The sequence below is a fragment of the Chiloscyllium plagiosum genome, unplaced genomic scaffold, assembly GCF_037043375.1.
Source record: "Chiloscyllium plagiosum isolate Xiang-an unplaced genomic scaffold, Cpla_swu_hap1 HiC_scaffold_27, whole genome shotgun sequence".
Classification (NCBI taxonomy): domain Eukaryota; kingdom Metazoa; phylum Chordata; class Chondrichthyes; order Orectolobiformes; family Hemiscylliidae; genus Chiloscyllium; species Chiloscyllium plagiosum.
The window spans coordinates 5,463,537-5,526,876 of record NW_028270165.1 but is presented as its reverse complement, the minus strand read 5'-3'; the positions used below and the strand labels follow the sequence as shown (position 1 = coordinate 5,526,876).

General features: G+C 47.1%; 1 long non-coding RNA gene across 1 annotated transcript; it reads left to right on the top strand.

The window, feature by feature from the left end:
• Window positions 1–26,791: 26,791 nt before the first annotated feature.
• LOC148142935 (uncharacterized) lies at window positions 26,792–56,716 on the top strand. Its single transcript, XR_015751063.1, has 2 exons — window positions 26,792–26,959; window positions 55,686–56,716. It is a non-coding gene; the product is annotated as an uncharacterized LOC148142935 (long non-coding RNA).
• Window positions 56,717–63,340: the final 6,624 nt, after the last annotated feature.

Sequence of the window (63,340 nt, the reverse complement as noted above, 5' to 3'; positions counted from 1 at the left end):
TATTCACCCAATCCATGCCCCTTATGAACATCCATCAGAAAATAGACAATAGGTACAGGAGTAGGCCATTCTGCCCTTCGAGCCAGCACCATCATGGCTGATCATCCGCAATCAGTATCCTGTTCCTGCCTTATCCCCATAACCTTGGATTCCACTATCCTTAAGAGCTCTATCCAACTCTTTCTTGAAAGTATCCAGAGACTTGGCCTCCACAGCCTTCTGGGGCAGAGCATTCCATACACCCACCACTCTCTGGGTGAAGAAGTTTCTCTTCAACTCCGTTCTAAGTGGCCTACCCCTTGTTTTTAAACTGTGTCCTCTGGTTCAGGACTCACCCATCAGTGGAAACATGCTTCCTGCCTTCAGAGTGTCCAATCCTTTAATAATCTTGTACATCTCAATCAGATCCCCTCTCAGCCTTCCAAACTCAAGCGTACACAAGCCCAGTCACTACAATCTTTCAGCGTAAGATAGTCCCGCCATTCTGGGAATTGACCTCGTGAACCTATGCTGCATTCCCTCAATAGCCAGAATGTCTTTCCTCAAATTTGGAGACCAAAACTGCGCACAATATTCCAGGTGCAGTCTCACCAGGGCCCTGTACAGCTGCAGAAGGACCTCTTTGTTTCTATACTCAATTCCTCTTGTTATGAAGGCCAGCATGCTATTAGCTTACTTCACTGCCTGCTGTACCTGCATGCTTACTTTCATTGACTGATGTACAAGTACACCTAGATCTCCTTTACCTAACTTGACTCCATTTAGGTAGTAATCTGCCTTCCTGTACTTGCCACCACAGTGGATAACTACACATTTATCCACATTAAACACCATCTGCCATACATCCGTCCACCCACCTAGCCTATCCAGGTCACCCTGTATTCTCCTAACATCCTCCTCATATTTCACCCTGCCACCCAGCTTTGTGTCATCAGCAAATTTGCTAATATTACTTTTAATACCTTCATCTATATCATTAATGTACATTGTAAAAAGCTGCAGTCCCAGCACTGATCCCTGCGGCATACCACTGGTCACTGCCTGCCATTATTCTTACTTTCATTATCACTATTCTTTGTTTCCTGTCAGCCAACCAATTTTCAATCCATGTCAGTATTTTGCCCTTAAAACCATGTGCCCTAATTTTGCTCACTAACCTCCTATGTGGGACTTTGTCAAAGACTTTCTGAAAGTCCAGGTATACTACATCCACTGGATCTCCCTTGTCCGTCTTCAGAGTTACATCCTCAAAAAATTCCAGAAGATTAGTCAAGCATGATTTCTCCTTCATAAATCCACACCAACCCTGACCTATCCTGTTACTGCTATCCAGATGTGTTGTAATTTCATCCTTTATAATTGACTTCAGCATTTTTCCCACCACTGAGGTCAGACTAACTGGTCTATAATTCTGTTTTCTCTCTCCCTCCCTTCTTAAAAAGTGGGACAACAGTAGCCACCCTGCAATCTGCAGGAACTGATCCTGAATTTATAGAACATTGGAAAATGATCACTAATGCATCCACGATTTCTCCCAGTCTACCTGCATGTTGAAATCCCCCATAACAACTGTACTAATATCTTTGCGACAGGCCAATTTCAGCTTCTTAGTCAACTTACACACGACATCCAGGCTACTGTTTGGGGGCCTGTAGATAACTCCCATTAGAGTCTTTCTACCCTTAGAATTTCTCAGTTCTCGCCATACTGACTCTACATCCCCTGATTCTAGGTCCCCCCATGCAAGGGACTGAATATCATTCCTTACCAACAGGGCTACCCCACCCCCTCTGCCAGTTAGTCTGTCCTTATGATAGCACGTATACTCTTGAATATTCATTTCCCAGGCTCTGTCCACTTGAAGCCACATCTCAGTTATCCCCACATCATCGTAACTGCCAATTTCCAAATGAGCCTCAAGCTCATCCACTTTATTTCTAATGCTTCGTGCATTCATATTTAATATTTTTAATTTGTTACTCCCCTCACCCTTCCTATCAATCCCTATTTCACTTGACCTTACGGCATGATCCTTTTCATTTGAGTTTTCTGCTCCATTGATTCCATTGTCTTTCTTGACTTCTCTTGTTCTAACTTTCTTCTTAAACTTCCCAAACGCTTTCTTCACTATGTTCCTGAGACTCTGCTCTCAAGGAAGTATGAATCTACACTCCAAGATCTCTTCGTTCTACAACTTAACATTTGTATAAGTACGTGAATAGGAAAGGTTCGGAGGGATATGGCCCAATCTAGGTGGGACTAGCTTAGTTTCTGAATATAGTCAGCATGGACTAGTTGGACTGAAGGGTCTGTTTCTGTGCTGTCTGACTAACTATTCTGGACTGGTCTTGAAATCATTTTCTTGCCTTCCCCCACAAACATCCACTTCTTCGTTGTTCCAAAATCAGATGAGTTCAGCCTTGAATATATTCAATGACCCTCTGTTTTAAAAAATTCTCAAGGTCAGGTTCGTAGGAGAGTAGTCTGACACAGAACAAACGACCAAGAGGCGAGTCTGCTAGAATATGGGCATTTTATTCCCCGCAGCGTCGCCAGAACGGGTCTGGCTTATACTCACTCTACATGTTACCAAAACTGGGAGCCGTCAGTTCTCGTAGAGCGGTTGCCAACAACCCACGCTTGGCGGTTAAACGTAACCCCGGAGCAGACTCACCGAACTGGAGACTTTTCCGGCTGATATACTCTTTTCCAGATATAAACATTCATGTGAACAGCAGAAAAACACATTCCATTCTGGTTACATACAGATAATAACAGCAGAGCAAGGCTAAAAAACACATTCCATTCTGGTTACATACAGATAAGAAGATCCACACGGGACTAAGCAACACCTCCATTCCGGTTAGATTCACACATGTATTGGGACATAATTTTTAACCGTTTCACCACATTCCACTGCTTGGAATTTTACACCACACCCTCTAACTGCAGGGAGACATTCCTACTTCTGAACTCAATTCCTCTTGCTGATATACCACTTGCCTTGCTGATTGCTTGCTGCAACTGTCTGACAACTGGCAGTGACTGGTGTAGGAGGACGCTGAGGCCCCTTTGCACATCCACACATCATTCCTGATGAAGGGCTGGTACCTGAAACATCAACTCTCCTGCTCCTCGGATGCTGTCTGACCTGCGGTGCTTTTCCAGCACCACACTTTTCGACTCTGATCTCCAGCATTGGAAATTCACCTCCTTTCTGCTTTTTTTTCCATAGCAAAGGCTGTAACTTTACATTGTGGCACTCCATTTGCCATGTGTTTGCCAACTGTGATCTTCTCTACATCGTGGAGACTGAGCATAAACTTGGGGAATGGTTCGCCGAGCATCACAGCTGGGTCCGCAGAAGCCGACTGAACCTCCCAGTCACCATCCATTTTAATTCCCCTTCCCAATATGACCATCTTTGGCCTCTTCCATTGCCACAACAAAGCAAACTGCAAATTGGAGGAACAACACCTCATCTTGTGCCTGGGCAGCCTGCAGCCCTGAGGATCAACATTGAGTTCTCCAATTTCAAATCACCTCCCTTCACCACTCTGGAAAAAGGGGGTGAGAAAAGAGAGTAGCGTGCTCAGAGATGTTGGACAGGGGAAGGGCATTGCAGTGTGGGGTGAAGCTCAATCTTCATTCAGAGAGAGAGAGGGGAGCAATAGCAGCTTCAGAAGCTCATGGTCCAACTTCTGCATTTAGACAATGGGGGGGGGGGTGGGGGGGTCTGACAGGCAGGAGGACAATTCCAACTCTGGACTCCTCCCGTGGGTTAAACTTGTATGTCTGATGATCTTGCTCTATGGGTTATTGACTGTGTACATTATACAACTCACGGTGGTGCTTGTTCAGTCGCCGACTTTCTCCTGATGGCTTGGTGGCATCCCCGCCTACAACAACGAGGTCAAAGGGTTAGCAGCCGGTGTCTTATTTGTCAGGAATAAAACCCTGGAAAAGGCTTGCCTTGCACTCCGGGTAGAACTCCCTTGGCGGAGGGTCCCTTTGAGACACTTCAACTGGACTTCATTGAGTTGCAGAAATGTCAGTGCTATAAATATGTTTAGCTTATTGTTGATGTTTTTTCTAAGTGGATTGAAGCCTACCCTTCCCCTAACACTGCTGCTGAGACTATGGTGAAGATTTTGCTGAAGGAAATTATTCCCTGCTTTGGTATACCTGCGTGCATTAGCTTGGACAATGGATCGCACTAGTTGGTAATAGTAATGAAGAACTCTTGATGAAGTACAGATTTGAGACGGCCCAAGGAATTCCTTATGAACTCAACTTGTAAGCCTCTCTTAGTTCATCCCGGAGATCGTACCTTTTAGTTTAATTTTAATCATCCCCTTCATGTAACAGTGATGCTATTAGTACAACTTAACACTGATACCTATAAGCCAGGCTCACTGGATTCTAATAACCCAGGAGAGTAGGACATTGTTCTCCCTTCAAGAGCCCTGGCAGGCTACTCTGTTGTACTGTCACAAACAGACTACCTTTATAGCTGAAAAAGTGTTGCTGGAAAAGCGCAGCAGGTTAGGCAGCATCCAAGGAGCAGGAGAATCGATGTTTCGGGCATGAGCTCCTGCTCCTTGGATGCAGCCTGACATCCTGCGCTTTTCCAGCAACACATTTTCAGCTCTGATCTCCAGTCCTCACTTTCTCCTCGAAGACTACCTTTATACACAAGTTTACAAAGGCTATACTGTCACAAACAGAAAAAGTTAACAAAAGCACTGCATGTTCTGAACTAGACAGATAATAGTGAAGGACAATAATTCAAGGGAGAAGTCAATTTGTAGCGAGTTTCATTTTGAGGTCAGAATCAAATTGTTATTAATTTCACAAAGGAACAGCCATGAATGTTATCACTTGGTGTCCTGTTTATACAGATTCACTGATGTTCAGGCAAACGTTCTTAATTGTCTTACTCTCCCTGTCTATTTTCTATTGTGCAGCAAATGTGTTATATAATTCAAAATTAAACATTTTAGTCAAAATGTTTAAGGATAGGTTTTCCTCCTGCCACCTGTTTGCTGAAGTCCTGAACTGCAGGGTCGTATGAGAATTGCTTTAATGGAACCAGCTATGGGTGTGCATGTTCCACATAACATCTCCTGCCTATTTGAGACTTGTCTCACCCACTCCTGTAAGACAAAGGGGCCATATACCTCCTGCAGGTTCGGTGGGTTAGCCATGGGAAATGCAGGGTTATAGTTTCATAGTAATAGAAGCAGGAATAGGCCATTTGGCCCTTCCAGCCTGCTCCGCCATTCATTAAGATCAGGACTGATCTATCCATTAGATGAGCTCCTCCTCCCTGCATTGTCCCAGCTACCCTTAATTCCCAGACTCAACAGAGACACTCGGCCTTGCAGCTGTACTGCTACCTGATAAACAAATTCTTTCCTTGCATGGGAATATCCTTCTCTTTGCAAGGACCTATTGTACACATCAGCTACTAACCAACACTGTCCAGACACTACGTCGCTGGGCAAAGTGACTTCGTTGCTCAATATCCTGCAATTACCAGTTTGCTAAGTGTTAAATGACTGTACCCTATATAATCACATAACTCTCTGTTTCTCATCGGAGTGACTTGTGAGTATTAGGTCGACTTGGCTCTCCCCGTGAGCTCCCGAACAAACAGTCAATAACTCAAGGTTTGTGTGTCATGATTACTTATCCAATACTTATTGGACTACTACGAGCAACTCACCCACAGCATAATCCACTTCCATCCCCAACATGGATCAAGACACCATCCTTTTTTGCCAGACAAGTAAATGTGTCAAGCTCAGGAAACAAAGCCTGTCAAACATTAATAGACACAGATCTAAACCAACCTTTTCCAGAGTTTGTCCCTTCACCTCGATTGACTTTCTTTTTCCCTCAGCTCCTACAAACCAACAGCTGAACCCAAGGATGAGAAAAGAAATGGGAAAGGGGACGAGAAAAGAGAGTGCGGTACTCCCAGATGTTAAACAGAGGAAAGAAGTTGCAGTCTGGACTGAAGCTCAATCTTCATTCAGAGAGAGAGGAGCAACAACAACTTCAGAAGCTCATGGTCGAACTTCCACATTCAGCCAATGGCGGGGGTTTTAATTGGCAGGAGGACCAGACTCCTTCCGGTCCTCCTGGGATTCCCAAAGGTTAGTCGCACCGTCCATCAGAACGACGAGGAGCGGGGCCCCATTCCGATCTCACACATGCGCACCATGAACATTGCACACAGCCGATAGAGCAGTATCTGGGTCGCATGGGATTTTGGGTAGTACATCAGCCATGAAAGACATGAAATCAAGAGTCCCATATGCCTTCTTAACGGCCCTTTTTCATGTGTTCCTGACGTACACGCCAGGAGCCAATCTTTAATCGATTTTCAATTGATCCACTGAGTGAAACACGACAGGTGTTTAACTCGAAACTCTATTTCCAATTCAGTGTCAGTATATCGCTCTTTATCCGTCCTCAAATAATGACCAAATCAAAGCCCGACGTCTGTTCCACCTGAACGTCGATTTTTTTTTAGTTTGCAGATTCCAACCATTTATTAAAAGTTATTCATAGTACATGAGCATTGCTGGCTGGCCAGCATTTAATTCCGCTTGAAAAGGTAATGCTGACCTGCCTTCTTCAACTGCTGTGGTCCACACGCTGTACGGTGACACATAATGTCCTTACGGAGCGTATTCCAGGATTTAGACCCAGAAACACTGATGGAACAGCAATATATTTACAAGTCAAGATGATGAGTGGCTTGGAGGGGTACTTGCAAGAAGTTGTGTTCCCAAGTATCTGTTGCCTGATCCTTCTAGATGGAAGTGGTTGTTGGTTTGGAAGGTATTTTTTAAGGATCTTTGGTGAATTTCAGTGTTGTGTCTTGTAGATCATACACACTACTGCTTCTGAACAGTGGGGCAGAGGGAGTGGATGTATGTGGAGATGGTGCCAATCAAGCAGGCGACTTTGTCCTGGATGGTATCAAGCTTTTTGAATGTTGTTGAAGCTGCCCCCATCCAAACTGGTGGGAGAGTATTCCATTACACTGCTGACTTGTGCCTTGTAGAAGATGGGCAGGGTTTGGGGAGTTTCTCGCCTCAATATTCCTGACCTGTTGCCTGCTCTTTGTTGCCATTGTGTCTGTTGTTAGTCAAGTTGAGTTTCTGGTCAATGGTAAACCCCAAAAATGTTGATAGTGGGGTGTTTAGTGACAGTAACACTGTTGAATATCACGGGCCATGGTCAGGTTATCTCTTTTGGGGATGAGTCATTGTTTGGCATTGGCATGGCATACATGTTATTTGCCACTCATCAGCCCATTGGATATTGTTAAGATCTTGTTGCATTTCAAACTGAACTGCTTCAGTTTGTGAGGAGTTGTGAATCGTGCTGAACATTGTGCAATTATTGGCGAATATTTCCACCTCTGACCTTATGATGGAGGAAGGTCATTGATGAAGATGGTTGAGCCTTAGACACTACCCTATGAATTCCTGCAGAGACGTCCTGGAACTGAGATGACTGACCTCCAACAACCACAGCCATCTCTCTATGTGCCAGGTATACCTTAACAATTAAGATACACAACAATTATTTTAAAACAAATTGAAGGAATACATACGAGACACCCCTCTTCCGGGAGACTCCAGTGAAAGTTTTTCTGTTCCAGAAATAACCTAAGTGTTGACTGTCATCAACCTTTTTGATGTTGGCCAGCCACAGCTCCCCCTGTCTATTCCCCCCCATCACCCACAGCTCCCACTGTCTGTTCTCCCCCGCCATCCACAGCGCCCCTTGTCCATTCTCTTTCCATCTGCAGCTTCTTGTCCATTCTCCCTCTATACTCCAAACACCCTGTCCATTCTCTCTCACGTAACTCTCTGCAACCCTGTCATTTCATTCCTCACCCTCTGCCTTCTGACCAGTCTTTCTACACACCCTCTGCCCCCATCTATTCTCTCTCACCACACCCTCTGTCCCATTTCTATTCTTCCAGGCCTCCACCATCTCCTCTCTATCCATTCTCTCTCTCTCCCTCCCCCCACCATCTGCCACCCCCGCCCCTTCTCTCTCCCCTGTTGTGGGGAAAAACACCAGGCTCGGATTCAGAATTGAGGTTCAATGACAGAGTTTATTGCACGAGAAAATACCGGGGCTCCGGGGAGAGAAAGACACCCAACAGCACAGTGTCAGCTGCAAGACTTCTCTCGACCCGGAGCACAGGTCAAGAAACTTTTATACATCTTGTGATACAATCGGTCAGGGATGAGATTATTGTCTTTGCAACATGATTTGTTTATGGTAATCATTGTAGAATCGTTGATAGTTTCGGTACAGTCTTTGTCAGTTCAGGCACAGCCTTTGTTAATTTCCGCACAGTCGTTGTCAGTTTCAGTGCAGACATTGTCCATTTCAATGTCTGCATGGAAATCCATTGTTGTAGTAATGGGCGCTAATTGCACTTCCTGAGAAGGAGGATTCCTGCAGCCCTGGCTATTAGCATTTGGTATTGAGTCTGTATCAAGCTGTTAGCACTTCTATAATGGGTGTTGGCCGGACCCACACACTTCGGCGGGCAGTGTTCATTACTCATGAGTATTCTCTCCCCCACCCGCCTTAAACTAATCACCTGGGTTGTGAGTCCATTGTGCTGGCATTCTGGTGGCCCCAGGCAGTGTCTGTATCAGCTCTGCTGTTTCTCTCCGTATTGTGATCCGGTGGCCATCTTGTGTGTCAAGTTGACCAACTGATGGCTCAGTGGTCATCTTGTGTATCCGTGTGCCTAGTATCACCCTGCCCTGTGCCATCTCCCACTTCTCCGCCACGCCCAAACTCTCTCCCCCGCCCAATCTCTCTATCAACCCCACTTATTCTCTCTCTCTCTGTTCCCCTCCCCACAGTTTCTCTCTATCCCCTCCATTTTCTCCCTCTCTGTCCTCCATCCATTCTGTCTCTTTTCTCCACAGCCCCCACCACACCCGTCCTTTCTCATGCCTCGAACCAGCTTTGACTGCTGTATTAAGCCCTTCAAAAGGACACACACACACACACAGAAAATGGATGGTGATGACTCTGCCTGGGAGTTGGGAGTGGTGAGAAATGGCTGATCTTCAAAATTGAGAATACCTAAAATGATATCTTCAGAAACATCTTTAAAGTCCGAAAGCACGTTTAAGTTTTTCAAAGTTTAGAAATCTTTCTAAAACTTTCACTGAAATAAGCACAGTCAGGCCACAGCTCAGGAGAGGCTGGGAGGTGTGAATGGGCGAAAGTGAGGACTGCAGGTGCTGGAAATTAGAGTGGTGCTGGAAAAGCACAGCAGGTCAGGCAGCATTCAAGGCTTTTGTCTGAAACGTCGATTTTCCTGCTCCCTTGGATGCTGCCTGACCTGCTGTGCATTTCCAGCACCACTCTGATCTTGACTGTAAAGGGTGAATGTTTAAGTTGTTCCAACTATCTAGAAATAGCGTCACAGAGCACAGAAACATACCCTTCGGTCTATGCCGACCAGATATCCTGAATTAATCTCGTGACCCATTTGCCAGTATTTGCCCCTTATCCCTCTGAATCTGTCCGATTCATATCCCCATCCAGATGCATTTTAAATACTATCATTGTACTAGCCTCCACCACTTCCTGTGGCTGATACGCACCACCGTCTGTTCAAAAAGGTTACCCCTCAGAAACCTTTCCCCTCTCACCCTAAATCCATGCCCTCCAGTTCTGGACTCGCCCCCAACGTGGTGAAAAGACATACAAAAGTTGAGCAGCCAGACAGAATGCAAAAGCAATGAAGTGTCGAACCACAGCGAAAAAACAAATTGTAGCTCGACCCCTTTTTTGTCCTATTGGCATTTGGACTCTTAAAATCTGACAGGAACAGCAGCATCCCCAATGATCATACTGTGCATGTTTTCCAGTGTCAGTAACGCAGTGCACATGCCCACCGGTGTCAGCCAAATTCACGGCATGCTCATCGCTTTCCGCAAAAAAAGGCCCGCGACCTTCCTTTGATGGCCCAATAGGAAACCCTGGAGGACCGGGAGGATACTGGTCCTCCTGCCAGTCAGAGTCACTGCATTGTCTGAATGCGAAAGTTGGACCATGAGTTTTTGAAGCTGCTACTCCTGCTACGCTCTTTCTGAATCAACATTGAGCTTCACCCAGACTGCAAATTCCTTCCTCTGTCTAAGATCTGTGAGTACGGCACTCTCTTTTCTCGCCCCCTTTTCCATTTCTATTTCTTTCCGGAATTCAATTGTTGGCTTGCAGCAACTGAAAGGAAAGGGGGTGAACCCAGGAAGGGAACAGGCTCTGGAAACGTGGTTCAGGTCTGTGTCTCAATTGGCAAAATAGACAGGCAGGAAGATGGAAGGACACAGCAAACAAGGCAGCATCAGGAAGTGGAGAAGTCGATGTTTCGGGTGTAACCCTTCCTCAGGACTGGGGATGGGTGCTGGGGCGCTGGCCGGGGGCTAAAGTGGGGATAAGTGAAGACAGGGAGAGGGTACGGCCTGATGAGTCAATGGGTGGAAGAAATCGGGTTAGTGAAAGGGAGAAGTGGAAATGAGGGGCACGGGGCTGAGAAGGGAGTCGGGGGATGGAAAGGGAGGTTATTTGAAATTGGAGAACTTGATGTTGAGTCCTACAGGCTGTAGGCTGCCCGGGCGGAAGATGGGGTGTTGTTCCCCCAATTTGCAGGTTGGTTCGTTGTGGCAATAGAGGAAGGCTAAGATGTTCTTGTCAGAAAGGGAGTGGCAAGGGGAATTAAAATGAGTGGTGACTGGGAGGTCTGGTCAGCCTCTGCAGACCCAGCTGTGATGCTCGCCAATCTGTTCCCCAAGTTTACGCTCGGTCTTCCCAATGTAGAGAAGACCACAATTTACAAACACGTGGCAAATGCAGTATCTCAATGTGATGTTGTAGCCATTGCTGTGAAAAAAAAGCAGAAAGGAGATGTATTGTTTAAATGGTGATATATTGGGATGTGGAGCAAGTGAGAACTGCAGATGCTGGAGATTAGAGTCAAAGTGTGGGGCTGGAAAAAGGCAGTAGGTCAGGCAGCATCCGAGGACCAGGAGAGTCGACATTTCGATCCCGAGTCCTTCACCAGGAATGATGTGTGGATGTATAAAGGGGCCTCTGCATCCTTCTACACCAGTCACTGCCAGTTGTCAGACAGGTGCAGGTGAAGAGCTTTTGCCTGAAATGTCGATTTTTCCTGTTCCTCAGATGCTGCCTGATCGGCTGTGCTTTTTCAGCATCACTCTAATCTCGACTCTGATTTCCAGCATCTACAGTCCTCACTTTTGCCTGGACAGGTGCAGCAAGCAATCAGCAAGGCAAGGGGTATATTAACAAGAGGAATTGAGTTCAGAAGTGGGGATGTCTTCCTGCGTTAGGGGGTCATTGAACATTATTCAAGGCTGAGTTCATCTGATTTTTGAACATCAAAGAAGGGGATGTTTCTGGGGGAAGGCAAGTAAATGATTTAACACCAGTATAGAACAGTTACAGAGTCAGACACCAACAGAACCAGACCCTTTAGTCAAACTAGTCTAAGGCCGACTATATTCACAAACTAAACTAATTCCACCTACCTGTGATTGGCACATATTCCTCCGAACCTTTCCTATTCATATACTTATCCAAATGTCTTTTCAATGTTGTTACTCAACCTGCATCCACATTCATTCCACGTACAAACCACTCTGTGTAAAAAGAAAAGTGCCCCCCACTGCCTTTTCAAAATCTTTTCTCCACTCACCTTCAAATTTGCTGCCTAATCTTGAAACCCCCACCCCCACCTTAGGGAAAGGATACCCAGCGGTCACCTCATCTCTGCCCCACTTGATTTTATAAACCTCTGTCAGGTCACCTCAAGAACGTCTCCATCTCAATCTTAAATATCCTCGGTGACCTGGCCTCCACAGCCTTCTGTGGCAGTGAATTCCATAGATTCACCACTCTCTGGCTGAAGAGGTTTCTCCTTACCTCCATTCTGAAAGGTCTTCCCTTTACTCTAAGGCTGTGCCCACTGGTTCTAATCCCTCCAACCAATGGAAACACCTTTTCCAAATTCCACTCTGTCCAGGCTGTTCAGTATTCCTTGTTTCAATTAGGTTCCTCCCCCCCACACACACACCAAAGGGCCTGTTTCCGTGCTGTATGACTCTAATCTTCTTCGATGAAAGCAGAAGTGTGATTGTGAAGGCTGGAGTTTCAGAGCAGCTTTCAAAGATGTTTTGCCCTTAATGGGAGCAGAAGTTACAATGAAATCTTGCATTTGTGAGACAGCAACTGAGTGAGTGAGTACATCTGAGGTTTTGGTAGAAAATGGGAATTCATTGCACTGTGGGGATGAAACTTTACCCTATCCAGTCATTTCTGCTGGTGAATGAAACCAGGCTCAAGATTAGGAGGAGTAAATTTAGGACAGAGATGAGGAGGAACTGCTTTTCCTGGAATGTTGTGAATCTATGGAATTCTCTGTCCAAGGAAGCAGCAGAGGCAGCTTCATTAAGTATATTCAAGACACAGTTGGATGGGTTTTTGCATGATAGGGGAATGAAGGGTAGTTGGGACAATGCAGGGAGGAGGAGCTGAGACAATGGATAGATCAGCCATAATCTTAATGCATGGTGGAGCAGGCTGGATGGGCCAAATAGCCTACTCCTGCTTCTATTACTCCGAAACTTTAACCCTGCATTTCCCATGGCTAACCCACCTAACCTGCACATCCCTTAACATTCTGGGCAATTTAGCATGGCCAATCCAAATCAAGGCCAGTGAGTAATGTAGTGATGTGGAAAATGAACATAAGAGAATGATAGAGAGGGACAAGGAGAGTAAATGTACTAGCGATCAAAACTGGATACCAAACGTCACAAAAATTGAAACTAAAAATGGTGTGTCTGTATGTGTGCTGCGTTGTGACAAAAGTGAATGAATTGACTACACACATTGAAGTGAATAATTGCGATCTGACACTCCCTACAGAGACATGGCTTCAGGGTGACAAGGATTGGATCCTGAATATTGAAGGTGTCCTCAAATGGGAAACTAGGTAAAGGTGGAGGGTTGGCACTGCTAATCAAAGCACTGATCACAGGGTAGTCTGGTGTCAGCTCAGATTTCAGGTCCTGATTTCTCTGTCCTCTGTTGATCTCCCTGTTCCCTTCTGCACCTTCTGGAACAATAAAACATTCAGTCAATCAAGTCCCAGCTCACAATCTCCCAGCCTGTCAACCATCCAGGCACAGTGTAGTCACAGCAGGGAATCACACAAGAAAAATGATACCAAATTTGAAATAATAGGTGCTTGTGTTTAATGTTTGTTCATTAGGAAGTAAACCAGAAATAGGGCTCTCCCAGGATTCTTATACTGCCCTATTTGAGGAATTCTCTTCCCCCTTATATCTAACTATTAGTACCCAGCTATGATTTACAACAATACTTACCCCAACAGAAGTAAGGCATCTGTTCTCAAATAGACAGAGACATACAGGATGGATATAGACTTTTTCTCTCTCTCATGCGCGCACACACCACACACACACATTCATTCCCGTGGACTTGTTTGTGTATGTTTGCAGAATTATATTTTCAGAGCTGGGCTGAAATGTCACTTTTTGTTATAAAACTTTAAGTTCTCTTGAGAAGGTGCCTTACAGGTAGTTCTGGAATTTGCATGTTAATGACCCAATCGAAAAGATGAAAGACTGAACAATCCAGGTTTGTTCAACATGTCATTTCAATGACATGGACACTGTCATTTCAGTGGCAGATCACTGTCATGTTTTTCCATAAATTCTATGTCTTATGACCTTATTCTCCACAACCACCTAATGAAGGAGCAGTACTCCAAATGCTAGTGTTTAAAAGAAACCTATTGGTCTCCAACCTGGTGTTGTATGATTTGTAACTTTATCCATTTTAGGGGGGATTTGCTATGCTAAATTATCCATAGTGTATAGGGATGTGCAGGTTAGGGTGGATTGGCGGTTCTAAATTACCCATTGTGCCCGGGGAGGGGGGTGGGTGTGGGGGAGATGTAAAAGAGATCTCAGGGGCAACGTTTTTGATGGAGAGGGTGGTGCAGTTATGGAATGAGCTGCCAGACGAGGTGGTGGGGTCTGGTACAATTCCAACAGTTAAAAGGCATGTGGATAGGTGTATGAATACGAAGGGTTCAGTGGATCGGGACCAAGTGATGGCAAATGCGACTGGAGTCACAGAGATGTACAGCACGGAAACAGACCCTTTTGTCCAACTCATTCTTGCCGAACAGATAGCCAACCCAATGTAGTCCCAGCTGCCAGCACCCGGCCCATATAGGGGCCAAGTGATGGCAAATGTGACTAGATTAATTTACGATACCTGGTCAGCTCGGACAAGTTGGGCCTAAGGGTCTGTTTCCGTGCTGTATGACTCTAATTATCTTTGGTGAAAGCAGAAGTGTGGTTGTGAAGGCTGGACTTTCAGAGCAGCTTTCAAAGATGTTTTGCCCTGACTGGGAGCAGAAGAGTTTCACTGACGTATGTCGGTGTTAATGCCTTGATGTCTCAATTTGCTCCCACCTTCCTGGGGACGTTAACCATTTTGTTCCACAAATAGCTGCATTGCAGGTTACCCCATGAATTGACACACTTATGTTTGCTTCCCAGAATCAGACCTGCTCACTGCCAACTGTATCCCAGTGTTGTGGAGTTATCCAAAATGCAGAGAGATGTCAGTCTTTAGGTTTTTGCTTTTCTGCCCCTTTAAGATCCTGAATCAGCACCTTCAGGGAATTAGTTAGAGCAGAGTGAGAACAGAGGGGAAGGGAGAGTGGGATGGTGCTTTCAATTTTGTGGAATAACAAAAGAAAAGAATATTCCACAGAAAGTAGAATTCCTTGTTCAGAATTTCTACCCTGCACTGACAGTGATGGCTTTTGTAATCTCTCTTTACAGAGTATTTGAAGATCTGAAGACGGAAGTTTCAAAACCAACAGATGAAGGCTTTATGCCCAAACTGTTGACTCTCCTGCTCCTCAGATGCTGCCTGACCTGCTGTGCTTTTCCAGCACTGCACGTTTCAAATCTGACTCTCCAGTGTCTGCAGTCCTCACTTTGACAGTCACTCAATCCATCGGGATTGCAACAGTTTTCAACTATGATTCTGTGAGAAGGAGCAAAGCGTTTTGGTTCCTGTTTGGGGACGTTTTCAGCATCAGTGGGACTGGATGAGAGACCCTACCGTTGCAGTGCACTGAGTGTGGAGCCTGAAGCAGTTATATGGCCTGGAAAGAGGAATTCACAGTGGGGATAGGCTCTGCACACGTTTGTGTGTGGCTGACGCTCCGGCCATGGAGAAACCAGAGGAATCCCACCCTGTGGTGAAACTGTGGAAGTGTGGCAACTGCAAAAAAGGCTTCCATTTCCCATCTGCCCTGGAGACTCATCGGCACAGCCACACTTTGGAGAGGCGATTCCCCTGCCCTGTCTGTGGGAAGGGCTTCAGTGATTCCACCAACCTCCACACCCACCAGCGGGTCCACATGGGGGAGAGGCCCTTCAGCTGCCACTAGTGTGGAAAGGCCTTTTCCCAGGCCTCCAACCTCCAGACCCACCAGCGGGTCCACACAGGGGAGAGGCCCTTCAGCTGCCTCGAGTGCGGGAAGGCCTTCACCCGCTCCTCCTACCTGGTGAGCCACCAGCGAGTTCGTGTGCCATCGCAGGGGGATTGAAGGAATGATGGCCGAGTGCCATTATCGACTGGACTATCAACTCGGTTCCGGGGACTCCCGGGTTCGATTCCCATCGCGGTAGATGGTGGAATTGGAATTTAGTCAGAAATCTGGAGTTCAGAATCTAACGGTGAAACCATTGTCGGTGAGGTCGGGGTGGAAGAAAACCCCCACCTGATTCACTCAGTTCTTTTTTAGGGAAATAAACTGTCGTTGTGGGAGAGGATTCACTCAGTCGTCCCAGCTGCATCCTTTACCCGGTCTGGCCTACACGTGACTCCAGACCCACAGCAGTATGGTTGACTCTGAACTGCCCATCCAACTTACTTGGATACAGGATAAGGGTTGAAAAAGCTGAGTGAGGCAATACTTTCTCCGGGTTAAGGATGTACCAAGGATCCAATTACAAAGGGCAACTTGGTGGTGACCAATAATGAAGAAAGTGAGGGGTTGGAGGGAGTGTGTGCACTTTGACTGTGGGCTGTTTTTAAAACATTGCTACTTTTTCTATGCCTTTCTGCTGGGAGATTCTGAAGCTGTAACAAAGTTGGGTCGCAATAAAGATTACCTGAACTTCACGCCGAGCTCAGACTCTCATTGAGAGCTTTGAATTGCAACAGATTTTTGTTTTAAAACTGCACGTTTCGTACAGGTGAAAGTGAGAACTGCTAATGCTGGAGATCAGAGTCAAGATGAGTGGTGCTGGCAAAGCACAGCAGGTCAGGCAGCATCTGAGGAGCAGGAAAATTGACATTTCGGGCAATATTGATTTTCCTGCTCCTCAGATGCTGCCTGACCTGCTGTGCTCATTTCTGACAGCTTCCAGGACGATGTTTCCAATGTTGTGTATCAGTTGCAGCAGTGAATGAGTAGCCAGTATTGTTAGAAATTGTGAATTTTTCAGGAGTGCAGGTACTAAATCATCCCATTGTCATTGTACAGTTTCCTGGCAGCACTGGGAGGTGTGGTTGTGTCCACTGGAAACGATGTGGAGGTGCCGGTGTTGGACTGGGGTGGATAAAGTTAAAAATCACACAACACCAGGTTATCTTCCAAATGGTTTATTTGGAAGCACTGGCTTTTTTAGATTTTTTAGATTAGATTACTTACAGTGTGGAAACAGGCCCTTCGGCCCAACAAGTCCACACCGCCCCGCCGAAGCGCAACCCACCCATACCCCTACATTTACCCCTTACCTAACACTATGGGCAATTTAGCATGGTCAATTCACCTGACCTGCACATCTTTGGACTGTGGGAGGAAACCAGAGCACCCGGAGGAAACCCACGCAGACACGGGGAGAACGTGCAAACTCCACACAGTCAGTCGCCTGAGGCGGGTATTGAACCCGGGTCTCTGGCGCTGTGAGGCAGCAGTGCTAACCACTGTGCCACCGTGCCGCCCCAGGCTTTTGGAGCGCTGCTCCTTCATCAGGTAGCTGTGGAGCAGAATCATAAGACACAGAATTTATAGCAAAAGCTGACGATGTCATGCAACTGATAAGATATTGAATAAATCTAGATTGCGGATTAGTCTTTCATCTTTTACCATTGGTTGCAGGTTTTAGTTCATTAATATGTAAACCCCAGAATTACTTTTAATTCACCTTGTCGAGATGGTTTAAGGTTTTATAAAAATAGGTGACATCTCAGCTCAGATACTGCATAAAAGGTGTGATGTTCGAGTCTGTATCCCAATCTTGAATCCGATTTGTTCTATTAACCAAAGTGGGAATTTATAAAATATTACATGGATTATAAAATATTACATGCAGTGTGTGTGGCTTTTGAGCAAAATTGAATATATCTGCAAATATAATTCTGCAAATGCAAATTCACCCCATAGACTTATGTGAGACTGTGTGCGCACGAGAGTGTGCGTGCATGCGAGTTTGTGTATGCATGCTAATGAAGTGTGTGTTTGATGGAGTATAAGCTTGTGAGACGGTGTGAGTGTTAGGGTGTGTGTGAGAGTGTCCGAGAGAGCGTGACAGATGAAGGGAAGACGTTGCATTTTGCTAAAACAAGGGCAGAACTTGTCCAGTTAATGGTAGGGCCTTGTTTTATGTTGGAGAACAGAGAGACATGGTGGGGGAGGGGTTCAGGTACATAAAGTTAAACATTTCTCAACACCAGGTTATCGTCCAACTGGTTTATTTGGAAGCACAAGCAGCTCCTTCATGGGGTGTTTGTGGAGCAGGAACATAAGACACAATCACCTGATGAAGGAGCAACGCTCCAAAAGCTGTGCTTACAAATGAGCCTGTTGGAGTATCACCTGGTGTGGTGTGAATTTTAACTTCGTACACCCCAGTCCAACATTGGCATCTCCAAATCGGGGACATAGTTCTTTGGAAGTTGCATCATTGGTAGACAGGGTTGTGAAAGAGGCGTTTAGCACACTTTCCTTCATTGTTCACACCGTTCAGTGCAGGAGTTGGGACATCACGTTGAGGTTGTACAGGATATTGGTGAGACCACGTGGAGAGGACTGAGTACACTTCTGTTCGCCCTATCGACGACCACAAGTTGTCGGGTGACCTTATTTCGATTTATAAAGTCATGGAGCGTGTAGGAAAGGTAGGAATCACAGGGGGAAGAAAGGGTGGATCTCCCTTTTTTAACTTCTCTTGGCATTCAGACACTTCAATTCTGTCAGGAACAACAGCATCGCCAGAGAGCAGACTGCGCATGCTCGCCAGCGTCTGGATGAAACTGCGCATGCTCCTCACTGCACGCAAAGCCCGCCTCGCGACTTTCTTTTGGTGGGCCAATCGGAAGTCTTGGAGGACCGGAAGGTGACTGGCCCTCCTGCCAATCAGTGCCTTCCTATTGTCTGACTGCAGAAGTTGGAACACGAGCTTCGGAAGCTGCTGCTGCTCTGTCTCTGAATGGAGAGTGAGTTTGTTCCAGACTGCAACCTCCTTACTCTGTCAACCATCTGTGAGTACGGCACTCTCTTCTCAACTCCTTTTCCTTTTTTTTCATTCTTGGATTCAATCTTTTTTCTTCCCTTTCCTTTCGGTTGCTGCAAATGAATGCACGGCGTGGACCGATTCGGGAAAAGGTTTTCATAAACAGAGAGTGGTTCATATATGGAATGAATGTCCAGTGGTAGTGGTGGATGCACTACTCCAACAAGACCTCACCAACCCTCAGAAGAGCAACCCACCCAGATCCACTCCCCTACACCTGACACTACAGGCAATTTAGCATGGCCAATTCACCTAACCCGCACATCTTTGGACTGTGGGAAGAAACCAGAGCACCCGGAGGAAACCCACACAGACAGTTGCCCGAGGCAGGAATTGAACCCGGGTCTCTGGCGCTGTGAGGCAGCATTGCTACACACTGTGCCACCGTGCCATTTAGGACAGATGAGGAGGAACTGCTTTTCCTTGAGAGTAGTCAATCTATGGAGTTCTCTGCCAAAGGAATCAGTAGAGGCATCTTCATTAAGTATATTCAAGACACAATTGGATGGGTTTTCATGGTCAGGGAATTAAGGGTAGTTGGGATAATGCAGGGAGGAAGAGCTGAGCCAATGGATATATCAGCCACGATCAGCTCGGATTTCAGTTTCCCACAGAGTAAGATATTGGTCTGTTCTCTGCTCTGCTGGATTTCTGCTGAAGCCTTGATCCCCACCCCCACACCTTCTGGAACAATAAAACATTCAGTTATTCAAGACTCAAGCCACAATCTCTCAGCCTGTCAACCATCCAGACACAGAGTGTAGTCCTAGCTGGGAATCAAACAAGAGAAACAGAACAAAATTAGAAATAAATAAATGCTCATGCTTAATGTTTGTTCATGAGGAAGTAAACCAGAAATAGGGCTCTCCCAGGATTCTTATAGTGTCCCTCTTGAGGCATTCTCTCACCCTAACATCTAACTATTCATACCCCGCTATGATTTACAACAATATTTACACCAACAGAAATAAAGCATCTGTTATCAAGTAGACATAGGGATATACAGCACAAAATAGACTTTTCTCTGTCTCATTCACACACATACATCCATGGGGGTGAATTTGTATTTGCAGAATTATATTTGCAGAGACATTCTATTTTTCTCAAAAATGCACAATCTGCAGGCTGTTCAATCCATGTAATATTTTGTAAGTTCCACTTTGGAAATAGAACCAGTCTGACTCAAGATTGGGATACAGACAGACTCTGAATTCACACCTTTAATGCATTGTCAGATCTGAGATGTCACGTTTTGTTATAAAACTTTGAGTTATCTCAAGAAGATGTCTTTCAGGAAATTCTGGGATTTACAAATGAATGATATGAGCAGCCCATACTAAAAGATGAAAGACTTAACAATCCAGTGTTTTTCTACCTATCATTTCAGTGCACTGTAATGTTTTTCCATCCATTCTGTGCCTTATGATTTTATTCTCCACAATTACCTGATGAAGGAGCCATGCTCTTGAGTGCTAGTCATAGAGTCATAAAGCTGTACAGCACGGAAACAGACCCTTCGGCCCAACTCATCCATGCTGACCAGATATTCCAACCCAATCTAATCCCCCCTGGCTGCACCTGGCCCATATCCCTCCAAACCCTTCCTATTCATATACCCAACCAAATGCCTCGAAAACATTTCAATTGTACCCACCTCCACCACTTCCTCTGGCAGTTCATTCCATACATGCACAACCCTCTGCATGAAAAGTTGTCCCTTAGGCTCCTTTTAAATCTTTCCCTTCTCACCTTAAACCTATGCCTTCTGGTTTTTGACTCCCCCACACTGGCGGGTAAAGACCTAGGCTATTTGCCCTATCTATGCCCCTCACGATTTTATAAACCTCTCTAAGGTCACCCCACAGGCTCTGATGCTCCAGGGTAAAATAAATGCCCCAGCCCCCCTCTCAGTCTGTGTAACCGGTTAAAGCTCTTTTCCAAAGTCAGTTCACTGGGACACATACACTCATTCTGTGTAACCAGTTAAAGCTCAGTTCACTGGTGTGTTCCTCTCTGAATGCTCTGCTCACACTGATGTCCAGTACCTTTTGAAGCAGGTCGAACGGATTTCTCTTTCCAGATTCAACCCTCCCCCAATGATATTGAGTGACCCTGTCAGATCTTGTTATGGAATTTCTTCCAAGATTTCTGTCTGCAGATCCTCCCCTTCTGATACCCTGTTAGCAAAGTTGAAACAAGTCATCCCTGTCTGTACCGAATAGAAATTCTGATTATATTGTATGTGTCTGTGTTTAAAGTACTAACCCAGTAACATACAAATGGTACTATTGATTTAAAATACACCGGAGACGTGAGGAAGGAGATGTCAGGACCTGGCACTCTCTGAACCCTAACAGGGTGTTCCAAGTGGTAGTGCAAAAATTTCAAAATGAAGTAGATGGCCATAGAGCTGTACAGTACAGAAACAGTCCATCTCGTCCATGCTGACTAGATATCTGAAATTAATCTATCCTATTTACCAGCACTTGGCCCATATCCCTCTAAACCCTACCCATTCATGTACCCATCCAGCTGCCTTTTGAATGTTGTATTTGGACCAGCCTCCACCACTTCCTCCTGCAGCTCATTCTATACATTTACTACCCTCTGTGTGAAAAGGTTGCCCCTCAGATCTCTTTTGGGTTTTTTTCCGCCCTCACCGGAAACCTGTGCTCTCTTGTTCTGGACCTCCCCCTCCCCCCACCGCAGGGAAAAGATTTTGCCTATTTATCCTATCCATGCGCTTCATGATTTTATAAACCTCTATAAGGTCACCCCTTAGCCTCCAACGCTCCAGGGAAAACAGCCCTAGCCTCCCTTTAGCTCAAATCCTCCAACCCTGGCAATATCCTTGTAAATGTTTCTGAGCCCTTTCAAGTTTCACAACATCTTACTGATAGGAAGGAAACCAGAATTGTGTGCAATGTTCCAAATGTGGCCTAACCAATGTCCTGTACTGCGACAACACAACTTCCCAAATCCTATACTCAGAGGATTGGGAAAGTTTTCAAAACTTACAAAAGACAACCGGGAAAGAATGGAGGGAAAAACCAAACCTTTGAAGGTCAGCTTGGAGGCATCAAGGTCTCAGGACAGGGGGGTGGGGATGACCCCAGCTATGGGCCACGTGTGAGCAAACGGTTCCAGATTGATTTACGATATCTGGTCGGTACAGACGAGTTGGATCGAAGGGTCTGTTTCTGTACTGTATACCTCTATGACTCTGGCTTTCCACTAATGTTTGCCCTATCAGTATATTCAATTTCTCTCTGGTGTCATTTTGCTTCCCCTTCCCGGGGATGTTAACCATTTTGTGTCTGGTTGTTCCTCAAGAAGCTGCGTGGCAGGTTCACCCTGAATTGACACACATTGTGTTTGCTTCCCAAAATCAGACCTGCTCACTCTCAGCAGGATCCCAGTGTTGTGAAAGATATTAACTTTCAGGTGGTGGTATCCAAAATTCAGAGAGATGTCAGTCTTGATGTTTTTGCTTTTCTGCCCCTGTAAGATCCTGAATCAGCACCTTCAGGGGAATTGGTTAGAGGGGAGTGAGAACAGAGGGGGAGAGAGAGTGGGATGGTGCTTTCAATTTTGTGGAATAATAAAAGAAAAGAATATTCGGCAGAAAGTAGAATTGCTTGTTCAGAATTTCCACCCTGCACTGGCAGTGATGACTTTTGTAATCTCTTTTTACAGCGTATTTGAAGATCTGATGGCAGAAGTTTCTCAATCAACAGATGAAGGGCTTATGCCCAAAGCATTGACCCTCCTGCTCCTCGGATGCTGTCTGACATCCCTGTGCTTTTCCAGTGCCACATTTTTCGACTGACTCTCCAGCATTTGCGATCCTCACTTCGCCGTGAATGTCTGACAGTCTTTCAGTCCACCAGGACCGCAACGATTTTCGACTGATTTCTGTGAGAGGGATCAAAGCTTTTTGGTTCCTGACTGAGTGAGTATGTTTTCAGCATCACTGGGACTGGACGAGAGACCCCACTGTTGCAGCGCACTGTGCGTGGAGCGTGTAGCAGCTATACGACCTGGAAAGAGGAATTCACGACAGGAAGGGGCTGGAAATTCGATTGTGTGCGGCTGAAGCATCATCCATGGAGAAACCTGAGGAATCCCGCCCCGTGGAGAAACTGTGGAAGTGTGGCGACTGTGGGCCCTGGAGACTCATCGGCGCAGTCACACCGGGGAGAGGCCATTCCCCTGCCCTGTCTGCGGGAAGGCCTTCAGACATTCCTCCCACCTGCTGGCCCACCAGCAGGACCACACAGGGGAAAGGCCCTTCAGCTGTCCCGATTGTGGGAAGGCCTTCATGTTTTTCTCTGCCCTGTTGGCCCACCAGCGGGTCCACACGGGGGAGAGGCCCTTCAGCTGCTCTGAGTGCTGGAAGGCCTTCAGCAATTACTCCAGCCTCCAGACCCACCAGTGGATCCACACGGGGGAGAGTCTCTTCAACTGCCCTGAGTGCGGGAAGGCCTTTACTCGGGTCTCCCCCCTGCTGACCCACCAGCGGGTCCACACGGGGGAGAGGCCCTTCAGCTGCCCCGAGTGCGGGAAGGCCTTTACTCAGGTCTCCACCCTGCTGACCCACCAGTGGGTCCACACGGGGGAAAGGCCCTTCAGCTGCCCCGAGTGTGGGAAGGCCTTCAGCACATCTTCCACCCTGCTGAGGCACCAGCAGGTCCACACCGGGGAGAGGCCGTTCACCTGCTCTCAGTGCGGGAAGGGCTTCACCCGCTCCTCCCACCTGCGGAAGCACCAGTGAGTTCACGTGCCATCGCAGGGGGATTGAAGGAGTAACGGTCAAGTGCCATTATCGATTGGACTATCAATCCGGTTCCGGCGACTCCCGGGTTTGAATCCCACCACGACAGATGGCAGGGGGAGTGGGTGGTGTGGGGGAGAAAGCCCCCATCTGATTCACTCTCTCCCTTGTTAGGAAAGGGAACCGCCATTGTGGGAGAGTATTCATTCAGTCGTTCCATCAGCATCCTTCACTCGGTCTGGCCTACACATGACTCCAGACCCACAGCAGTCTGGTTGACTCTACACTGCCCTCTCCCCACTGGCAAATGAGCAGGGAGAAACTTACCAGGATACAGGGTATGGGTTGAAATTGCTGAGTGAGGCAATACTTCCTCCGGATTACGGCTGTGACAAGGATCCAATTACAACCTGGTGCTGCCCAATAGTAAAGACAGTGAGGTGTGTGTGGGCTTTGATCTTGAGCTGTTTAAAAAGCAGTTACTTTGTCTATGCCTTTTTGCAGGGGGGAATCTGAAGATGTAACTAAGTTGAGTCACAATAAAGGTTACCTGAACTTACCGCCGGGCTCAGACTCTCATTGAAAGCTTTGAGCTGGAAGACGTTTTTAGTTTAAAGCTGCTCCTTCGTTTCAGCCTCCTGCACTGAGTTTCCAATGTCATGTATCAGATGGAGCAGTGAATGAGAAGCTAGTATCGTGAGAAATTGTAAATCTTTCAGGTACTGCGTTGTTTCATCAGCATTGTAAAGTTTACTGACAGCACCAGGAGGTGTGGGCTGTGTTCACTAGAAATGATGTGGAGGTGTCGGTATTAGTCTGGGTTGATAAAGTTAAAAAGAAATCACCCAATACCAGGTTGTTGTCCAACAGGTTTATTTGGAAGCACTAGCTTTCTGAGTGCTGCTCCTTCATCGGGTAGCTGTGGAGCCGCATTGTAAGACACAGAATGTATATCAAAAGATCAGTATCATGCAACTGATGGAATATATTGAACAAGCCTAGATTGCTGTCAAGTCTTTCATCTCTTAGAATGGGTGTAGGTTTTGGTTCATTAATGTGTAACTGCCAGAACATCTCTTAAGTCACATTCTTGAGATGACTTAAGGTTTTATAAAAAAGATGACATCTCCGCTCAGACAATGCATTTAAAGGTGTGAGAATTGAGTCTGAAAATGTGTTGCTGGAAAAGCACAGCAGGTCAGGCAGCATCCAAGGAGCAGGAGAATCGACGTTTCGGGCATGAGCCCTTCTTCAGGAAAGGTCTGAAGAAGGGCTCATGCCCGAAACGTCGATTCTACTGCTACTTGGATGCTGCCTGACCTGCTGCGCTTTTACAGCAACACCTTTTCAGCTCTGATCTCCAGCATCTGCAGTCCTCACTTTCTTCCTGAGAATTGAGTCTGACAGTATTCTAATCTTGAGTCAGACTGGTTCTATTTCCAAATTCATAAAATATTACATGGATTGACTGTCTGGAAATTGTGTGCTTTTTCAGCAAAATTGAATACATCTGCAAATATAATTCTGCCAATACAAATTCACCCCATAGAATTGTGTGTGGGTGCATGTGAATTTGTGCGTGAGAGTGTGTACATGCTTGGTAAAGTGTGAGTGTGATGGAGTATAAGCCTGAGAGAGTATTGGGGTGTGTGTGTGTGTGTGTGTGTGTGTGTGTGTGTGTGTGTGTGTGTGTGTGTGTGTGGGGGAGCATGTGTGAGAGAGGTATTAATACAAGCAAGGGGTTGCATTTTGCTAAAACAAGAAAGGGCAGGACTTGTACAGATAATGGTAGGGCCCTGGGTCATGTTATAGAACAGACAGACATGGGGGAGTGGTGTTCAGGTACATAGTTCGTTAGAAGTTGCATCACTGATAGACAGGGTAGTTAAGAAGGTATTTAGCAGCAGAGCATTCATTGTTCACACCATTGAGTACAGGGGTTGGGACATCATGTTGAGGTTGTATGGGATGTTGGTGAGGCCACTTTCAGAGTACTGAGTACAGTTCTGATGGCCCTGTAATCTGAAGTATTCTTATCACAGAGGGTTCGGTAAAGATTTACCAGGAAGTTCCAGGACAGGAGGGTTTGAGTTATAGGGAGAGGCTGGGACTTTATTCACTGGAGGAGAGGAGATGAGGGGGTGACATCATTAAGATTGATAAAATAAGGTGTGGAGGTAAGCTGAATAGCAAAGGGTTCTTGCTTAGCATCGGGGAGCTCAAAACTTGGGGGCATATTACTTAAGGTGGGGAGAGAGATTTGAAAGGAACCGGAGGGGCATCATTTTGAAAGAGGGTGGCTTTGTATGTGGAATGAACTTAGTGACGATGTGGTAGTTGCCGGCACATTTACAACGTTTAAACAGCATTTGGATAGGTACATGAATAGAAAGGTTTAGAGGGATATGAGCCAAATGCAGGCAAGTGGGACTGGTTTCGTTTGGAATCCTGGTCGGCATGGACGAATTGGACCGAAGGGTCTGTTTCTGTGCTGTATACCTTTATTGAAACCAGTAGAATTCTGAAAGGGGCTTGACAGGATAGATGTAGATAAAATGGATACTATATGAGGAGGGTCATACAATCCCAACAATGTGAATGCAGGCCATTCAGCCCATCTATTCCTCTCTGGCCCTCTGAACAGTATCCCAGCCATATCCAACCCCTTACTCCATATTTCCATGGCCAAGCCACCCTAACCTGTACATCCCTGGTCACTATGGGTAACTTAGCACGGCTAATCCTCCCTAACCTACACCCGAATCTATAAATTACCTTCTCAAGAATGTAATTTAAATGAAGAGCTTTTCTAAGAAAAATGTCAGTCTGACTCAACGTTGCGACACAGACAGAATTCACACCTATTGTCTCTACTTATAAACAGGGCAACGAGTCTTCGAAATGGAGATTCATTTAGATATAACTGCGTGACTTTACATATAAAGATATCCCTTTGAATGTGCCACATCCCTTTGAAATGTAATCTCGTCCATTTACATCTCTTCATTTTAACGGGGTATTTCCGCAAATATTCATGTCCCTTTAAAATGCAGATTGCCCCCTTTGGATATGACGCCGTTCCGTTAGATGTGGGAATATCTGTTTAAATTGAGCCGTGAACTTTCCCAATGTAGACAGGGCTCCTGGAAACGTGGCAGTGTCCCCCCTGCAGCTGCAGAGCGAGACAGGAGAGTTTGTTTTTGTGAATGAGCAGTTGTAGCGCGAGGTGGCTGTTGCTTGGTGACGGTGAGGCTCCCCCGGCCCCGCCCATCCCCCGTGCAGACGTCACGCGGGGGCGAAGGCGGTTGGGAGGAGAAGTCGCTCGAGCGGGGAAGCGGCGGGAGGGCGGCCGTTAGGAAAATGGCGCCGCGCGGCCCGGGGCAGACACCCGTCACTGGGCACCGCCGCCTTCCTGGCGCAGCTGCTGTGTCACGGCCACACCGGCCGGCTGTACAGCAGGCAGGAGCCGGTGAGCATTCTGGAGGCGGATGGGGTTAAGGGCCTGCTTGGGAACTCGTCGGCCGCCTGGGTGGTGGAGTTCTACTGGTCGTGGGGCGGCCCCTGTGTCAACTATGGGGCCACCTGGAAGGTACTGGGCCCGGGAGGTGAAAGGTGAGGCAGGTTGTGGGGGGACGGAGGGGAAGGAATGTGGGGCCTGTCCTGTCATAGTGACATTTTACACTCACTTTCCATCCGCTTTTACAGGCGCTTGTGCTGTTTGCCCCCTCACTGTGTGTTTAATCCTTGTGCTGTTTACCCCCTCACTGTTTGTTTAATCCTTGTGCTGTTTACCCCCTCACTGTTTGTTTAATCCTTGTGCTGTTTACCCTTTGCTGTTACTTGTGCAATTGCTGAGGGTAGTGTGTAAATACTAGTGAAGGAGATTATGCACCAGCATGTATATGTTCCTCAGTCATTGAAGGGGCAGGACCTGTTGAGAATGGTTAGTAAAGCATGTGGTGCACTAAGCCTTGTTAACATGGCTTGTTATTTGGAGAAGTAGACTTTATTATTTAGAGTCACAGAGATGTACAGCACGGAAACAGACCCATTCGGTCCAACCTGTCCATGCCAACCAGATATATCCTAAATTAATCTAGTCCCATTTGCCAGCACTTTGCTCATATCCCTCTAATCCCTTCCTATTCATATACCCATCTAGATGTGTTTTAAATGCTGTAATTATACCGGCCTCCACTACTTCCTCCAGCAGTTCATTCCATACATGCACCACCCTCTGCATGGAAAAGTTGCCCCTCAGGTACCTTTAATATCTTTCTGCTCTCGCCCTAAACCTATGCCCTCTAGTTGTGAACCTCACCCCTACACTGACGAAAAGACATTTAAAAAAAAGTTGAGCAGCCAGAGAAAATGCAATAGCTATAAGAGCCACATGGGGAAAAAGAACTGTGGCTCTACCCTTTAGTTCTCCTCTTGGCATTTGAACACTTAAAATCTGTCAATAACACCAGCATCGCCACAGCGTATTGTGTCTGTTCCGCGCACCTGCTCGCTGGTGTCACCCAACACATTGTCCATGCTCCTCGTTGTCGGCAGAAAAGGTGACATCGCTTGTCTCTGTTCCTAAAGGTCTTCCTTTTATTTTTAAAGCTGTGTCCTCTGGTCCTAGTCTCTCCTACCAATGGAAACATCTTCCAATTTCATTGCATTGTGGGGATGAAGCCCTACCCTGTCCGGTAATTTCTGCTGGTGTGAGAGACTAGGCCTCAAGTTTAGAGGGAGGAGCTTTCAGACAGATGAGGAAGTGCTTTTCCCACAGGGTTGTGAATCTATGGAATAGTCTAGATTAGAGTGGTGCTGGAAAAGCACAGCAAGTCAGGCAGCATCCGAGGAGCAGGAAAATCGATGTTTTGGGCAAAATGCCTTTGTATGTGAGTTTGTGTATAAGACTGTGCATCAGTGAGTGTGTATTTGCATGTGTGCATGCTTGATAAAGTGTGATTGTGATGGAGAATGAGCCTGCAAGAGGGTGTGTGTGTGTGTTGAGAGGGTGCTGTATGTGTATGTCTGAGAGAGAGCGTGTGAATGAGAGAGGTATGGATATAAGTGAGGGGTTGCATTTTACTAAAATAAAGGAGGGCAGGACTTGTACAGGTAATGTTAGGGCCTGGGTTGTGTTGTAGAACAGAGACCCGGGGGTGTTCGTGTTCATTGATCTTGAAAGTTCCATCATTGGTAGACGGGGGTGAAGAAGGTGTTCCGCACACTTAGACCATAAGACATAGGAGTGGAAGTAAGGCCATTCGGCCCATCGAGTCCACTCCGCCATTCAATCATGGCTGATGCGCATTTCAGCTCCACTTACCAGCGTTCTCCCCGTAGCCCTTAATTCCTCTAGACAACAAGAATCTATCAATCTCGGCCTTGAAGACATTTAGCGTCCCGGCTTCCACTGCACTCCGTGGCAATGAATTCCACAGGCCCACCACTCTCTGGCTGAAGAAATGTCTCCGCATTTCTGTTCTGAAATGACCCCCTCTAATTCTAAGGCTGTGTCCACGGGTCCTTGTCTCCTCGTCTAACTGAAACAATTTCCTAGCATCCACCTTTTCCAAGCCATGTATTATTTTGTACGTCTCTATTAAGTCTCCCCTCAATCTTCTAAACTCCAATGAATACAATCCCAGTATCCTCAGCCGTTCCTCATATGTTAGACCTGTCATTCCAGGGATCATCCGTGTGAATCTCCACTGGACACGTTCCAGTGCCAGTATGTCCTTCCTGAGGTGTGGGGACCAAAACTGGACACAGTACTCCAAATGGGGCCTAACCAGAGCTTTATAAAGTCTTAGTAGTACATCTCTGCTTTTGTATTCCAACCCTCTTGAGATAAGAGACAACATTGCATTCGCTTTCTTAATCACGGACTCAACCTGCATGTTTACCTTTAGAGAATCCTCGACTAGCACTCCCAGATCCCTTTGTGCTTTGGCTTGATTAATTTTCTCACCATTTAGAAAGTAGTCTATGCTTTTATTCTTTTTGCCAAAGTGCAAGACCTCGCACTTGCTCACGTTAAATTCCATCAGCCATTTCCTGGACCACTCTCCCAACCTGTCTAGATCCTTCTGTAGCCTCCCCACTTCCTCAGTACTACCTGCCTGTTCACCTAACTTCGTATCATCGGCAAACTTCGCTAGAATGCCCCCGGTTCCCTCATCCAAATCATTAATATATAATGCGAACAGCTGTGGCCCCAGCACCGAACCCTGCGGGACACCGCTCGTCACCGGTTGCCATTCTGAAAAAGAACCTTTTATCCCAACTCTCTGCCTTCTGTTAGACAGCCAATCCTCAATCCATCCCAGCAGCTCACCTCGAACACCATGGGCCCTCACCTTGCTCAGCAGCCTCCCGTGTGGCACCTTATCAAAGGCCTTTTGAAAGTCTAGATAGACCACATCCACTGGGTTTCCCTGGTCTAACCTACTTGTTACCTCTTCAAAAAATTCCAACAGGTTTGTCAGGCATGACCTCCCTTTACTAAATCCATGTTGACTTGTTCTAATCAGACTCTGCTCTTCCAAAAATTTAGAAACCCCATCCTTAATGATGGATTCTAGAATTTTACCAACAACCAAGGTTAAGCTGATTGGCCTATAATTTTCCATCTTTTGCCTTGATCCTTTCTTGAACAAGGGGATTACAACAGCCATCTTCCAATCATCCAGGACCTTTCCTGACTCCAGTGACTCTTGAAAGATCTCAACCAATGCCTCTGCTATTTCCTCAGCCACCACTCAGAACTCTAGGGGTATCCCATCGGGGCCAGGAGATTTATCAATTTTAAGACTTTTTAACTTTTCTAGCACTATCTCTTTCGTAATGGCAACCATACTCAACTCAGCCCCGTGACACCCTTTAATTTTTGGGATATTACTCATGTCTTCCACTGTGAATACTGACGCAAAGTACTTGTTAAGTTCTCCTGCTATTTCCTTATCTCCCATCACTAGGCTTCCTGCATCAGTTTGAAGTGGCCCAATGTCTACTTTTGCCTGTCGTTTGTTTCTTATGTACGGAAAGAAACTTTTACTATTATTTCTAATATTACTGGCTAGCCTACCTTCATATTTGATCCTCTCATTTCTTATTACACTCTTTGTTATCCTCTGTTTGCTTTTGTATCCTTCCCAATCTTCTGATTTCCCACTGTTCTTAGCCACTTTATAGGATCTCTCTTTTTCTTTAATACATTTCCTGACTTCCTTTGTCAGCCAAGGTTGTCTAATCCCTCCCCGGTTAATCTTTCTTTTCTTGGGAATGAACCTCTGTACAGTGTCCTCAATTATACCTACAAACTCCTGCCATTTTTGCTCTACTGAGTCTTCATTGTTCACATAGGTAAAACCTACCTCTTGCAAAAATGCCATCCCTTATTCCCAATTCCTCCGCCTCCGCCGTATCTGCTCCCAGGAGGACCAGTTCCACCACAGAACACACCAGACGGCCTCCTTCTTTAGAAACCGCAATTTCCCTTCCCACGTGGTTAAAGATGCCCTCCAACGCATCTCGTCCACATCCCGCACCTCCGCCCCCACCCCTCCAACCGTAACAAGGACAGAACGCCCCTGGTGCTCACCTTCCACCCTACCAACCTTTGCATAAACCAAATCATCCGCCGACATTTCCGCCACCTCCAAAAAGACCCCACCACCAGGGATATATTTCCCTCCCCACCCCTTTCGGCCTTCCGCAAAGTTCGTTCCCTCTGTGACTACCTGGTCAGGCCCACGTGCCCCCTACAACCCACCCCCCCATCCTGGCACCTTCTTCTGCCACCGCAGGAACTGCAAAACCTGTGCCCACACCACCTCCCTCACCTCCATTCAAGGCCCTAAAGGAGCCTTCCACATTCATCAAAGTTTTACCTGCACATCCCCTAATATCATTTATTGTATCCGTTGCTCCCGATGCAGTCTCCTCTACATTAGGGAGACTGGACGCCTCCTAGCAGAGTGCTTTAGGGAACATCTCCGGGACACCCGTACCAATTAACCTCACCGCCCCGTGGCCCAACATTTCAACTCCCCCTCCCACTCTGCCGAGGACATGGAGGTCCTGGGCGTCTTTCACCGCCGCTCCCTCACCACCAGACGCCTGGAGGAAGAACGCCTCATCTTCTGCCTTGGAACACTTCTACCCCAGGGCATCAATGTGGACTTCAACAGTTTCCTCACTTCCCCTTCCCCCACCTCACCCGAGTTCCAAACTTCCAGCTCAGCACTGTCTCCATGACTTGTCCTACCTGCCTATCTTCTTTTCCACCTATCCACTCCACCCTCTCCCCCCGCCGCCCCCGACCTATCGGCTTCATCCCCTCCCCCACTCACCTATTGTACTCTATGCTACTTTCTCTCCACCCCCACCCTCCTCTAGCTTATCTCTCCATGCTTCAGGCTCTCTGCCTTTATTCCTGATGAAGAGCTTTTGCCCGAAACGTCGATTTTACTGCTCCTCGGATGCTGGCTGAACTGCTGTGCTCTTCCAGCACCACTAATCCAGAATTCATTGTTCACATGCTGAGTACAGGAGTTGGGACATTATGTTGGAGATGCACACAGAAAGTACTTTACTCAGAGGGTGATAGATGTCTGGAATGCATTGCCAACAGAAGTAGAGGCAGGGACGGTAGATTCATTTAAGGTGCATCTGGGCAGGGGAGATCCAAGATGGTGGCGACCCAGCAAGTCTGAGTCTGTCGTGCTCTGCCCAAGACTCAGGCAAAGTGGGCTGCCTGCCTCCACCACACCTGCCAAATCATTTAAATAGCTTTTATTTGAATACAGCTAGTTATTTTGCACCAAACCTGAGCAATTTAGTGCCTCATTAAAATGACTAAAGGAAAGAATGCTCGCAGCACATAGGAACCCCACCCCAGCTGCAGCAGAGGCGTCCGCAGCTGCCCCCGGGGACGTAACTATGGTGGTGAGCCTTGTTGCAGTGATTTCTAAGCTTGAAGAGGAGATCGCCATCTTCATAGAGCAGGTGGGAGTCGCTCTCGGTCACGCTGCAGAAGCACAAGCGAGATATTGAAAGAATCGAACATCGAGTCGGGGGGTCGGAGCTAAAGGTTGCGACCTCCGAGGCTGCTGCAGAATCAGCCGTGGGTCGGGTCTGGACTCTCGAACAGCGAATCCGGGCCTTAGAAGATCACATCAACAACCTCAAAAATCGAGGTCGTCGAGAAAATATTTGTTTGCTGGGCCTTCCCGAACGGGAAGAGGAAGGCCAGTTTACGACGTTTCTGGAGCAGTGGCTTCCACAGTTATTGAATCTGGAGGCTGGATCAGGCCAGGTCAGGGTAGAATGGGCCCACCAGGTTGCAATACACAGGCCAGGCTTGGACCAGCGCCCCCACCCGGTCCTGTTCTGGCTGCAGTGCTTTTTGGAGAAGCTGATGCTCCTGGAAGCTTCCAGAAATCTTGGGAAAGATCCCCAAGCCATGATTTACAAAGGATCCAAGATTATGCTATTTCAGGACTTTCCCCCAGCTCTGGTCCAAAAGAGGAGGGCGTTTAAGGGATTTAAACATTCAGTGCTACCCAGCAGCGCTATGTTTTAGCCACGAAGGGTCCGTGTATAACTTTGGATCGCCGGAGAAGGCCAAGGAATGTTTGGACTCTCTTAGATAAATTGTAAGAGTTCACTCGTGTGGTGAATGATGTTGTTCTGCCCTCCCCTTTCTCTGGTTCACCTTTTTTTTTTCTCTTTTATTACTTAATATTATCTCCAGGGAGTAGGGAGGGGCGGGCTTATCTGTTCTCCACTCTGCGATTTTCTCCTCTCTTTTTTTGTAAATATATATAGACTGGGTGGTCTAGTAGATTTAGGTGAGGAGGGGTCTCTGCTTTGTCTTATTTTTTTTCTTTCTTTTAAAGCTGGGTTGTTTTCCCCCTGTTATTTTGTATTACCCTAATTAATTATTATCTGCTGAGACTGTAATTTTATAGTTTTATGTTTATACGTGGTATTAACATCACCAAATATATGTGGGTGTGTGGGGAGGGGCAGGAGGGTAGGGTACTCATTGTTAACTTTAGCTTGGTCATACACTTGAATTTTCTTCACTTTATTATGGAGTACCTGGGTCGAGGGTGGGGCACTGGTCGGGAGAGGATCTGATGGGTTTTCGGAAAGGAAGTGATTCCCCCGGAAACGTGGGGAAAAATCTCTGTTTAAACATGTTATTTTTTTAATTTAGAAATCGTTTTTTATTATATTAGTGTGAGTGTTATAAAGAATCTCTCTTTTTGTGAATTTTCTATGGTCCAAGCTCAGGGTGTTTTGGATGGGGTTTCTCCTCCCGGGGGTCTCGGACTTGCCTGGACGATTATGGTGTGTCATTCGCTTAAATGGTGCACCTGGAATGTCAAGGGGAGTAATTCTCCAATCAAAAGGAAGAAAATATTACCAAACCTCAAAAAAAGAAAGGGTTGATATAGCTCTTCTACAGGAGACCCATTTATTGGATAAAGAACACTTGAAATTACAACAGGGTGGATTTGATCAGGCCTTCTTTTCTTCCTTCAGCTCAAAATGTAGGGGAGTAGTCATTCTTATTTGGAAGAATCTCCCTTTCGAAATCCTAAGTCAGATAAAAGATGAATCTGGACGATAAATACTAATTAAAGCCCTTATAAGTGGAGAGGAATATGGGATTTTAAACCAGTTTTGTCCCCCGGCACATCCTTTCAAATTTATAACGGAAGCCTTCTCCAAACTGATGGTTCTTGGTGCTCGTCATACAATTATAGGGGGAGACTTGAATTGCATTATGGAGCCGGAAATAGACAGGATACCCAAGAGTACTGCGGGTGTATCCCCCAGATCTAGACAATTGGCGGATTTGAATCAAGAATTAGGATTAATAGATGTGTGGAGGTGCCTCCACCCGCACGGCAGAGATTTCTCTTTTAACTCTAATCGACATAAATGTCACACTAGAATTGACATGTTTTTTGCCCCCTCGACTTTTTTAAATTCCATATCATCCTGTAAAATAGGTGATATGATAATTTCTGATCACGCTGCTGTGTACATGGAAATCAGGGCTAGGAACAATGAGGCATCCCCCTGACATTGGCGTATGGATTATAGTAAATTTGCAAAATATTTTTCTCAAGAATTTAAAGCTTTCTTGGAAATTAATTCAGGTACGGCTAGTAACCCGTCAATGATGTGGGAGACTATTGAAGCTTATGCGCGAGGTCTGATCATTTCATACTCGGTGACCCAGAAAAAATTAAAGGGAGAACAACAGCATCTACTTGCTGCTTGCTTAAAAGCAGCTGAAACAGCATACGCTGACAGACCTTCCATTGCCAAATTACAAAGGGTTATGACCCTTAGGACAGCTCTGAATACCGACTTCACCCAAATGGCAAAGAGGGAAATATTATTTGCAAAACAAAGATTATATGAATTTAGCGATAAACCTGGTAGATACTTCGCATTTCTTGCAAGGAAAAAAAAGGGTCCCTCAAGCTATCACAGCTATCAGGGAAGTGCTGGTACTCTGACTCACATCATAAAGGGATCAACACAATCTTCAGAAAGTTTTATTCTGATCGCAGGATTGTGAAGATAGAGCCAGGAGGAAGCAGTCCTTTTTTAAAAGCCTGGCCTTTCCGGACTTAATCCCGGAACAGGTATCGGTCCTGAATGCTCCCCCAACAACCCAGGAAATACTTGACGCGATCAGGCAACTTCAGAGCAGTAAGGCACCTGGCCCAGAGGGCATTCAGGTTGAATTTTACAAAGAGTTCACAGGAGTATTAGCTGGCCCACTTATGGACATGTATAACTACTCATATAAGTCAGGGCTGCCTCCTGCCTTTACTAAAAAAGATGAATATCTCCCTTATTCTCAAAAAAGGAAAGGATCCAGAAGATTGTGCATGATACAGACCAATATCCTTGCTAACTGTAGATTTTAAAATTCTCTCTAAAACATTAGCATTGAGGCTAGAGAGGGCTAGAAAAGAGGAGCAGACTGGATTTATTAAGGGCCGTAGATCATCTAATAATATTAGAAGGGTCTTGAATGTGAATCAAGTCTGTTATCAGGAAAAAATACCAGGAATAGTAGTCTCTTTGGACGCGGAGAAGGCATTTGACAGGGTTGAATGGTCATACCTGTTCTATACATTGGAAAGGTTTGGCATTGGAAATGTATTTGCCAAATGGGTCTCAACACTGTATAATGATCCCAAAGCAGTTGTGATCACCAATGGATTAGGCTCAGGTAGCTTCAGTGTGGGTAGGGGCTGCTGTCCGGGATGTCCTCTCTCTCCGTTGCTATTCGAGCTAATAATTGAACCACTGGCGGAAGCTATACGGGCTGACTCTAATATAACGGCCCCGAGGGTTGGTACAGGTAAACATAAAATTACCCTATATGTAAATGATCTCCTTTTTCTTAGTAATCCTCTGATGTCCGAGCCCCTCTCCATCCAAGTTATTAATGCATTTTCAGGCTACAAAATTAATTTTTCAAAATCAGAGGCATGCCTCACTAGTATGTCCCACTTATTGGACCGATCCCACTTCCCCTTTCGTTGGTTTCTAGAGGGTTTCTTATACTTGGGCATTTTTATTACCCCAGTATTTGGCCAGCTATCCAAGGCCAATTTTGTGCATCTATTGGAAAGGGTAAGACAGGACCTTTAACGTTGGGGAGACCTTCCAATTTCCTGGCTAGGTAGAATAGCCCTAATTAAAAAAGAATGTCTTGCCCCGTCTCTTATACCCTATGAGAATGCTTCCGGTGATGCTGCCGAGGACGGCACTCCGCAAATTGTATGGTTGGCTGGGTTCTTTCATCTGGAATCCTAGACGGCCCCTCATTAAGTTAAGGAAGCTACAACTTCCACAGGCAAGGGGGGAGGGCTGTATTTTTCAGACTTTAGGAAGTCTCAGTTAAGCTACATAGCTGATTGATTGCGGGTCAGACATGACCCAATCTGGGTGGACATCGAGGCTTCTCAAGTACAGTGCCCTCTTATTAACAGATCAGATGAAAATCATTACCAGCCACTGTAGAAACCCTACAATACCTTGGAATATAATGCAGCAAAACGAGGGTAATTCACAAAAAACATCCCCCTATACTCCTATAGTGGGGGCATGGGGTTTTCAATCGGGGCTTATAGATGCCACATTCAAATCCTGGAGATCCAGCAGTATCTCCTGTTTAGGGGATCTGTTTGAGAAGGGGGTCCTGATGTCTTTTGAACAGCTGCATCAGAAATTTGGATTACCTAACGGAGACCTCTTTCGATACTTCTACATTCGAGACTACATACAGAAGATGACTGCGTTATTAGATGTTCTTTATAAATCAGATAGAGAACGTAGATTGTTGTGGCCAATGGGTGTACCCTCGGTCAGCACTCTTTATCATTTATTACGTGATGATGTGTCGGAAGACATGGACCGTCTGCTTAGAACATGGGATCAGGATTTGGGACTGGAAATTTCTACAGAAATGTGGAATGACATCTGGGAAAATGCCAAAACAAAATCTCCGTTTGTAACAGAACCCAGGCCATTCAGTTAATGATACTTCATAGGGCCCATATGGCCCCGGAACGATTGGCAAAATTTAGGAGCATCTGCAATGCGTCCCAAATGTAAAATAGAGGTGGGCATTCTTACACACCGCTTATGGACATGCCATAAGATCCTCAAATACTGGACCGAAGTAGTAAACGCCCTGACAGAAATCTTGGGAATGGAAATTACAGTAGATCCAGTATCTCCTCTTCTGGGCTTCTCAAGCTTACCTTCTGTGGATGTGCACGGGAGGAAATTATTTTCCATTCTCTCCTTCTATGAAAGGAAAAATATCTTGGTAAACTGGGTGGCTGAGGGCCCTCTAGGACTTCCAAATTGGCACAGATTAATCATGGAATGTATTCCTCTTGACTTCCTTACAAATATGGTGCACCAAAAAACTGAATTATTGTATAAAATGTGGCAGCCCTTTTTGAATTACATAGATACAGATATTTCGGCCATTCTTTCAAGGGCTTTCATTTAGTTGAGGTAACAGTTCTGGCTGGTCCCTTGGGAGAGGAATCCCGCATGAATACGGGTTTTATTACAACTTATGTTAACTCATTACGAGCATGTATTTCACTACTTCATTACCATGTTATCCTTTTTTCTTTTGACTAATGTAAGATATTTGATCATACACTCTGGTTAGTTATAGGTTAGATTCGTAGTTAGTTGAGTTTTGTCTTTTTCTTTTTTATATCTCTTTTTGTTTCACAAGTTTTGGCTATTTATTTAAGATTTAATTGTATATTAGTGTTCGTACTTGTGCTTTTTTTACTTGTAAACTGGTAAAAACATGTTAAATTTTCAATAAAAATATCTTTTTTTTTAAAAACGTGCATCTGTACAGATGCATGAGTAGGGGGAGAGCAGACGGATACAGATTCAGGAATTGTGCAATAGGTTTAGACAGGGGATTTGGATCGGCTTAGGCTTGAAGGGCTGAAGGGCCTGTTCCTGGGTTGTAAATTTTCTTTGTTCTATGTTGAGGTTGTACAGGATGTTGGTGAGGCCATTTTGTTTAGAGTACTGAGTACAGTTCTGGTCACCCTGTAATAGGAAGAATATTATTAGAGACGGTTCGGTAAAGATTTACTTTGATTTACGTTGCCAGGAATGGAGGGTTTGAGTTATAGGGAGAGGCTGGGATTTTTTCACTGGAATGGAGGAGGTTGAGGGATGACCTTACTGAGATTTAAAAAATCATGAGGGGTGAGGGTAAGGAGAATAGCGAGGAACATGCGCGGTTATGTAGAGTCAGGGCTGGGGAAGTGAAACAAAATTGTGGCTCTCCCCTTTTTTCCTCCTTTTGGCTTTGGCCAGTTGAATCTGTCCGGAAGGGGCCTGGTCCTCCTGCCAATCAGAACCCCAGCCATTGTCTGAATGCGGAAGTTCGACCATGAGCTTCTGAAGTTGCTGTTGCTCCTCTCTCTCTGAATGAAGATTGAGCTTCAGTCCAGACTGCAACTTCCTTTCTCTGTTTAACATCTGGGAGTACCGCACTCTCTTTTCTCGCCCTCTTTCCCATTTCTTTTCTCATCCTTGGGTTCAGCTGTTGGTTTGTAGGAGCTGAGGGAAAAAGAAAGTCAATTGAGGTGAAGGGACAGACTCTGGAAAAGGTTGGTCTAGATCTGTGCCTGTTAATGTTTGACAGGCTTTGTTTCCTGAGCATGACACATTTACTTGTCTGGCAAAAAAGGATGGCCTCTTAATCCATGTTGGGGATGGAAGTGGATTATGCTGTGGGTGACTTGCTGGTAGTAGTCCAATAAGTATTGGATAAGTAATCATGACACACAAACCGTAAGTTATTGACTGTTTATTTGGAACTCCCGGGGAGAGCCAAGTCGACCTAATAGTCTCAAGTCACTCCGACGAGAAACAGAGTTGTGTGATTCTGTAGGTTACAATCATTTAACAATTAGCAAACTGTTAATTGCAGGAAATTGAGCAAACTGAGACACTTTACCCAGTCACGTAGTGTCTGGACAGTGTTGGTTAGTAGCTGATGTGTACAATAGGTCCTTGCAAAGAGAAAGATATTCCCATGCAAGGAAAGAATTTGTTTATCAGGTAGCAGTACAGCTGCAAGGCAGACTGTCTCTGTTGAGTCTGGGAATTAAGGGTAGCTGGGACAATGGATAGATCAGCCCTGATCTTAATGAATGGCAGAGCAGGCTGGATTGGTCAAATGGCCTACTCCTGCTTCTATTACTATGAAACTGTAACCCTGCATTTCCCATGGCTAACCCACCAAACCTGCACATCCCTGGACACTGTGGCCAATTTAGTATGGCCAATCCAAATCGAGGCCAGTGAGCAATGTAGTGATGTGGAAAATGAACATCAGAGAACAATAGAAAGGGACAAGGAGAGTAAATGTATCAGCAATCGAACCTGGATACTAATGTCACAAAAACTGAAACGATACATGGTGAGTCTGAATGTGTGCTGCATTGTAACAAAAGTGAATGAATTAACTGCACACATTGAAGTGAATAATTATGGTCTGAGACTCCTCACAGAGACATGGCTTCAGGATGGCAAGGATTGGATCCTGAATATTGAGGTGTAGTCAGATAGGAAGCGAGGTAAAGGCAGAGGGTTGGCACTGCTCATCAAAGCACTGATCACACGGTAGTCTGGTGTCAGCTTGGGTTTCAGGGCCTGATTTCTCTGTCCTCTGATCTCCCTGTTCCCACAGAGTAAGATGTCGGTCTGTTCTCAGCTTTGCTGGACTTCTGTAGAAGCTTTCACGCCTCTTTTACAGCTTCCAGAACAAGAAAACATTCAGTCAATCGAAAGCCACACCACAATCTACCAGAAATAGGGCTCACCCAGGATTCTGATAGGGTCCTACTTGAGGAATTCTCTCTCCCTTCAATGTAACTATTAGTATTGGGGCAAAGTAACTCGTGTGTCAAATCGTTTAAAGCAAAGTAGTCAGGAGAGGAGACCTTGAGCAATTAACTAGCTTTATTCATTGCCATTGGGGAATACCTCTTAGTTTAAAACAAAGTCTGACATATTCTAATAAAATACAGAATGTTACAAGTTTTATGGTAAAACACAAGCCCCACTCTCCATTAATTATGCAACTGAGGGGCAGTCGTAAGGTTCACATACATTGTCGAGACCTAAATTTCTTAATGTCTACAAAACTGAATGTTATCTTATGCTGCAGGTTCAGCTAGGCTCGAATTACCGATAAGGGACAGAGAGAACCAATCCATCATTCTATGAAGCAGCACAGTCTAATGGCCTGAAGAGCAGAGACAGCCTGCAGCTGCAAGGTCAGGCTATCAAACCAGAATTCCTTAGCCAGGGCTCAGATAGCATTATGTTAACAGGCTACATTTTACTGCAAACATTGCTTTGCGACAAAATGGCTTCCATGCAGTTTTGTCAATTTTGATCAAATTCTCCCACAATCCCTCCTTTTTATTAAAAAGAAGAGATTGTGGGTGTCAGCAAAAAGGGGGATTATACCCAGAGCCAGGGGGATTGTCAGGGGTTGGTGCTTGGAGATCGGACTGATAGTCCTCGGGTTCAGTAAGGACAGGGGCAGAAGGCTCCAGGGATTGGGAATCATCATCAGGGGTTTCATCAGGAATGAGAAATCTCAGCAATTGGGAGATCGCTGGAGAGGAGGGCCACATCAGAGAACTGAGCCGAGCACAGGATTGTCTGCGGGGTGACTTTGATTTCCAGTCGAGGAGTTCCAAAGGCAGGGGAAAAGAAAGCTGCAAGTTGCTCAAACTCCATTAGGGCTCGCTTGGTACGAGTTCAGGATGGATAGGGATATGGGCACATACCTAGCAGCTAGAGTGGTTGACCTAAAAAAAAGCATTAAAAAAAAGTATTAAACTGTAATTCCTGTTTACTAGAGGTTATCAGGCCCAATCAAACATAGTTAGTGAAAGAAAGATAAGGAATAGTGCAGTGAAAGGCAGAATGATCAGGCTGAGCCATTAACGGATGAAGGCTGAAGATGTGTCTCTGACGGGGTCTTCTGGTGTTCCTCCAGGAGGTGGCGCTCGTTTGCATTGTGTTGTGTGTGTCCATGCGGCCTCCCCTTGACCTTGACTGCTGACCGGGTAACCCAGCAGGACTAGGAACGGGCCTTTCCATCTCAGCTCCAATATGCCCCAGTCCTAATGCTGAGGCTTGGCGTACCCATGAATGTAAACTCTGAAGAGTTTTGGTTAACTGATGCAAATATTTACCACTTGTCCAATATTAGAGTGTCAGCTGTTTCAGTCATTGGGATGGTTTGATTCATCTACTAAATACATCTACTCTTATTAGACAATATTCAGAACAATGTACGTGAGGTGATTCTATGAAAGCAAGTTGTAGACAGGGAAAAAGGCTGACCAGGCAAGGAGGTGGTTAACAAACACACTCTCTCTGCCTGCATGCGGCTCTCTGTCTCTTTTTTTTCTGTGTCTATTTCCATGCCTGCGCCTCTCTCTGCCTGCCTGGCCTCTCTCTCTCTCTGCCTGCCTGCGCCTCTTCTCTCTGCCTGCCGGCGCCTCTTCTCTCTGCCTGCCTGCGCCTCTTCTCTCTGCCTGCCTGCGCCTCTTCTCTCTGCCTGCCTGCGCCTCTCTCTCTGCCTGCCTGCGCCTCTCTCTCCCTCTCTGCCTGCCTGCGCCTCTCTCTCTCTCTCTGCCTGCCTGCGCCTCTCTCTCTCTCTCTGCCTGCCTGCGCCTCTCTCTCTCTCTCTGCCTGCCTGCGCCTCTCTCTCTCTCTCTGCCTGCCTGCGCCTCTCTCTCTCTCTCTGCCTGCCTGCGCCTCTCTCTCTCTCTCTCTGCCTGCCTGCGCCTCTCTCTCTCTCTCTGCCTGCCTGCGCCTCTCTCTCTCTCTGCCTGCCTGCGCCTCTCTCTCTCTCTGCTTGCCTGCGCCTCTCTCTCTCTCTGCCTGCCTGCGCCTCTCTCTCTCTGCCTGCCTGCGCCTCTCTCTCTCTCTGCCTGCCTGCGCCTCTCTCTCTCTCTGCCTGCCTGCGCCTCTCTCACTCTCTGCCTGCCTGCGCCTCTCTCACTCTCTGCCTGCCTGCGCCTCTCTCTCTCTCTCTCTCTCTGCCTGCCTGCGCCTCTCTCTCTCTCTCTCTCTGCCTGCCTGCCTGCGCCTCTCTCTCTCTCTCTCTCTCTCTGCCTGCCTGCCTGCGCCTCTCTCTCTCTCTCTCTGCCTGCCTGCGCCTCTCTCTCTCTCTCTCTCTCTGCCTGCCTGCCTGCGCCTCTCTCTCTCTCTCTCTGCCTGCCTGCCTGCGCCTCTCTCTCTCTCTCTCTCTGCCTGCCTGCCTGCGCCTCTCTCTCTCTCTCTCTCTGCCTGCCTGCCTGCGCCTCTCTCTCTCTCTCTCTGCCTGCCTGCCTGCGCCTCTCTCTCTCTCTCTCTGCCTGCCTGCGCCTCTCTGTCTCTCTCTCTCTCTGCCTGCCTGCGCCTCTCTCTCTCTCTCTCTCTGCCTGCCTGCGCCTCTCTCTCTCTCTCTGCCTGCCTGCGCCTCTCTCTCTCTCTCTGCCTGCCTGCACCTCTCTCTCTCTCTGCCTGCCTGCACCTCTCTCTCTCTCTGCCTGCCTGCACCTCTCTCTCTCTCTCTCTGCCTGCCTGCGCCTCTCTCTCTCTCTGCCTGCCTGCGCCTCTCTCTCTCTCTGCCTGCCTGCGCCTCTCTCTCTCTCTGCCTGCCTGCACCTCTCTCTCTCTCTCTGCCTGCCTGCGCCTCTCTCTCTCTCTGCCTGCCTGCGCCTCTCTCTCTCTCTGCCTGCCTGCGCCTCTCTCTCTCTCTGCCTGCCTGCGCCTCTCTCTCTCTCTGCCTGCCTGCGCCTCTCTCTCTCTCTGCCTGCCTGCGCCTCTCTCTCTCTCTGCCTGCCTGCGCCTCTCTCTCTCTCTGCCTGCCTGCGCCTCTCTCTCTCTCTGCCTGCCTGCGCCTCTCTCTCTCTCTGCCTGCCTGCGCCTCTCTCTCTCTCTGCCTGCCTGCGCCTCTCTCTCTCTCTGCCTGCCTGCGCCTCTCTCTCTCTCTGCCTGCCTGCGCCTCTCTCTCTCTCTGCCTGCCTGCGCCTCTCTCTCTCTCTGCCTGCCTGCGCCTCTCTCTCTCTCTGCCTGCCTGCGCCTCTCTCTCTCTCTGCCTGCCTGCGCCTCTCTCTCTCTCTGCCTGCCTGCGCCTCTCTCTCTCTCTGCCTGCCTGCGCCTCTCTCTCTCTCTGCCTGCCTGCGCCTCTCTCTCTCTCTGCCTGCCTGCGCCTCTCTCTCTCTCTGCCTGCCTGCGCCTCTCTCTCTCTCTGCCTGCCTGCGCCTCTCTCTCTCTCTGCCTGCCTGCGCCTCTCTCTCTCTCTGCCTGCCTGCGCCTCTCTCTCTCTCTGCCTGCCTGCGCCTCTCTCTCTCTCTGCCTGCCTGCGCCTCTCTCTCTCTCTGCCTGCCTGCGCCTCTCTCTCTCTCTGCCTGCCTGCGCCTCTCTCTCTCTCTGCCTGCCTGCGCCTCTCTCTCTCTCTGCCTGCCTGCGCCTCTCTCTCTCTCTGCCTGCCTGCGCCTCTCTCTCTCTCTGCCTGCCTGCGCCTCTCTCTCTCTCTGCCTGCCTGCGCCTCTCTCTCTCTCTGCCTGCCTGCGCCTCTCTCTCTCTCTGCCTGCCTGCGCCTCTCTCTCTCTCTGCCTGCCTGCGCCTCTCTCTCTCTCTGCCTGCCTGCGCCTCTCTCTCTCTCTGCCTGCCTGCGCCTCTCTCTCTCTCTGCCTGCCTGCGCCTCTCTCTCTCTCTGCCTGCCTGCGCCTCTCTCTCTCTCTGCCTGCCTGCGCCTCTCTCTCTCTCTGCCTGCCTGCGCCTCTCTCTCTCTCTGCCTGCCTGCGCCTCTCTCTCTCTCTGCCTGCCTGCGCCTCTCTCTCTCTCTGCCTGCCTGCGCCTCTCTCTCTCTCTGCCTGCCTGCGCCTCTCTCTCTCTCTGCCTGCCTGCGCCTCTCTCTCTCTCTGCCTGCCTGCGCCTCTCTCTCTCTCTGCCTGCCTGCGCCTCTCTCTCTCTCTGCCTGCCTGCGCCTCTCTCTCTCTCTGCCTGCCTGCGCCTCTCTCTCTCTCTGCCTGCCTGCGCCTCTCTCTCTCTCTGCCTGCCTGCGCCTCTCTCTCTCTCTGCCTGCCTGCGCCTCTCTCTCTCTCTGCCTGCCTGCGCCTCTCTCTCTCTCTGCCTGCCTGCGCCTCTCTCTCTCTCTGCCTGCCTGCGCCTCTCTCTCTCTCTGCCTGCCTGCGCCTCTCTCTCTCTCTGCCTGCCTGCGCCTCTCTCTCTCTCTGCCTGCCTGCGCCTCTCTCTCTCTCTGCCTGCCTGCGCCTCTCTCTCTCTCTGCCTGCCTGCGCCTCTCTCTCTCTCTGCCTGCCTGCGCCTCTCTCTCTCTCTGCCTGCCTGCGCCTCTCTCTCTCTCTGCCTGCCTGCGCCTCTCTCTCTCTCTGCCTGCCTGCGCCTCTCTCTCTCTCTGCCTGCCTGCGCCTCTCTCTCTCTCTGCCTGCCTGCGCCTCTCTCTCTCTCTGCCTGCCTGCGCCTCTCTCTCTCTCTGCCTGCCTGCGCCTCTCTCTCTCTCTGCCTGCCTGCGCCTCTCTCTCTCTCTGCCTGCCTGCGCCTCTCTCTCTCTCTGCCTGCCTGCGCCTCTCTCTCTCTCTGCCTGCCTGCGCCTCTCTCTCTCTCTGCCTGCCTGCGCCTCTCTCTCTCTCTGCCTGCCTGCGCCTCTCTCTCTCTCTGCCTGCCTGCGCCTCTCTCTCTCTCTGCCTGCCTGCGCCTCTCTCTCTCTCTGCCTGCCTGCGCCTCTCTCTCTCTCTGCCTGCCTGCGCCTCTCTCTCTCTCTGCCTGCCTGCGCCTCTCTCTCTCTCTGCCTGCCTGCGCCTCTCTCTCTCTCTGCCTGCCTGCGCCTCTCTCTCTCTCTGCCTGCCTGCGCCTCTCTCTCTCTCTGCCTGCCTGCGCCTCTCTCTCTCTCTGCCTGCCTGCGCCTCTCTCTCTCTCTGCCTGCCTGCGCCTCTCTCTCTCTCTGCCTGCCTGCGCCTCTCTCTCTCTCTGCCTGCCTGCGCCTCTCTCTCTCTCTGCCTGCCTGCGCCTCTCTCTCTCTCTGCCTGCCTGCGCCTCTCTCTCTCTCTGCCTGCCTGCGCCTCTCTCTCTCTCTGCCTGCCTGCGCCTCTCTCTCTCTCTGCCTGCCTGCGCCTCTCTCTCTCTCTGCCTGCCTGCGCCTCTCTCTCTCTCTGCCTGCCTGCGCCTCTCTCTCTCTCTGCCTGCCTGCGCCTCTCTCTCTCTCTGCCTGCCTGCGCCTCTCTCTCTCTCTGCCTGCCTGCGCCTCTCTCTCTCTCTGCCTGCCTGCGCCTCTCTCTCTCTCTGCCTGCCTGCGCCTCTCTCTCTCTCTGCCTGCCTGCGCCTCTCTCTCTCTCTGCCTGCCTGCGCCTCTCTCTCTCTCTGCCTGCCTGCGCCTCTCTCTCTCTCCCTCTCTGCCTGCCTGCGCCTCTCTCTCTCTCTCTCTCTCTCTGCCTGCCTGCGCCTCTCTCTCTCTCTCTCTCTCTCTGCCTGCCTGCGCCTCTCTCTCTCTCTCTCTCTCTCTGCCTGCCTGCGCCTCTCTCTCTCTCTCTCTCTGCCTGCCTGCGCCTCTCTCTCTCTCTCTCTCTGCCTGCCTGCGCCTCTCTCTGTCTCTGCCCGCCTATGCCCCCCTGCGTGCCTCTCTCTCTCTTTCTCTTTCTCTCTCTCTCTCTCTGCCTGCGCCCCTCTCTCTCTGCCTAGCTGCGTCCCTCTCTCTCTGCCCGCCTATGCCCCCCTCTGCCTGCGCGCCTCTCTCTCTGCCTGTCTGCGCGTCTCTCTCTCTGTAACACTCTTCAGCTTTCTACATGTCTCAGTTAATAGTTGCCCAATGTGTCCTGTATGCCAAATTCATTCATGTCTGGACATCCTGAAGCGAGCAATTATACTTCAGATTTCTACTCGCCAATTAAAACTAACATTGGGCACTCAAACAGATCGGGGGCACCTTGAAGCATGCCACGGACCTCAGTGTGGGTCCTGGGCTTATCAAATAGGGTTTCACCTCTCGTAACCCTGGGGTAAGCAAATTCATTATTACTAACTTTGTAAAGCACAAGTGCTCTCAGCAACATAACGTCAGGACACTAGGACCCTGTTGAGTTCTCTCACTAGTATCTTGTGACTGAGTAGGGAGAATTGTATCATCATTTCTAACAGCATTTTTGTCCCTGGCCAGCTTTCCCCTTTATTTTGGACACAACAAAAGCAGCAACCACCCTCTATATTTCATCTCTCAAAGGATATCGGCCGGTGACCTGGCAGGACCCGGGTATCTCCTGCCTGACTCGCCAACTGTGGGGGATGGAAATAAAGGCCCATGTCAGGAAAGAATTTGTTTATCAGGAAGCAGTACAGCTGCAAGGCCAACCGTCTCCGCTGAGCCTGGGAAACACAAGCTTTAGCAAGCAGACACTAAGCTGAGATTCAAAATGGTTTCCAGGCTTTAATATGTGACAAAATGGCTGACCCAAATCTAACAATTCTCCCACATCATCGCAGGGAATAAAACAAGAAAAATGAAACAAAATTAGAAATAAGTAGGGGATCATGCTTAATGTTTGTTCATTACAAAGTAAACAAGAAATAACAGTCTCCCAGGATTCGTATGGTGCCCTACTTGAGAAATTCTGTCCAACAAGTTTAATTGGAAGCAGTAGCTTTCGGAGTGCAGCTCCTTCATCAGGGGATTGTGGAATATAAAATTGTAAGACACAGAATTTATAGCAACAGTTTATAGTGTGATGTAACTGAAACCATATATTGAAAAAGACCTGGATTGTTTGTTAAGTCTCTCATCTGTTCGAATGACCATGATAGTTTCAGTTCTTTCAAATGTAAATCACAAAACCTTTTAAAATAGTTAAATCCTCAAGTGAACTTTACCAATTAGTGTCGTGTCAGTCCAGATAATGTATTGAAGGTGTGAGCTCCCCTGTGTGAGACTGTCTGTGGCACAATGGTTAAACTGATTTACAGAATCTTACATAGAGTCATGCAGTTTTTGAGCAAAGTAAGACATAATTCTGCAAGTACGAATTCACCCAACAAATTTGTGCGTGTGTGTGTGTATGGGGGGGGAGGAATGTATATTTGTAGATACATTCTATGTGCATTTTTTTTTAAGGAAAAATTTGCAGGCAGTCAATACATGTAATAGTTTGTAAATTCGACTTTGGAAACAGAATCAGTCTGACTCAAGATTGGGATACAGGCAGACTCTGACCTCGCACCTTTAATGCATTGTCTGAGCTGAGATGTGAGCTTTTGCTATAAAACCTTGTTATCTCGAGAAGGTGACAACAAGAAGTTCTGGGGTTTACATTGTAATGATATCTGCAACCTATTTGAAAAGGTGGAAGACTTAACAATCTAGGTTTGTTCAATATACCATTTCAGTGGCAGGACACTGGAATGTTTTGATCTAAATTGTGTCTTAGGATCTTATCCTCCACAACCACCTGATGAAGAGGCAGCACTCCAAAAGTTACTGCTTCCAAAGAAGCCTGTTGGACTACAACCTGGACTTGTGTGATTCTAGAATCTGGTTTCTAGTATCTGCAGTCCTTGTTTTTACCGAGTTGATTTTAACCCTACAGCGAATCCCCTTGCAAGGATGCCTGCCTTGAAGAAGTTTTCCTCCTCTCTCTACAAGAATCTCAAGGAATCCCTCTCCCACTGCAACTTCCAGGTCATTTCCTCTGCCCTGAAGCTCTTCAACCATGTCCTGAAACAGACTTGCTACCACAGCCACATTTGCTTCCTCAGTGCTTGTCTCCGTAACCAACTCATCCTACACAGATTCCGGACCACCTTTAAACCAGCAGAGTTCGGATCCGAACAGGCCACTCCATCCTCCTGTCTGACCTATCACCTTCATCCCCACCCCTATTCATCTATTGTACTCTTTGCTACCTTCCCCCACCCTCCTCCCTGACCTATCCCCTCCATCCCCACTCCCATTCACCTAATGTACTCTACGCTACTTTCTCCCCAACCCCACCCTCCTCTCATTTATCTCTCCACCCTGCAGGCTCTATTCCTGATGAAGGACGTTTTCCTGAAACATCGATTTTCCTGCTCCTCGGATGCTGCCTGAACTGCTGTGCTTTTCCAGAAACGTCAAAAGTGGATTGGCCATGTTGAATTACCCATAGTGCCCAGGGATGTGCATGTTAGGGTGGATTGGCCATGCTAAATTACCCATAGTGCTGTGAGAAACGAACCCCACTTAATCAATAATTTTCAGTCCAAGTCAAAAAGTTCTGAAGCAGCACATTTATTCAAACATCTTGCAAGATGGGTGGCTGTATGAAGAGAGACATACCCGACAGTAAAATACAGAGTGTTTTATACTTTTCTGAGGGCTCTCTCGACACCCCTACACTGAGCAATAAACCTATTATGAGTGTCTATTTCATTCTATCCCTTTATTTGGTGATTACTTGCACCCGTTATTCCTTCATTTGGTAATTCCCTGCACCCAAGCCTAAGCCTATCATACTTATTAATTAATTTGTTTGTTTTTCTTGTTTTTCTTTAAATCTGCCTTATTTGGCTGTCCTTGTTCGTTACAGCCTTCCTGTTATTTTGTCCAGTTCCTCTTATCTTATCGAACCGTCTCACTTCTGAGATCATCCTTTAATATCTTGATAGTCCAAAAAGCGGACCTACAAACTATGAGCTTATTGCGAAATGCCCCTGCTGCCCTTTTTTTTTGTGGTCAGCTACAAGTAATTTCCTTGCTTAAAACTATTTCTTAAAAGACCCTTTACCTTCTTTAAAATCAACGTACACCTGACAACCTGAAATTTATCTCTCTCAACCCCAACCCCAACCCCGCGCCCCTCTCATTTATTTCTCCACCCTGCAGGCACTCTGCCTCTATTCCTGATGAAGGGCTTTTGTGCGAAACGTCAATTTTCCTGCTCCTCGTATGCTGCCTGAACTGCTGTGCTTTTCCAGTACCACTCTAATCTAAAGTGGATTGGCCATGCTGAAATACCCATAGTGCCTAGGGATGTGCACGTGAGGGTGAATTGGCCATGCTATATTATCCATAGTGCCTAGGGATGTGGAGGTTAGGGTGAATTGGCTGTGCTAAACTACCCATAAGCGCCCAGGGATGTGCAGGTTAGGGTGGATTGGCCATGCTAAATTACCTGTAGTGCCCAGGGATGTGCAGGTTAGGGTGGATTGGCCATGCTAAATTAGGCATAATGTGCAGGTAAGGTGCATGATTCAGGGTTAAATGTAGGGGAGTGGGTGTGGGTGGGTGACCCTTGGGAGGTTCGGTGAGGCCGAGTGGCCTGCTTCCACACTGTGGGGATTCTCAGAAGGGAGGGGTTTTTTTGGAAAGTGTTTTCTCGTCCTCGTCTGCTGCAGGCGTGGCGCATGCGCGGTGCGGCGGCCCGCTGTTGGCCATGCCCCGCCCCTTCAGCTGTCACTTTTCCTCGCCCCGCCCCTAGTTTCTTTGTGACGTCACAACGCGGAAGTGGCCCTGTCAGTTTCAAAGTGAATCTCCCGCCCTCCTGACGACTCTTCATCCTGGGAGGGAGACAGAGATGGGTGGAGGGTAAATTGGTCACTTGTAGCAACGAGAGTGAATGCAGAGAAAATAATGACAGAGAAGATAGGGAGTCAATGCGGGATCTATGAGAAATGGGAATATTAGGAATTAAAGAGGCGGCACCAAGATCATAAAACTTTGTTAAGGCCTTTGAAGTACGACAAGAGAAGGATGAAACCACTTCTGCATTTCTTAAAAGGCTCAAGGAGGCCACAAGGAAGTGTTTGGGAATGGATCCCGATAATCAGATAACACAGGGACTCTTAAAGGTCCAGTTAGTAACTAAATCATGGCCGGACATACAAAAGAAATTACAGAAATTAGATGGATGGAGTGAAAGACAGATGGAAGAGCTGTTACGTGAGGCACAGAAAGTGTATGTGAAAAGGGAAGACGAGAAGCAGAAACAGAAAGCCAAAATGATGGTGGAGGCAGTAGAAGAAATAACAAAAAGGAGACTGGGATCAAGGGATAACAGGAAGGGTAGGGGAGGACACGAAAGACAAGGGTCAGATACCTGGAAAAGGAGGCAACAAACCAAAGATAATCACTCTGTTTGTTCTAACCCTCAGCTTCCACCCTCGTTCCCTGAAATCCTGCCTTGCATCCCTGAAATCCTGCCTTGCATCCCTATCTCTCTTTTTTTTGTGGTTAGCACTGCTGCCTCACAGCACCAGAGCCACCGGTTCAATTCCCTCCCCGCCCCCCCCCCCCCTCCGTGCCACGTCTGCGTGGGTTTCCTCCCACAGTCCAAAGACGTGTGGGTTAGGGTGAATTGGCCAAGCTAAATTGCCCCGTAGTGTTAGGTGACGGGGAATGGGGCTGGGTGTTTTGCTCTTCGGCGGGTCAGTGTGGACTTGTTGGGCCGAAGGGCCTGTTTCCACACTGTAGGGAATGTGATCTAAAGTTCCGGAATTTATATATTGATGAACTGAAACCTGCAACCCATTCTAAAAGATGAAGGACTCAGCAGCGGTCCAGGTTTGTTCCAAATATTGCATCGGTTGCATGACACTGTGATGTTTTGCTATTAATTCTGTGTTTTATGATCCTGCAGCACAGCTACCCGCAGAAGGAGCAGCGCTGCAGAAGCCAGTGCTTCCAAATACATCTGGGTGGGCGGGGTTTACCAGGAGGGGCGGGTTTAGTCTGGGGGCGGGGTTTACGATCAGCGTTCGGAAGGGGCGGGACTTACGTGTCGCTTTGGCGGAGGAGGGGGCGGGACAAGGACCAGGGGGCGTGGCCATCCCGAAGCCGGAAATGTGCCCGCGGCCTGTTTTCTCCGCTGGAGCTTCGGCTGCAGCAAGTAAGGTAAAGCTTTATCAATATTTCCTTTTACAGAGTTTGTATTTAATAACCAGTAATGGCTACTCAATATCATCATAAAGTCTCAAAATGCAATTCATTTAAATCCATAGCACATAAGCACTAAGAGTTAATTTTCCAACAGCCTCAGCACTAAAATGGTCTCACAAGGGAACGGCTGTGAATGTTATCACTTGGTGTCCTGTTCACACAGGTTCACTGATGCTGAGGCAAACGTTCTTAATTGCCTTACAGCATCCTGTTATCACTTGGTGAGCCCAGGTGTCCCTATCTTTAAGTTCTCTCCTCTTTCTGAGCCTACCTGTCGGTTTATTTTCTAGTGCAGTAAATGTATTCAATAATTCAGCATTACATTTTAGTCTGAATGTTTAAAGACAAGTTTTAAGGCTATAGACTTTCTCACCCAGATGCCCACACCCTCATTCCTCCCTTTGATTGCACCGTGATCACTGAAAGAGAAGGCTAATCCAAACGAATGCCCTTCAAGGTGGTCCTGCCATCAACATCCTGCAGAGCGGCACCACCATCCTCGCAGCTCATCTGGTCATATTTATCATCGCCATCGACACGTGTGGGTGAACCATCGGATCGCAAAAGGAACATCTTCTGGGGCAAATCTATATCACTAAGGGACCTCATAAGCCTAGCAATTAAATACCTAACAATACCAATACCGACCAACAGACATAGCTAAATTGATAAGCCAATTGTACCATCAGCCCGTTCTGCAGTTTCCCCAACTGGTCCCTTCAGTCATTCTGGATCTCTTCTTGTATCTTAGTTAATATTGCCAGTGAGATCGGGAATGCCCATAGTGCATTTATCTTGGACAATGGTGCAGACCTCACCCTCCCGGGTGAGTATATAGTCTAAGGCATACCGATTCTGCACAGAGTAAAGACACAGGTCTGATAATCCCAGTTTACTCTGTTCCAGAGCCTCTTTAGTCTTATTTCCTCGAATGGTCAGGCCGCAAAAGAGGGAATTGCGGTTCTTTTAACTTGTCACTCCTGCCGATCCTCCCAACGTCAGGGTACTCTGGATTCCCCAGCCTATTGGGTGTCCTGTATTGTCACCCAGTCCCTTGGGAGCCTTCCAGTTGGAGCAAGGTTGGCTGAGACCGACCGCTGCATCCTCCTCAGATGGAGGTTCCATCGACTTGTCCACTGGCCAGGACAAGGTACTGTTGTGGGAACAAGGGCTCCGATAGTGACCTTATGAGGGACATCTTTGCCATCCAGGACAAGGAAATTGGTAGCTTTACCTTTACCTTAAGAAATAATAGTCTGGTTTGGTGTATATTAGGGAGAGTTTGTCAAAATAGATTACTGAAATGTTACAGCAGGGGGTCTGGTCAGATCTACAGGAGCAAAGGGTCGACGTTTTAGATTAGATTAGATTTGGTTACTTACAGTGTGGAAACAGTGATGAATAGATTGGAATCGGAGACTGCGGACGGGGCAAGTAAGTCATCTCCCGATAGAGAGGAGTAACATACTACTGCCTCTGGGGTGAATAGCGTTCTGTGGGCCTGTATAAATATGTTATTTGTGGATTGAGGAGTTTCCCCTATCAGTCCACATCGCCCCGCCGAAGCGCAACCCACCCATACCCCTACACATCTACCCCTTACCTAACACTATGGGCAATTTACCATGGCCAATTCACCTGACCTGCACATCGTTGGACTGTGAGAGGAAACCGGAGCACCCGGAGGAAACCCACGCAGACACGGGGCGAATGTGCAAACTCCACACAGTCAGTCGCCTGAGGCGGGAATTGAACCCGGGTCTCTGGAGCTGTGAGGCAGCAGTGCTAACCACTGTGCCACCGTGCCGCCCACGGTGGCACAGAGGAGTCGCTTGAGCGCTGTAAAAATGGGCCAAGTGACTCGAGCACTCGCACTGTATGGGAGACAATGGTTCTCAGAATGCTGTTCCCATTGGGCTCTCCCTTAGCTCTATTGTACATGGTCTTGGTGACAGTATCAGGTTCTGAAAAGAGAAAAGGCCTATAAATGCACAAGGGAAGGGTTCCGTTCCAGGTCCATGTGCCACATAAGGCCTGCTGTACCCCAGCCAGTGTTACACCAGCTGTTTGTATACACAGACCCGAGGTATTGGAAAGTGATATTTCTCTTCATGGGGTCGACAGTAGGAAATCTGATGAATAGATTGGAATCAGGGACTGGGGACGGGGCAAGTAAGTCATCTCCCGATAGAGAGGAGTAACATACTACTGCCTCTGGGGTGAAGAGCGTTCTGTGGGCCTGTATAAATAAGTTGTTTGTGGATTGAGGAGTTTCCCCTATCAGGCTTCTCTTTTCTCGAGTCGGCCCGTCCTACAAAAAGGGACTATGTTCCTGGGCATATTTACCATAATAACAGGGTTGATCATTTTTATCTTCACTAGACTTGTGTCTGCATGTAAAATCAAAAAAACATTGTAACGACATGATAACTCTCACTGATTTCTACTGTCCAGATGGACCATCTGGTCTTTCTGATGTAAGAGTCCATTGCAATAATCAATCTTCATCACGTTCCACACGTCAAAGGCGTCTGGTCCGGTGCACTGGACGACATCTCCTCAGCATGGGTGGTGGATAATCTCTGATCATTCCTGGTCGCGTCCATAGTTAGTGGCTTTCCCCATCAGGATGTTGTACGTGATCAGAAAGGTGAGGAGATAAGCGATCCCCAAATGTCCCTCCTCTTAGTTCAAGTATCTGTAATAAGATTAACATTAGAACAACAGCAAAATTCAAAACCCAACTGGACAGGGTCCACTCCTTTTGTTGAGATCCAGGATTCTCTCCTCCTCTTCCCCCCTTTTGATTGGTGCGGTCAATCAATTTACAACGGTGCAGTTGGACCCAAGCTGAGCGCCCAGCGACTGGGACCGCTGTAGGGGTGGGAAGTAAAACCTGGAAGGGGCCATCCCAACGAGGTTGGAGACGTTTGCCAGTCCAGTTCTTGACGAGCACCAACGAACCAGGCTCTACCCGTGACGAGGCTGAAAGGGAGGGAACATTGCTGTAGGCCGCACGCTCCTGGGAGTGAAAGGCACACATAACATTGGTTAGAGCAAGAACATAACCAATGATTGCTTTGGTCATGTGGTGGAAGTGGACTCAGAAGGGAGCCGAATCGTTCCAAGGGGTACGGAGGCAGTGACCAGAGAAACTCTCAGCTGGAGACAGTCGTGTCTTGCCCACAGACATGGATCGCATCTGGAATAAGGCCACAGGGATTAGCATAGCCAGGAGAGGCCACACTCTGCCAATAATTTGGCAAGTTTAGTCTTGCATCTGGTTAAAACATTCAACAATGCTGGCCGCCTGAGGATGATAAGCACCATGCAGTTGCCGACAAATACAAAGCTGGGAACAGAGTTCTCCGTTAATATTACCTACAAAATGTGGTCCATTGTCCGAGCCAATGCACGCAGGTATACTGAAGCAGGGAATTATTTCCTTAAACAAAATCTTCGCCACAGTCTCAGCAGTAGCGTTAGGAGGAGGTTAGGCTTCAATCCACTTACAAAAGACATCAGCAATAAGCAAAACACATTTATAGCAACTCAACTCATTTCTACAACTCAATGAAGTCCAGTTGAAGTGTCTCCAAGGGACCCTCCAGCAAGGGAGTTCTCGTAGAGATACTTGAACTAAGATGTGGGGGATCGCCTACCCACTAACCTGTTTGATCACGTACAACATCCTGATCGGGAAAGCCACTGACTGAGTATCGATGCGATCTGGAATGATCTGAGATTATCCTGGTGTCATTTGGTGCACCATATCAGACGCTTTCAACATGGAGTCGCTTGAGCGATGGCGTGAGCTGCCAGAGGAAGTGGTGGGTGCTGATACGATGACAAGTGAAAAGGCTCCTGGATGGGCATATGAATATGAAGGGTTCAGATGGGTCAGGGCCAAGTGATAGCAAATGCGACTGGAGTCATAGAGATGTACAGCACAGAAACAGACCCTTCGGTCCAACCCGTCCTTGCTGACAAGATAGCCAACCCAATTTAGTCCCAGCTGCCAGCACCCGGCCCATATAGGGGCCAAGTGATGGCAAACGTGACTAGATTAATTTAGGATATCTGGGCAGGTTGGGCCAAAGGGTCAGTTTCCGTGCTGTGTGACTCTAATTGTCTTCAGTGGATGCAGAAGTGTGGTTGTGAAGGCTGGACTTTCAGAGCATGCTTTGCCCTGACTGGGAGCAGAAGAGTTTGACTGAAGTGTGTCGGTGTTGATACCTTGATGTCTCATTTTGCTCCCACCTTCCTGGGGTCATTAACTATTTTGTGTCTGGTCCTTCCTCAAGAAGCTGCATTGCAGGTTCACCCTGAATTGACACTTTTTTTGCTTCCCAAAATCAGACCTGCTCACTCTCAGCAGGATCCCAGTGTTGTGAAAGATATTAACTTTCAGGTGGAGGTATCCAAAATTCAGAGAGATGTCAGTCTTGAAGTTTTTGCTTTTTCCGCCCCTGTAAGATCCTGAATCAGCACCTTCAGGGGAATTAGTTAGAGCGGAGTGAGAACAGAGGGGGGGAGAGAGTGGGATGGTGCTTTCAATTTTGTGGAATAACAAAAGACAAGAATATTCCACAGAAAGTAGAATTGCTTGTTCAGAATTTCTACCCTGGTCCGATAGTGATAATTTTTGTAATCCCTTTTTGCACAGTATTTGAAGATCTGAAGTCGAAAGATTCAAAATCAACAGATGAAGGGCTTATGCCCAAAACATTGACTCTCCTGCTCCTCGGATGCTGCCTGACCTGCTGTGCTTTTCCAGCGCCACACATTTCGACTCTGACTGTCCAGCGTCTGCAGTCCTCACTTTGACGTCAATGTCTGACAGTCACTCAATCCATCGGGACCGCAATAATTTTCAACTATGATTCTGTGAGAAGGAGCAAAGCTTTTTGGTTCCTGTTTGAGTACGTTTTCAGTATCAGTGGGACTGGAAGAGACACCCTACTGTTGCAGCGCACTGAGTGTGGAGCCTGAGACAGTTATACGGCTGGGAAAGACGAATTGACGGCAGGGAGGGGCTGTATCCGTGTTTGTGTGTAACTGAAGCTTCAGCCATGGAGAAAACAGAGGAATCGCACCTTTTGGAGAAACAATGGAAGTGTGGTGACTGCGGGAAAAGTTTCTGTTACCCTGGACTCTCATTGGCACAGCCACACTGGGGAGAGGTCATTCCCCTGCCCCGAGTGTGGGAAGGCCTTCAGCAATTCCTCCACCCTGCTGACCCACCAATGGGTTCACACAGGTGAGGGGCCCTTCAGCTGCCCAGAGTGTGGGAAGTGCTTTACCCAGGTCTCCACCGTGCTGACCCACCGGCAGGTTCACACCAGGAAGAGGCCGTTCACCTGCTGTCAGTGCAGGAAGGCTTACACCTGCTCCTCTGCCCTGCGGAGGCACCAGCAAATTCACCTGTCGGGGAATTGAAACAGTGATGGCCAAGTTGCATCCTTGGATTGAAATTGCTGAGTGAGGCAATACTTCTTCCGGGTTACAGCTGTACCACGGATCCAATTACAAAGGGACGACTGGGTGTTAACCATTAGTAAAGAATGTGAGGTGGGGGAAGTGTATGTGCTTTGACCTTGAGCTGTTTAAAACGCAGCTACTTTTTCTCTACCTTTTTGCAGGGGGGGATCTGAAGCTGTAACAAAGTTGGGTCGCAATAAAGGTTACCTGAACTTACCGCCGGGCTCAGATTCTCATTGAAAGCTTTGATCTCCAAGAGGTTTTTGTTTTAAAGCTGATCAGTTCTTTCAGCCTCCTGCACTAAGCTTCCAATGTTGTCTATCAGATGGAGCAGTGAATGAGGAGCCAGTATCATTAGAAATTGTGAATTTTTCAGGATTGTAGAGTGCATCATTTCATCGGCATTGTAAAGTTTACTGGCAGCATCGGGAGGTGTGGGCTGTGTTCAGTGGAAACGATGTGGAGGAGCCGGTGGTGGACTTGGCCTGGGTAAAGTGAAAAATCACCCAATACCAGGTTATAGTCCAACAGGTTTATTTGGAAGCACTAGCTTTCGGAGCGCTGCTCCTTCACCGGGTCGCTGTGGAGCAGGTTCAAAAGACACAGAATTTTTGGAAAAACACACAGTGTCATGCAACTGATAGGATATACTGAACAAACCTAGATTGCTGTTAAGTCTTCCATCTTTGAGAATGGATTGCAGGTTTTGGTTCATTAATCCGTAAATCCCAGAACATCTTTTCAGTTACGTTCTTGAGATGACTTAAGGTTTTATTTTTAAAAAGGCTGACAGTTCAGACAATGCATTAAAGGTGTGACGTTCGAGTCTGTCATACCCCAATCTTGGATCAGACTGGTTCTATTTCCAAAGTAGGAATTTATAAAATATTACATGGATTGACTGCCTGCAGTTTCTGCACTTTTTGAGCAAAGTAGAATGTACCTGCAAATAATTCTGCCAATTCAAATTAACTTTGTGGAGTTATTTGTGTGTGTGTGCATGTGAGTTTGTGTGCATGCTTGGTATAGAGTATAAGCCTGTGAGAGTGTTGGGGGGTGTATGTATGTGTATATGTATGAGAGAAGTATGAATAAAAGCAAAGGGTTGCATTTTGCTGAAACAAGGAAGGATGGACCTATACAGGTGATGGTAGGGCCTTGAGCCTTGTTGGAGAACAGAAACATGAGAGGATTCAGGTGCATAGCTGCATCACTGGGAGACAGAGTGGTTAAGAAGGCGTTTAGCACACTTGCCTTCATTGTTCACCACACTGAGTATAGGGGTTGGGGCATCATGTTGAGGTTGTACAGGATGTTGGTGAGGCCACTTTTAGAGTACTAAGTACAGTTCTGGTGGCCCTGTAATAGGAAGAATACTATTAGAGAGGGTTTAATAAAGATTTACCAGAAGGTTGTAAGGACTGGAGAGTTTGAGTTATAAGGAGAGACTGGGAGACTTTTCACTGAAGTGCAAGAGGTTGAGTGGTGATGTCATTGAGATTTATAAAACCATGAGGAGTGGAGGTAAGGTGAATAGCAAAGGGCTCTTCCTTAGTGTAGAGGTGCTCAAAACTAGGAGGCATAGTTTTAAATGAGAGGGGAGAGAGATTTAAAAGGAGCCTGAGGGACAACGTTTTGGTACTGGGTGGTTTGCAAATGGAATGAACTTGCTGAGGAAGTGGTAGATGCGGGGACAGTTACAACATTTAAATGACATTCGGATGGGTACATGAATAGAAAGGTTTAGAGGGATATGGGCCAAATGTAAGTAAGTGGGACTAGTTATTTTGGGAATTGGACGAGTTGGACCGAAGGGTCTATTTCTGTGTTGTCTGCCTCTATGAACCAGAAGTGATCTTATTGAAACCAGTAGAATTCTGAAAGGGGCTTGACAGGATTGATGCTGATCAAATGCTCCTTTGTGGTGGGAGTCATAGAATCCCAACAATGTGGAAGCAGGCCATTCGGCCCATCTATTCCACACTGGCCCTCCGAAGAGCATCGCACCCATACCTAACCCCTTTTTCCATTTTTCGCATGGCTAATCCACCCTAACCTACACCCGAAAATACAGAGGAGGAAGTATTGGATGTCTTGAAACATAAAGGTGGATAAATCCCCAGGACCTGATCAGGTGTAGCCTAGAGCTCCATGGGAAGCTAGAGAAGTGATTGCTGGGCCTGTTGCTGAGATATTATCATCAATAGTCACAGGTGAGGTGTCGGAAGACTGGAGCTTGGCTAACATGGTTCTACTGTTTAAGAAGGGTGGTAGACCAGTAAGCCTGATGTCATTGGTGGGCAAGTTGTTTGGAGGGAGTCCTGAGAGACAGGATGTACATATATTTGGAAAGGCGAGGACTGATTAGGGATAGTCAAATGACATTGTGCGTGGGAAATCATGTCTCACAAACTTGATTGAGGTTTTCTGAAGAAGTAACAGAGAGGATAAATGAGGGCAGAGCAGTAGATGTGATTTATATGGACTTCAGTAAGGCATTCAACAAGGTTCCCCATGGGACACTGATTAGCAAGGTTAGATCTCACAGAATACAGGGAGAACTAGCCATTTGGATACAGAATGGGCTCAAAGGTAGAAGACAGAGGGTGGTGGTGGAGGGTTGTTTTTCGGACTGGAGGCCTGTGACCAGTGGAGTGCCGCAAGGATCGGTACTGGGCCCTCTACTTTTTGTCATTTACATAAATGATTTGGATGTGAGCATAAGAGGTACAGTTAGTAAGTTTGCAGATGACACCAAAATTGGAGGTGTTCTGGACAGTGAAGAGGGTTATCTCAGATTACAACAGGATCTGGACCCGATGGGCTGATAAATGACAAATGAAGTTTAATTCAGATAAATGCGAGGTGCTGCATTTTGGGAAAGCAAACCTTAACAGGACTTCTTTACTTAATAGTAAGGTCCTAGGGAGTGTTGCTGAACAAAGAGACCTTGGAGTGCAGGTTCATAGCTCCTTGAAAGTGGAGTTGTAGGTAGATAGGATAGTGAAGAAGGTGTTTGGTATGCTTTCCTTTATTGGTCAGAGTATTGAGTACAGAAGTTGGGAGGTCATGTTGCGGCTGTACAGGACATTGGTTAGCCCACTTTTGGAATATTGCATGCAATTCTGGTCTCCTTCCTATCAGAAAGATGTGAAACTTGAAAGGGTTCAGAAAAGATTTACAAGGATGTTGCCAGGGTTGGAGGATTTGAGTTATAGGGAGAAACTGAACAGGCTGGGGCTGTTTTCCCTGGAGCGTCGGAGGCTGAAGGGTGACCTTATAGAGGTTTACAAAATTATGAGGGGCATGGATAGTATAAATAGACCAAGTCTTTTCCCTGGGGTGGGGGAGTCCAGAACTAGAGGGCATAGGTTTAGGGTGAGAGGGGAAAGATATAAAATATACCTAAGGGGCAACATTTTCATGCAGAGGGTGGTACGTGTATGAAATGAGCTGCCAGAGAATGTGGTGGAGGCTGGTACAATTGCAACATTTAAGAGGCATTTAGATGGGTATATGAATAGGAAGGATATGGGCCGGGTGCTGGCAGGTGGGACTTGATTGGATTGGGATATCTGGTCGGCATGGACAGGTTGGACCAAAGGGTCTGTTTCCATGCTGTACATCTCTATGACTCTAAAAGCAAGTTGTAGACAAGTAAAAAGGCTGACCAGGCAAGGAGGTGGTTAACAACCTCAGGGCACCCCTCTTAAACCATGCATCCTGTTTGTTTACAAATTAAACATGCTCCAGCTCTTTTCCTATCTGCTTTCTGGAAATCTGGGTGACACCAGGTTTGTAATACAGTACTAACCATTCCCTCCTTGCCCATGTGTGTACAATAATGCACATAATCAATTGAAAAAGGCAGCAGCAAAGAAGGAACACAAAGTAGTCCATCAGGGGTCACCCACATTTCGGTTTGAGAATTGAGGGAGAATCCTATTTGAGGCCATAGTTTGTGCTGCTCAGCAGGGGGCCTCCCCTGTGATTTCAGTCCCATACCCAGGCCTGGCGTACCTGTCCCCATATTGTCTCTATCTGGGTTTTGCTGGGGACCCACTGGGACCAGAAGTTTGGGGTGTCAGGCTGCCTGCTTGGCAGCAGCATCCATCTGCTCATTCCTTTGGAGACTGTATCCATTGCCTCAGCATGAGCTGAACATCTTGATAGCTGCCAGATTGCTTGGACAAAACAGCATTACTATTCGTCTGCCCCGTGGGGGTTACAAATCCTCTATGTTCCCACAAGTCTCTGTAATCATGGGTCACACCAAAAGCACAGTGAGAGTTGAAGATCTCAACACTGGGAGGGGTCTCTCAGTTCCAAGATCGGTCAAAAGAACACTAGGATTATGGTTTGCTTCAGCAAGGTTTCACACTTTAATTTGTAACGGCCGGGCAAAGATTTGTCCAGCAACACAGATATTAAAAGATTCTGTGTTCCTTGGAGAAACTGCGTGATTAACTTGGAATAAAATATCAATTTTCATATGTTTCTTAAGAGACAGTACAGTCTTAATTACAGAGTAAATCCAATAAAATTACATAATGGACAACAGGTTAACCCAATGATATTTCCTGGGAAATAATGTTGTTTCACATGCATTATCTCCTCATACCTGTGCTTCAAGGTTAGCTAGGATGGTCAGTAATGTCCTATCTAGCTTAATTAGATCCATACTATGAAGAAGGCATTGTTTGCTTAATCTGTGATTCAGTTAGCTCAGGAATGCAGAAATGCAGCTTTTAGCCATTTTAAACACAGTGTTAATGTGTAGCCTGAAGCCACGTTGTTATATTACTTTATATTGAGATGCTATTTTGTGGTTAATAAAAGCTCCTGACAACAGCCTAAATCCAGGTATTAGATCCTCATCTGGTGTCGACCTGCTCCGTCACTCAAAAGAAAACTAGATTTACAATTTAAAGCCATATGTGCTATTCTGCTAAATTAATCCAGTTGATTTGTTTTTGTTTAAAAATGTGAAAACCTCGTGAACAGTTCTTCCAGTTAATCACTGGATATTCAAATTTCTCTTCAAATTAAAGGTCATAACAGAACTGGGTGTCATTGTGGGATTTTGAATCTGGAGGGTGTGCTTGTGAAGGTTGAATCAACAATATTTCAAAGTGAATGTTATCGTGTTCAGTACTAAGACTTTCTGGAGATGAAAAATTTGCCCTTGTGTGTTTTGCAACACTTAACCAAGGTCAGTTCCATAGAATATGCAGTCAGATTGATGCGAGAGTTAAGAGCTGGGGCAAACATCAGAAATAATGGAGGCAGGAGCACAGCAATTAGAGTTAGAAAGTTAGCCAAAAATATAAAAACAGGAAGGAAAGTTTCATCAGCTTTTCTTAAAAAAAGTTAAGAAAGTGTTGGTTCTGTAGAAAATGAGTCTGGGGATTCAATAACAGAGGATAAAGAGATGGTAGATGAATTGAAAAGAGCTTGAATCTGTCTTCACTGGAGAGGACACAAGTAACAGCCCAGAACTAGCTGGAAATCAGGAATTGAAAGGGAAGGAGGAACTGAAGACAATTACAATTACCAGGGAAGTCGTACTGAGTAAACTGTTGGAACTACGAGTTCACAAGTCCCAGGGGTCCAAAGTATTTCATTCTAGACCCTTAAAGAAAAACTAGCTAGTGAAATAGTTAATGCATTGGTTTTAATTTTCCAAATGTCATTAGTTTCAGGGGAGGTTTCTTTAGATTGGAAAACACCTTTCTTCAAAAAGGCAGACCCAGAACAGGAAACTGCACACCATTTACCTTAACATATGCCATAGGGAAAATGTTCAAAGCTATGATTAAAGATGTGATGACAGGGCACTTGTATAAGTTCAGGCAGAGTGAATCTGTTTTTGTCATTGGGAAATAATGTTGTAATGATGTTTTGAAGAACTGCCTCTCCGCACTGCGACTGAGCTGATGAATCTCATCCTAGTTTCAAACTTCCAGCTCAGCACTGTCCCCATGACTTGTCCGGACTTGTCCGACCTGCCTATCTCCTTTTCCTGGATCAATGGTGCTGGAAGAGCACAGCAGTTCAGGCAGCATCCGAGGAGCTTCAGCCAAATCGACGTTTCGGGCAAAAGCCCTTCATCAGGAATAAAGGCAGAGAGCCTGAAGCGTGGAGAGATAAGCTAGAGGAGGGTGGGGGTGGGGAGAGAGTAGCATAGAGTACAATAGGTGAGTGGGGGAGGGGATGAAGGTGATAGGTCAGGGAGGAGAGGGTGGAGTGGATAGGTGGAAAAGGAGATAGGCAGGTCGGACATGTCCGGACGAGTCAAGGGGACTGGAAGTTTGAAACTAGGATGAGGTGGGGGAAGGGGAAATGAGGAAGCTGTTGAAGTCCACTTTGATGCCCTGGGGTTGAAGTGTTCCGAGGCGGAAGATGAGGCGTTCTTCCTCCAGGCGTCTGGCGGTGAGGGAGCGGCGGTGAAGGAGGCCCAGGACCTCCATGTCCTCAGCAGAGTGGGAGGGGGAGTTGAAATGTTGGGCCACGGGGAGGTGTGGTTGATTGGTGTGGGTGTCCCGGAGATGTTCCCTAAAGCGCTCTGCTAGAAGGCGCCCAGTATTTTGCCCTTACTGGGAGCAGAAGAATACAATGAAGTCTTACATTTGTGAGAGAGCAACTGAGTAAGGGAGTACATCTGGGATTTTGGTGGAAAATGGGAATTCTTTGCACTGTGGGATGAAGCTCAACCCTATCCAGTTATTTCAGCTCGTGGGTGAGACTCGGCAGTTCATGCAGGCAGTCAATCCAGGTAATATTTTATAAATTCCTGCTTTGGAAATAGAACCAGTCTGATTCCAGATTGGGATACAGACA